Genomic DNA, 71,354 nt, shown 5'->3' with positions numbered 1-71,354 from the left:
ATTTGTCTGACTTTGTCTGCCGAGCTCGTTTGCGTGCACCCCCGGGAGCCTGCTGCGCCTTGGCCCGCCGGCCCCCGCGAGGGCTCGGCTCCCACGGGATCCCGCCGGGATGTTGCTGCTGCCTGGGACCGCAGCCATCCCTCCTTCGCTCCCAGCGCTTCGCAAGCAGAAGAACCTGAGGTTTGCTTTCAGTGAGTCTGACGCGAAGATTTGCTTTATAATCCCTGTGAAAACAGAAGGAACTAAGAGGGATGGATAGCTGCAGGGAAATTCAGATTTGCAGAGCAGATCATGGCATTTGCACACGGGGAAAAGCTGGAGGTGACAGTCCCTTCCCATTACGGGTGACATGGGTGTCTGCACCCAGAGGAAGCCGCTTTATATCACGAAGCCCATCGGCAGCAGGGCGTAATGGCGCGACAGGAGCCGCGCTGCGTTAGGATAATCACATCTTCGGTGCATTAAGGTCGAAGTCAGGGCTGAGCGTTTCCAGCCCCCCAGGGCCCTATCCGGCAGATCTGGAGCGCCCACAGCGGGGAATCTACCCCGGCTCTGCGGGTCAGCTTGTGCCGAATTCAGGAGAAAAACTTCATTTCTCCGGGCGTGATGTGGGCCCAACCTGCAACGCCGCATCCAGGGCAGGCAGAAACAGAGGGGGAAACGTTGCTGCTGCTCAGCGCTGCCGGCTCTAACAGGGCCCCTGCTGCAGCCCCGTGCCCGGGTCGCTGCCGCGTTTCTCCTCCCAGGACCCTGGCCGGTGTTTGCCGTGCCATCAGGTGAGGCAGCCCGGGGGCTCCAACCTGACCTGCCCCAGGCACTTCCAGCCAAATCCCTTGCGCACATCCCACTTCCCAACCACAACCCTGCCCCAACTCCCGGTGTTTGGGTTAAAATATCACTTGGATTTTAACTTACAGGGCACAAACCCCCTTCCAGGATGCGTCCACCTTTGGGGACGCCTGGCCTGAAGCGACGCGCTCCTGGGAGCCGCACAGGGCGGCAGCGGGCTCAGTCACTGCTTTCGGAGAGGGACAGACCCGCTATCCCCACTCACTGCTGACCATGACCGTGGGCAGATTTAGCGTGAAACATGAGCATGACCTGAGCCCTCTCTGCTTAATGCTTGTCAGAAGTAGCAACAGTGAAAGGTGTCACTCTGAAAGCTGGGGAGGGAACATAATTTCTAATTATGACAAATTTTTACAAAGAAGAGCCTCTGAGGTGAGCCGTGTCTGCTCAGGAGGTAGCACCAACCAGAGATGCTCCTTCACCACTGGGTTTTGGCAGGACCCACAAGCTCCTTTCCATCACCCCAGGGAGCCTCTGGCTCGAGTTTCCACAGCAGGCAGCTCACTGCCACCAATCTGGGAAATTTGGCAGAGAATTAGGGATAGAATTAATTAGTGATAACATTCATTAGAAGCAGCAAGGTGACCTCACCTGCAATCGCCACCATGCCCCAGCCTCCTGGCCTGTCGCAGGAGGGAAGCCCCGAGCTGGCGGCACCGTCCCGCAGGGCACCCACCTCCTCCGGCAGCCCCCGGGAGCCAGCTTCGACGGGAGATGTTTCCGTGGGGCTCTTTGCTTAAAGAAAGTGCATCAAATGTTTTCCTTTGTGCGTAACACTTGCCATGTGTCAGCTGCCCGACTACTTTCTGTCCTCTGCTCTGCAAGGGCATTACTGCTCCAGCTGCCCCTCTCTGGCACAAGTTCCCAAGAGCAAGGCGTGCTAGAAGTCCACATCCAGGCTTTACAAAACAGGGAATCTGGGATTTGGAACAACTGTAAAGAGAAACTAACAGAAAACATACTGAGCATGCTTGGTTTAGTGTTTTCGCCTTGATTTCCCACAGATGCGACGAGTTTCCATTGCAGCGCTCCCCGGGCAGCGTGGGCAGACGCCCTGTCTGCAGCTCCCATGCAGTCACATCCTTTCCCCTCCTTTTTCTTGGTATTTCCCATGCTGCCCAAGCAGCTCCCGGGGCTGGACGCTGCCCAGGGGCCAGCGTCTGTGCACCCTCGCTGCGGGTGCTGCTGGACCCCTCGGGGCTCTGCAGCCGGGTCATCCCTGCGCCAGCTGGGCAAGCCTCACCGGGGGGTAACCCCGGGGCAACCCTGGTGTAATGCCGGGGCAATGTGGAGGACCCATCAGCCTGGGAAGACAGACATCTCCAGCAGCGGGGCAGCTTCTGTGACACCTGGAAGCTGCTTTTGGCAGTGTGTGAAATATCTCAGCCCCGCTGATTTTTGGGCTTCCTCAAAAGTCTCTGCACAGGTCCAGCACCGGCAGGCGTGACAAGGGTGCAGCAGGCACCGCCTTACCCTCTGCGAAGCCAAGGAGAGCCCGGCGCGTCCCCCCAGGCCGGACCTGGCCCGCAGCCCCGGCGTGACCTCAGCGGCATCACGAGGGGACGAGCAGCAACAAACGTTACCGCGACCGGCCGTGGAAATGGGATCTTCATCGTCTCTCTTGCAAAACGCAGCGCGTAACGTCTGCCTGATTTGCTTCGGCTGGCAGGCGTTTCGTCTGGTCTCTGGTGGTACCCGAGGACGCCTTGTCTGGGTTAGTGGAAAAACCAAACACCCAGAGCCGTTTGGAAATTACATGTTCAAAACGAGCATAATAGAAAAACATGAGTGCAACATTGCTGGTGTATTTGCAGACGTGTTGCGAGGAGCATTATTGCAGAACCCGCCCGGAACTCATCCCGCGGGCTCCTCCGATGCCCCGCTCGTGCTGAAGTCTTCGAACAAAGCACAGGGTTGAGCAGCTTTCCTAGGAAAAAGGACCAACAGATCTAATCTCCACAGGATGTTTGTAAGCCATGCCAGCTGCCTCCCTCGGATCACAGAGCAGCCTTGCTGCAGCCCCGGGCATCGAGCTGTGTTTCAGGCTTTGCAGAGCAGCTCTCGGTGGGGAGGCAAGCGGCACCGGGCAAACCAGCCATCGCAGGACCACCACGTCCTCCCCGGGACACCCCACGCTTCACCCCAGCTGATGAGCACCGTGCCCTGGGCACGTGGGTGCCACAGGCAACTGTGGGCTCCCCGGGAACTCAGCTGCCTGGGGAGAAAGCAAGCCCAAGCAGGAAAAACTGCTATCCACGGTGGCAAGCAGTAACCTTCAAGAACAGGCAGAGGCCAGCAACCGTCATGGCTTGGTAACAGTGATTCTCGGCTTTGTTTTTAAACTGCTTATTTAGTACCACAGAAGGCATTTTATGATGAAAAAGGGATCTTTCTCAGCCTGGCATGCAGGAGCTGAGCTGTTCCTGGGCATTGCCAAGGAAGTCGGTGAAGGGACATGAAGTAAATCAATGCAGAATTTGGCTCCATGAACAATCTGTCATTAGCAGAGAACCCAGTTCTCCTAGACTGTCCCCCAGTCAGCTAGCAGGGACAAACCATTTAAGTAAAATAAATCACTGCAAGGGCAATTCAGAGAACTACAGAGGAAACTGTGTTCGTTCTTCAATCACCGATTCTATACTGACAGTTCTACGGCATCCTTCTGGGCTTGCTCGCCGGTACTCCCTGTCTCACGGGGATTTTGCACTTTGGGCATTTCCCCATGCAGAATGACCAATTCTTTTTATTTTGCATGTTATCTTCTGGAAAGATCCTGGTCAGGTATTAGTTTTAGGTTTGTTTTCCCCATCCCTGCCTTGCTGCAGCTCCTGGTTTTGTTGTATCTCTGGCTGCAATTTCTCACCTGGGGCATCTTACTCAAACTACTCCTATTTGTTTTACTCCAGCCAGAAAAGTAGTCCCTCACCTGCAACTAATCCTTGTAAGAAAGGAAGAAAATGCTAATAGATGGTGAGCCGTTACCATTTCCGTCGCTCGGGAAGCCTTCGCTCTAAAATGGCTTTCTGCACCCTTGCAGCTGCGCAGGCTGGCGAGTGCGGGGCGGGCCCCTGCGGCAGCCCTGCCCACGTCCCCTCTTCGTAGCGTCCAGCCAAAGCCTCGTATTTTATCACTCAGCAAAAAGATGCCACTGGGCCAAATTCAGATCACATAACAGTTTGGACAATGGCAAAGGAATTGGAAAGTAAACCAGTCCTATCTTTGTTCCTGGCCCTGCAGGGCTGGTTGGAGGCGGTAATAGGAAAAAAAGAACCAACCCACCCTTTACTTTAAAAAAAGAACAAACCAAACCACAAAGAACACAAACAAACAAACAAACAAGAAACGCATCAAGTTTGGGGTGAAATTCAGGGTCAGCTTTAGCACCAACGTCCACGCTTGGATTCCCAGACCCGTGGAGACCAGGGAGGGGAAGCAGATCTCATCGCAACTCCCGTAATCCCCACAGCCCTTCCTTAGGGCCTTTCAGAGTCAGTTTTGCAGCAAAAGGCCTGGCGAAGTTTTGAACGCTGAGGCTTGTAAAGAGGTGAATTTGCCATCCAAGCGGCATTTTCTCTCCCAGACTATAAAAACCGGTGAAACGGGGCCGGCAGCTGGGTTTCCAGCCGGGCGAGGGACACCCCCAGCCCTGCGGTCCGGCTCGAAGCCCAGCAGAGCCCACGGCACTGCAGCTGCCGTCAGGCCAGACCGTGCGCGGGACCAGCGATGCCCCGAGTCTGACCCTGCTCTTTTGGGGTTACCTTCCCAGCCTGACCCCGGCCCCATGGCGCCGCTCCAACCACCGCATCCCCCCCACAAACAGCCGTATATTACTGACAGTGACAAGTTCCAAGCTGGAGACGGCCCCATTTCAGTGGTGGGAGCCGTGATTCATCCCCTACGGCCTATAGCTTGTGCAACATATGGCAATGCTTTTTTAGAAATCCGGGGTGGAGAGAGGGAGAGACAGCATGTGCCAAACCAGGGAGCGTGGCAAGATGTCGGTCTGGTGACAAAGTCGGCACGTGGCCGCAGATCAGCTCCTGCATCCCCGTGTGCCTGGCAGAGACACGTGGACCCCAGGAAAGCCGCCACGGCCGCTCTCCGTCCCGGCATCCCACCCTCCCGCTGTCGCACTCGTGTGAGCTGCGCTACCAACGCTCAGCCCGTTTGATTTTTTAATGGTGAATCCAAGCCAGAAGATACCCACAGCAAACTGTCTGTTTTTTGGTAAATTAAAAGAGATCAATTTCCACCCTGCAAAAAATATTTGGGTGGCTCCTTCTCCTGAGGCTCATTCTCCTAGATGCCGACAGGCACATTTAGCCCAGACCACAGAGAGGTTTTAGTTTCCACCACACATATAAGTCGAGAAGCAATTCCGCTGTCATTGACAGCGTTGTTCTGGTTCATTCCTGTACGCTCGAAACGAGAAGCTGGCCCAGGACACAGGCAGGGACAGATGAATTATCAATATATCATTGTGTCTGCCTTCTCCTCCTCTTTTTTTTGAAGTAGCTCAAGAACCTACCCTTGTTACACTTCTTAGCAGCTTCTGCTGGGGCCTGCGCTGGCCACACGCATGGCTCCAGGTCACCACCACCACTGCAGCACCCGCAGGCTCCAGTGCAACATCAACACAAGCCCACCGGGCTGGGGGGCAAACCCCATTTCAATGGCACCACGCTGTATTCGGGGCTAAATCGTTTAAAGAAAATCACAAAAAGTACCCCGGAGTACAAACGTTCAATAAGTCATTGGTGACGGCCAAAAGTAATTTATCCCTGCGGTTGTGGAAGTGGCACTTAATTAGCATCCTTGTTGCGGGGTCACACACTGATCGTTCAAATTGCATTCAAAAAGAAGCCAGAGGAAATCATACCGAAGCCAGAGATGGCCAGGGATGCAGCGGCTGCTGCGCTGCCGGCATGGTGACGCCCCGCGGCACGAGAGCCTACAGCGGGCGCAGCCTTTCCGAGAAGGAGACTCAGCCTTGTGACAGCTGAGACACACATGAGACCGGTGACCAACATAAGCTGCCCCAAAAAGCTGATTCTTCAGTTCCCAGAAGCGACGAAGGGCTGAGCCGGGACGTGGCAGGGACGAAGCCGCAGACCCCAGCACGCTGCCAGGCGGGTGCTGGCTGCCCTGGTCCCCAGGGCTCTGTGCCCGGCTCCCGCGTCACCTATTTCTTTAGAAACCTCTTGCCCAGCCCGGAGGTACCGCTGCCATCCCACAGGCCCCCCCAAATCGGAAAACAGGTCAGAGTCCCCAGCAGGCTCAAGCTGCTTGGTGCCATTTCGGGGAGCCTGAGGAAGCACCGGCACTAAATCGACTAAATGGTGTTTGTCCACTAAATCAGTGAGGCTTTAAGCACACCCTGAGCGCCTCAGGGCGGACAGGCACACGTGTAAGGCCTCCATTTAAAATTAAAAAGCCTCTAAAGTGAGCAGCTGAGCTACAGGTTAAAGTAATTTAAATTGTGTGGCCCCGGCTCCCTTGTACAACTCCCTCCCCACGCGTCCAAGCTCTGCACGCCCAAACGCTCAGCTGCACCCCGGGGAGGGCTGAGACGCGGCCGGGCTCTGCCCCGGTGCGAGCCCAGCTCCAAAATCGGCGAAGGCCTGTTATTTCCAGCAGATCCACGATGATAGGCATGGGATTAGTGGGGGAAAAAAAAGAAAAAGGCAGAGCTCGGTGTGCAAAACTAATCTAATCAGGGGGACGTCTCGGTCTCCCAGCAGAGCCGAGCTGCACAAATAGCCACTTATTCACGGGGCCGATCCCAGCACCTGGCGGATCCCAAAATCTCCATAAACAGAATTACCCCCAAATCAGTAAATATAGTTTCTGCTGCCAAAAGCCTTACTGACTACTGGGCCTTTTCTCTATAAGCCGTTCTCAGCAGAGCGCAGAGCGCTCGTCCTTCAGCTCCGCCAGCGAATCGGGCTAATGAGGCGGTACGCACCGCAACTTCCTATGCTATATCATCAGCCTGAAATGAGGTTTTAGTGTAAATCTTACAAAATACGTCGCTTGAAAATTCAAAATGATGTAATTGGGCTCTTCTGCAGAAGAAATGTCCGTGGGTGAGACCTTAGTGCTGGTTACTCTGCACAGGGTGAGAGAAAGGGAGAGCGAGAGGTGGGAGACGCAGAGGATGCGTGCGTTTGTACGGAAAATGGTCATGATCTAACAGTAATGCAGTACGTACACATATATGTGTGTACTTATATGTGGTTAAACATGTATATAAAATGAACATATACGTATGTATATATGGCTAAATTTTTTCACCGGGCTTGCTGGAGACTGAGCATTTGCAGGATGCTCCAGAGAAGTCAAGTTTTGAAAATGCAGTTCAGGGGAAACCAACAAGTGGAAAATCGGAGGAACATAATCCCCCTTCAACTCGCATTTGGTACCCTTGAATTAACATATCTGCAAGACTAGGAAGCTGTTGTTTGCAGTCACACTTCAGGTGCTGTTTTGGAGGCAGGAGCTCCAGAATGTAAGGGAAAACATTTCAACTTGTAAATAAACGTTTCTCGCTTGTAACTAGTGCGAGGACGAGAGGAAATGGCCTCAAGTTGTGCAAGGGGAGGCTTAGATTGAATATTAGGAAAAATTTCTTCACCGAGAGGGTGATCAAGCATTGGCACAGGCTGCCCAGGGAGGTGGTGGAGTCACCATCTCTGGAAGTGTTCAGAAAACGTGTGGATGTGGTGCTTCAGGGCATGGTTTAGGGGGCATGGTGGTGTTGGGTTAACGGTTGGACTTGATGATCTCGAAGGTCCTTTCCAACCTTAATGATTCTGTGATTCGGTAAAGGTACCATTACAGAACAAGCGCACTGCCTCCATCCGAGGCGGGGTTCGGACAGCCCGGACGCTGCATTTGGCATCTTCCAAAGATAAACTCGACTCTGTTCTCCTCCTTTAGGACTCGACGTTTCCCTTTCCAGGGGGCATCTGTCACAAGGATTCTTTTTCTCCAACAGCTTAAGGAGGTCTGTGTGAAAGGCAAAGAGCAGGGCTTTGGGGCACGCTGTCCTGGCAGCCCCGACGCAGGGGTGATGGTCGCTCTCTCCCTGAGCTGCAGCCCCACTCCATGTCCATCCTGCACATGAAAAATAACCTCTCCTTGTCCTCTTCTGCTTCTCTTCTGTGAGACATACCACCTGAGGAGGGATCCCCTTCCCCTGCTTATGAAAAGAATTTCAACAAATTTCTGATACGGACAAAGTGTTCAGATACAACAAATGTTGTGTCTAAAAATGTCCATAAAAAAGACAATATATCCTTTAAAAATACATAGATACTAAATCCGGGGCAGCCATTTGGCATATGCCATTAATTGTGTAGGTTCCCTTAGTGAGCACAGACAAGGCCGCTGCCACTGCTGGAAAATTCAGACATATCCCCCAAATGGCATATTAATAAATGAGATCTTTCAGAGGAGGACCCATGACTCATCCAAGAAGAAAAATGGGTCATTCATTGCACTGAGCCGTCTGAACAAAACAACAGCTTTTTTGGGGTTTGCTCAGTTTAAACCAGAAAAACGGAGAAAGTAATGCGAGAGAGGATGCAGCGGCTGTAGCTGCCAGATAATATTAGCAGTGAGAGTCTGCACTTGGCATTTTAAAATTAAAAACCCCACCCTGACAAGCATTTTGTGTCTTGTGTGGTTGTATGCTAAAACCAGCAGTGGAAGAAACTGCGAGCATCCTTCACCGCTGCCTCGCCCTGCTCCACCCAAAGCCACAAACTCACCATTCTTTCCCCAAAAGTCAGGCCCTGGGGATACCCAGGGCTGAAGGGAGCAAAGCCACCAGTGCCAGGTGCTTTGGGAGCCTGATGGCTATCGCCGTGGCAGCCGTCCCCGCAAGGGACGTCCCTGCAGCAGGGAGCGCCCAGGGGACCCGGACAATGTGCAGTCGAGAGTCAGTTTACTGTAGGTGCAGAACACACCCAAAAATGTCAAATCTCAGCAAGGCTTTTTGGTGCCCTGCCTGCATCACTGCCAGAGCGGGAGCCACCCCGTGTTACCTGTGCGGTTATGGGGCGCAGGCAATAAATCACGCCAAAATCCCCGCCAGGCCAGGTGTGCGTGGGGATCACGTGCAAAGCGATGTGCAGCCTCCCCAGGCAGCTACAGCAGGTCGCTCAGTGGAGTCAGTGCAGAAAAAAGGGCAGGTTACAAAGCTGGCATTTAAGACTTTATTAGAGCTGTTAATCTTATTGCTATTACCAAATTATAACCGCATCCACAAGCCAGCTAAATCCAGGGTAACTACCCGTATTAGATGAATACATTCATCATTTGCATTCGGCTTTTACTTGGGACCATGACTTCGGGTGATGCTCTGGAGATTCGTGAAGGCCACAGCCCACTCCTGCGGGTGCTTGCCCTCCACACTGGTGAAATGCCACATTTAATTGCTTTATCCCCCACTTCTGCCGTTTCCTCTCCCTCCCTCTGCCTGTGACCTTTCCGTTCGGTGTCTGCTGGGTGCAACCCATGGCCGGCGGCGGGAGGATGGAGGCGGTTGGCTGTGATGGAGGAAACAAGGTTTAGCAGCCCCTGTGCTCCACGCGGGCACCAGTGGCACACCGATGCGCGGAACAGGAGCCCACAAAGGTGTTACATCCTCATGAGGACAAGCTGCACAAAACAACTTCTATCTGCAGACCTGCCACGATGTCCTGCCTCCTAATTTAATTATCTCAACGAGATAAGAGAGGAATTAGTGGCAAGTGGGTTTTTGCTGTTAAACAAATACTTGACAACGAACTCTGAGCTCTTAAACTGCCGCTGGATTATGGGTCAACTGACTTTTGGGAGTCCATGGCCATTGAGTTTAAACAGCATCCAAATCAAAATAATTTTCTCTTCAGGATTAAAAAAACCCCAACAACTTAAAAAACCCTCTTCCCTATCCTCTTCTACAGCCACCGTTCAAAATTCAAGCCAGCCCTGCAGCACCATCCTTCCCCGGTGCTCCGCAGCGAGCGCCGGCCTTGCAGTACCAAAAATTAGTAAGCGCTTAATCTAAGATGGCATTTTTCCAAGCCTCAAAGTCTCCGTGCGCTCTGGAAGCGGAGGACGGTGACCATTCCCCGGGAGCAGGGCCGCAGCCCTCCCACGGCAGCCGGCGGGTGCCGCTCCCGGGGCCCCTCCAGCCGCGCCGCTCTCGCCTCCTCTCCCACTCACGCGGGGACACAGCGGTTCCTCAAACTCACACGTCGAGCCAAGGCTCCTCACCCTCCTGCCCCGCGGCAGGTTTCCGAGCGCAGGCAGAGGCGCAGGTTTTATTCGAGCCCCCTCCGCGCCAGGGAGGCACGGGAAGAAAGCGGCTCCCGCGCGCGCCCCGCGCCCCGCGCTCGGCCAGGTCCCCGCAGCGAGCCGCCGGGCTTTCGCCTTCTCCCAAGGAGCTGCTCGAGTACAAACGGGTGCCAGAGGGGACGAGCGGAGCAAGCACAGCCCTAGGCCGGGGGTTGCGTTAGCGGGTTTCTGCGGGAGGGACGCGGCTATAACACCCCCCACGCCCCAGCAAAGTTCCCGTTCAAAAATCTGCTTAATAACCGCAGCGGCCGCTCCCCCACCGCCCTGACAAACAACGGCCCGCCGGCCCCCCCGGGCAAAGAGCTGCGCAAACGATGCAATCAGCAGCCCGGCATAATTTTCAAGAAATACAAATGAGCAAATAGGTCTAGTTGCCATGGTAACCCCGGGAGACGGACGGGACTTTTTTGCAGATTACCAAATGCAGCCACATTTTGCCGACACAGCAGGAGCGCAGCACCCGGGCCCTGCTCGGGAACAGCGACCAGGCAGGGCTGAGGGGCACCGGCTCTTTCGGCAATCTGCCCAGGAAACCTCCACCCTCGGTCGCCAGCTCCTGGGCGCTCACGGTTGTGGTGCCAGTGGCGATTCGTTTCTCTCTCACGGCACCTGCGTTTTGGCTCCACGGCCTTCAAGGCTCCTTCAGGGCCGACCAGTTTTATGAGCAGAAACCGCAGCGGCAGCTCCGCTCCCAGATCCGTGCTTTGCCGGCAGGGTCTCTGACAATTTGCACCCAGGAATTAAAGTTTCCAGCCAAGTTACCAAGCTCCTGCAAAGCAATAGCCGTTAATAAAAAACATTACCATCCTTTTTAGGTGTCTGTGCCGCAGAGCCCCGCGCCAAAAGGGGGACAGGGCTGCTGGCCCACGGACCACCGCTACCCATCAAGGCAGCTTTAGCGGGAAGCCCAGGAGATGCATTTCCCAGCAGGGCTGTCCCCGCCGGCCCCCGCAGCAGCCCGGAGCAGCCGGTGCAAGGTGGGACGGGAACCCCCCGCAGAACGGGGGGAACATCTCGGTTAAGCCAATATCTGCTGGGACCCGCACGGCACGGGGTCAAATCCTGCTCGCCTTCCTCATGCCCTGCCGCTCCGTCTCTCCCTGCAGCACACGTCTGGGATGCACTGAGGCTGAGGGGTTTAACGCTAATGCCACCACACAGACAGGTACCATCATTTATCATATGGTTTTGTGGTTTGAGGGTTTTTTTTGGTGATGGACCTCACTGCCACAGCCAGTAAATGTCTATAATTTGCTCACTGAGCTGCTGGAAGCCTTTTTTTTGGCCCTGAGACATTTTTGTTCCCTGTCAAAGGGAACTGCTCTGCAGCATCCTCGCCGCAGGGCAGGAGCTGCTCCGCTAGGCAGGCGATTAAAACCAAAGGGAAACCGGGCGGGGGGAAAGGAGATGCACAAGAAAAGGCTCGTGATGCAGCTGTGCAGGCCTTATCCTCCCGGTAATTTTCAGGGGAACAAAATCTTAGTGAAATAATAGAGGAAAGGACAGCTCAGCCCAGCCAGCCATCTGAGCAGTGGAGATTAGAAACTGGGGAGGAAAATCATTGCCAGGCTGCCTGCGCCTCGGGCGGGCTGCTGCCGGCTGGCAGCACCAGCGTGCCCGGCAAGCGGCGGCCAGCACCACACTTGTCTTCGCAGCTCCCTTCCCTGGACATCCAGCAGCGTATTGCAGGAAATAAAGGATAATAATAATAGGGAAAAAAATAATCAAAAGCCAAATGGTCCAGGCGAGCCCATCTCTTCCACCTGGGCTGGAGGCAAATGTTGTCTCTACAGACCATGAAACGGGGTATAGGAGGGTAAAGACATTTGTCACCAAGAGACAGTTTGGTCCACTCCCAGGCTATATGACACAATGTTCACGCTTACCCTGACTTTCATAAGTTACAAAAGAAGACATTCAGCTCCTAAAAAACTCAGAGACATAAAAGGACCCTGTGGCACCAGTCGCTTGCAAGTGATGTGCAGGAGAGGTGTGGGAGCGTCCTGCCGCTGCCAGGTTTCCTTTGCACCATGCGGCAAGGCAGGACGGAGAAATTCAAGATAACAGGGGAGTTAGGGGGTATGGGACAAGAAGTACCGAAAAATAAAATTAGAAAGTTCAGTCTGAAGAGCTGTAGCTCCTCCCGGCCATCCAAAGTCCAGGACCGTCCATGCCAAGGGAAAGGGCACGTCCAATCTTCCACCGAGCACTGACCTCGCCAGATCCACTAAAACTTCATTAGGGAGGTGAAAACTCCGGTTGTTTTCTGCATTTTGTTAAATTACTGTGAAACAGAAGACACTAGTGAGGAGAGAGGGTTGTTTTTCTAAGTAAGGATGCTGGAGTCCGGGGAGAAATCCGAGGGGGTTGCAAAACAAACCCCCTGTTAACTTCAGTCCCGACTTCCAGGTCACGCACGTTCAGTTCTTTTTACCTGGAAATGAAGATGTTAATTGGAGCCGACAGCTTTCCTAGGTTTCCCCATTAGCAATATTTTAACCACAGTAGGGCCCAAGTCTTGAAACGCTTTCTCAAGGGAAGGTTTTAACCTTTCTTTTGAAACATCTCATGCCATTTGCAGGGAAAAAAGAAAGTTTTTTGGCTCGAGGTGTACCGCGCCCTGGCCGCGATAAACTCCCGGCTCCTCTGAACAGGGGACACAACCTTCCCGGGGTGCCCGCTTCCCCCCAGCACACCTTTTTAATACAGAGCAGATTGGGGTAAAAGCAGGAACTTTCGCACAACACCCCACGTCCCCGGGAGTCGCTGCTACTCAAGCGCTAGAAAGATGGAGGAGCCTCCACTCGCTGTTTGCCGTTTATTGTAGCAGAGAGAACAACAACGCGCACGAGAGGCATTTTGCATAACTTCACAGAAAACAGCACTTTTCCTCCGCTCTTCACAGGTCAACAGGCAAAATCATTTCCTACACACGGCTATTTTTTTGTGCTAATGGTTTGGCGTATTGATAAAATCACGGGTTTCCTCCAATGCGCTGCCATAGTTGATCTGGAACCCAAAGTTCAGGCTCGGGGGGCTCCTTCGCTGTTTAACGCAGCTCCCACCACCATTCGCCTGTGGGGAGGGTGAGCGCTGGCTTCGTCCCCCCAGTGCTCCCGGGAGGGACTTCTGCAGCTGGGTCTGGCTGGGGATGCCGAGCAGCTCCGCGGCTCTCGCCGCCCGTGCCACGTCCCGGCTGCTCTTCCCCGGCACGGCTGGAGAGGTGACCCAAAACGAGGGGGGCGCGGGCAGCGCCGGCAGCCTCAGTCCAGGGCCAGCGAGGGGATCTTGCAGACGAAGGGGAAGGCTCTGCCACAGGCGTTGTCATTCCAGGACCGCAGTGCTACCCCCCGAAAAAACAAGGCGTTAGCCAAAAAAAGGTGCAAGGAGGTAACCACACACCGCCCTTGGGATGGGACCTCCCGCCATTGCATGAGGCTTTCCCTGGATGTGCTTCCATCTGGGCAGCTCCCAGCCATGCCCCCTCCCAGCATCCCCATCCCAGTCCTGGGGATGCTGGCAGGGATGCCTGATCCTGGCTCAAACGTGGCAGCGGGGAGGCAGCTGCAAACACACCCCCGTACCCACAAAATATCAACAGGTCGTGTGTGGACGGGGCATTTAGGCGTGTCCAAGAGGTCTGGATACAGCTGAATGGTCTCACTGGAAATGAAGGTGGGAGTGTTGCACAGGCAGGGTCTTGCCCCTCTTTGGTGAGATGCCCCCGGCCTGAGCAAGGAAGGGAAATGCTGGCGAACTGATGGGTGTTTCCACCAGCTGCATGTGGGTGGGGAAAAGGGAAAATTTGACCTTTGGCTAAATTCAATAATTCTTCACAGTGGATGATGCTCCCCGCCCGACACGGCTGTGGGAGAGGGAGATGGGCTGTGAGCGGAGGGAAAGCAAGCCTGTGTGTGTGCGCGCACGCGTAGGCATGTACGTGGTGAAAGAGAGAATACATCCCTTCTCTGCAAAGAAAAAAAGAAAGTAGTAATAAAAAATTAAAATGCAAACCTCCAGCCTGCCAGCAACCTCTTCAGAAAAGCACAAGCCGCAGTGGAATGGATTTGTTTACATGCAAATACGACTTAATGTGCCCTTGACCCCCAGTGTGGCACTCACCGCTGCTGTGCCTGTACCAGATCTGCACGCAGTCCTCCTCCTCCGGGATGGAGTGGATCCCGTCGTCAGGCTGACTACCGTCCCAGTAGTGGTAGTCGTAGGAGGAGCCGTCCGTCCACTCGAAGTGACCCTCCTGGCGCAGGGCGAGCGGAGAAAGGCAGCGATCGCAGAGCCCCTTTGCAGGGGCGGGGTGTCCCGCTGCCGTGCAGCCCCTCTCCCCCGCCCCAGCCCAGTGCCACGCAGCCCGGGCACGTGGGGAGAGGCCGTCACCGCTCAGCAAAGGCCAAACAGCACGTTGGGGTTGTACAACTGAAAACTTACGCTGGAAAGCCCCAGCATTCGCAGCGTTTGCACCAGAAATTACACCCATAAATTTTTTCACACACCCACCTAATTCTGTGTTCCTTTTCCTGTTTCTTTTCCATTCCCTTCCCACTATCTATGGAATGGGACTGTTCTCCTGATGGTCTTGATTTTTCTTAGTTACATATTAGCCTATATATTTCCAACATGTCATCTTTGAAAAATTGCAGAGTATCACAAGAAAGCAATGAAGCTTTGTGATTTTTCATGTCGGAGACGTTTTCAGTTTATTTGCTCTTCTTGGACCAGCAGTACAATATTAGTAATCATTAATCTATTAATTCTAGTAACACTTTTCTTTTGAAAACAGACTGGAGGGGATGAAATGACAACTTTCCCTTGTGCGCTGCACAACAGACCCTACGCCACCACCGGATCAATGGGGCTAAAAGGAGAGAAGAAGAAAACCAAGTGGCTCTCCAGGGGGAAAAGGCAGGGAAGTGAATTCTTCCAAGCGATTCCCTGTGTGATTATGGGGAGCTCTCACCTGCCGCAGGTCGTTGAGCCCTGTCCAGATGTCAGTGGGGATGCCCGGCACGCGGCTGTTCACCAGGTCGTACACGAAGACATTTTCTTCCCAGCTGGCAAAACAGAGCAACACGGAGCCGCTGAGGGGGGGAGTCAGGCAAACGGGCAGGCATGCCCCTAAGCACTCACCCTACGGCATGGCCAAATGGGTCCCCCTCTCCTAATTGCTGTTGATTACTTTCTGTGCAAGAGGCGTGTACCGTAGAGCTGGGGGAAAGGAAGCAGGGAAAAAGCCCGTGTCATCCTGTTATGTTTCTACCCCTTTTTCAAAAGAGTGACGTTTGGGGGAATTTACGGAATGCTCCATCAGTTTTCCTGCCAGCCCAGGAAAAGGCATTTTTTCACGTTGGCTTTGCGTGCGCAGTGCGTCAGACCTGCCCCGCTCGCTGCTGCAGAGGGATGCTCAGGCTGGGACATGAGCCTGCAGCTGGCACGGAGGCTGTGCCATGGGAATGGGACTTCGTCCCCATTTTCCTTCTTCCCCAGACGGTGCCAGGGCGGGATGACAAGTTTCTGCGCTCCTCACCTGTGGATGGAGGCCAGCTTGGCTGATCTGATGCCAATGGAGAACTCGGCGCAATAGAGGTCCGCTTCAGCCCAGGTTTTGTTGATGGGGAAGTACCGGTAGCAATGGCCTTCGTACTCTGTCCAGAAGAGAGGGCAGGAGTAGGCGTGGACGGGCTCCGGCAAGGCTGGGGGCAGAGCAGAGGACATCCGGCAGCCGAGGGCGAGGCGGCGCGGCCGGGCAGGCGCGCGGGCAGCCGCGCAGGCGGTGGAGGCAGCAGCACCCAGCCCTGCTCCCCCACCTCACCCAGGCAAATAACTACCAAATACGTGGGCGCGGAAAACTACTGTCGTTAGAAGCCGTACAAAAGTTTGCAGAAGCCAAAACACGTTTTGCAAAAGCTGTGGGTTTCTCAGTTTTAGCATCTGCCTAAATCAGGAGGGGCTTTTCAAGCCAGTTTAACATTGCTTTAGGCAGAAGGTGCTTAAAATAAAAGCACTGACTTTTGCAACTGGGGAAACCGCGATAAGGGCTCCTCGCATCCGTCAGGCACCACCGGAGCCGCCGTGCTGGGATGGGAGCTGACAGCCGGGGGCTGCAGGCTTATGGCCGCACTCTGGCCTCCTGCAAGGCCAGCTCGCACCTCCTTCCCCCGAGCAAACCCCCTCCCCACGTCCCCGGGCCCGGACGCGGCCGTGCACGTACGCACTCCGGCCCCACCGATGGCCGGGCGAGGCTCGTGCCGCCGGGAGCGGTGCCAGCCTATCTGCCTCCTGCCGCCAGATAAGAGCTGGGGCCTGCGCGGCCGCTCCTCGTCCCTCGCCGCTTCTCAGCGCAGCGGGGAAGCTCCCCCGGGAGAGGCCATTGTGGGGGGCAGGACATATTTCTGGAGCCTGTGCTGTCGCTGCCGTGTAAACGCTGCGGCGGTGTTAACACTCCTCTCCGACCTCGTCCACGTCACGGTCCCCCGTCATGCGCGGGGAGAACGCAGCACATGCGCACAACACGCTGCCCAAGGCGTAAGCCCCAAATCTTGCAGCACATGGGCTTAATTCTCTTAGCTGCTGGGTTTTGAGCCTCGGGGAATTGCCGGCTCCCCCAGAGCCGGTTCCCGCATCCCCGGGCGGTCCCGGTCTGGGGTCAGCGCTGCTGTGGCAGCGTGGGGGGAGCGCGGAGTTATGGCAGGCAGCAGATGCCAGGAAACTATCCAAGCAGGTAACAGGCTCAAGCCCGGAGAGGTCAGGCCGGTGCTGCAGGGCCGCCGGTACCGGGCGCCGCTGCCAGCGGCAGCCCCGGGCCCAGGCGCGGCGCGGGGAGGGGGAGAGGCTGGGTGAGTTCAAAGCATCTGCAGGAGTGTTGGCGAAGCAGCGACCTTCCCCGCGCCAGCGCTGGCAGCTCCGCGCGCTAATGTCACGTTAGCTCTTTCCACGCGGGATCTCTGCCAGCCAGCCCCCGGTCCCTCCGGGCACGCTGCCTTCCCCGGCGACGAAGCACAAATGCAAAGAGCCTTCTTCCCTCCCGAGCAAGGCGCAGAGGCCGAGCCCCACAGAGCTGTCGCCCCATCGCCTCGGGCCCCCCGACTGCTCCCTCCTGAGGAGCCATGGCTGGGAGCGGCTCTGCCGCCCACAGCAGCAACCCCGCCAAGAGCAGCGAGGGGCTCTGCCGTCCTCGTCGGCACGAGGAACGGGCTGCGGAGGCAGAAGATGGGGCACGCTGGGCTGGAAACAAGGAGCAGCTTTATGGGAGCGTGGCCAAGCCACAGCCAGCACAGTGGCAAGGCAGGACCCAGCTCTCTGATTCACACCCACCCACCCTCGCGGCTGGAAAACCTTTAGAATAGCCCTAAAAAATGCAAATTGTTGCTACTGTAGCAATAAAGCAGAAGGACCAGGAATGCCGAGAGCAGATGCGATCTCCTGGGAGCCAAGCCCTCCTCCCCACATGGCGCCAGCCAGGGGTCCATGTCCCCACTGAAAGCGAAGCAGAGCAAGGGCAGGGGGTCAAACCCATGGGACGAGACTTCGGCTTCACCACTGGGTCACGGATGAGGCATGTCCCCCATCCCGGGACAGGGCTGGGCGCTGGTCCCAGCCCGCAGCGACTGCAGGTTGCTGCTCCCTCCTGCCGAGGGCACCCCGGGGGTCCGCGGCAGACAGGCACCGCCAGCCCCCCCAGCAGCTGGGATTTTATTATAGAGGCTGTGAAGCGCCTTGGCGAACTCCTCACCTCTAGCAGCACGGTGCCAAAATTCACAGGACTTAACCCAGCAGCATCCCTGGAAAACAGGGGCCCTTCACTCCCAAGTGCTAATTGCAGCGGGCGTCCCGGCGCCCTGGCTCCAAGCCAGGTCCGTCAGCACCCCGATTGCCCGGGAAAATCACCCTCGTTTTGTTCAGGGCAGCCGAAACCGCGTCAGAGATGGAGACAGTCCTTCTTTGTTATTCCATACTGCTTCCCATTAGGTAGCATTAATTTGACGAGCTTCAGCGAACCAGAGGTGCCTGAAGGAATTTAAGGTTAAATATACCGAAAAGGAAAATATGGGAGGTCAGTGTTTAATTAGCATCTTTTCTGCTAGGTCAGGATCAGAGGCTTTGGCAGTCTCTCTGGAGGACAACTATTGCTCCCAGTTTTACAGGCAGGAACATCTGGGGCTATTGCTTTTATCTGGGCTCTTTGGGGGCTATTTTTAGCAGGAAGGCCCTAAGAAGTGGGATATATTGTTGGGAGCATATGAGCTCATTCATGACTCTGTAGGAAAACCTCATAACCCAAGGCAGCAGCTGCTGACGCTATTTTGATCTAGAAGGGGAAGTATTTTGAGGTTATTTAGACCAGATCCTCACTTTTAAGCTCCCCAGCAAAACATCAGCCCCAGCATCATCGGCTCCTCCGCACAGGGCAGGAGCAGCACAGCCACTGCCCCTGGGACGAGGGCTCCTGCCAACACCAAGTCACTTCATCTGTTTGTCCCCAAATTCCTGGTGAAAAATGATGGCAGGGATCCTTCCTCCCTTTGCTTATCTACAGAGCAGCAGATTTGAGGTCAGGACCGTGTTTTAACGCAACACCAGCAAAATAAATAGTTGACAAAATTCATATCAGGCAGATGTTACTAACTCAGAAAAGCTGGAAAACAAGAATTTTGGGTCAGAAACAGAGTTTTGTGCTCTCTGGATTTGTTTCTGTGCCAACAAAGCTGAAGCCTTTTTATTTATTAGCTGAGACCCACTGCAGAACCGCCAGGAAAATCTCTTGTCAAAATCTTGCAGAAGCTGGCACTGCTCTGCCAAAAAGTTTCACTTCCCCAAGTGGCCAGTTTCCAACTAGAAATAATTAATTGAGAAAACCCCAGCCAGCTTCACGAGGTTTTTTACTCCAGGATGCTACCAAGAAAGATAAAATACCAACTGCATGACTCCCACTGACTCAGCCCGCGAAGAGCAGGTTTTTTCCTGAACAGCTTCATCCCAAGGTGCAATGTTGCCCCACTTCCAGTGATCCACAGATTTGAGATACGAAGCTTGGGGCTAGCACACGGTCGGCAAGAGATGCCCATGCGAGGAAGACTCCTGGGGGGGCTGGAGCTCCATCAAAGGGTTTCGGACAGAGGATTGGATCAGATCAGTGGGGGCAGAAGACGCTGCGCTTGCTGCAGAGCACTGAAGGGCTCCATTTCATCAACAGCTGGTGACTTACCAAAAGCTTAGAGACATTACAAGACACCTCACTGAAAGGCATGGTCTGGAAACACCGCCCTTGGCACACCCATAAGCTAATGCTGCTGTCTGACCTGAAAAAGCAAGCGAACCTCTTCAGCTCTTGGCAAGCAGCTGGGTTTGGAGAGCGTCCATCAACACCCAAGAGACTCGTCTGAAGTTGATGCCAACAGAGAATAGCTGAGGAGATCCCCGTGGCTTGCAGGGCTGGATGCTTCCCAGGGCAGAGCTGCCCGTGGAGCCCCTCCGCTGGTGCCCGAGGGCTGCGGTGCCAAGAGCGAGGGATGGGGAGTGCTCCCCAGCCAGTGATCGGAGCTGGGGCTCAGGACCAGCGTCCCGGCGCTCGCTGACGCCCAGTGACCTCTTACCAGCTCGGGGCCACGGGGCGGGCCAGCAGCATGGCTTCACCCCACATTGGTGCTGCCGGAGCAGTGGCCGGTTATAGCAGCTGGGTGAGACAACAGGGCTGGGACAGGGAAGCCCCAGTACCCCCAGGACGGCTTCAGCAGAGGCAGCCTGTGGCGAGGCTGGGGGGTTCAAAGTGCCAGCTGAACCAGACCTCCATCCCACCACAGCCTTGACACATCCACCAGCCCATGTCCTCTTTATTGAATAAACACAAAGAATAAGCATTAAAAAGCGGATTTAGTGGGCAGGAGCCCATAGCAGGGGCTAAGACGGTGCTACTGTGCGAAGCTGAGATGCCTCAGGTCACCCGTGGCTTTAGGAGCATGTCCTTAAGCCTTGACACCACAGTCATTATGGACAAACAACCCCACCTTCATGAGATTTGCAATATTTGTCTTTCATTAACAGAGGAAAAAGTCTCACACTTAGCGTCCACCTTCAAAAAATAAGATCCTGGGAGGGTTTTTGGTCTCTGTGTGTCTGGGGATGTATGGAGCCAGAGGGGATGATATCCACTGGTGGACATGAAGATCGTTTAATAACAGAGCAATATTTTACACGCTCTGAAGTATTTTTTTAAATTTGTGTGTTACAAATTTCCATCTAAAATTTTAAACCAGTTGAAGCACGTTGGAAGCGACATCCTTTCACACAGAGGGCCCTGCTTTTCTAAATCCTGTGACAAAACCAAGCTGGTTTTACAGCTTCAAATCTGCTGCCATGTACGTTTGGAGTCGTGAGGCTACAGCAGCCGCCGGCACCAGCCCTCCTGCAGCCAGCACTAACAGATAGGAGATATCTTGCTTTTTTTTCCCCCTCCCTAATTAGTTATGGCTAAGCTCCCACGGATTAGGCATCTGGCAGGAAAGCTGAGCTCGTGTCAATCCTTTTTCTCACAAACTCACTGAAGAGCACTTTAGGAGTCCCTTTCTGCTCACATTCCCACACAAATCTAACTGGGTGCAAACAAACTTGGAGCAGTGACTCTCACTCACACCAGCCCCATGAAAAAGTATGCAAGAACCTGAAGTGACATACAGCAGCCACCATCACCACCAGCTCAGAAAAAAAAGGGGGAATAAGGAGGAATCACTTATTTGTGGCCACTTTTCACATGCAGTAAGTATGAATAAATAAATAGGGAGCCACGGTGGTGTGTCCCCCCGTCCTGCCGGGCTGCGTGGCTGCAGTCCTGCACTGTCAGGCGTGTGCTCCCGGGCAGTTACTTCTGCCCACTGCCCCTGCCGTCCACGCCAGACCCACGGCAGGGACGGCTGAAGGTCCACGGCATCGTGCCACGCGAGCTGAAGGCGAACGCACAGCCTCTTACCCACAGAAACAAAGCCAGCCGGAGACAGCTTCAACATCCCGGCAGGGAGAGACCGGGGCTGCTCTTGCCACGTCCCCCCCAGCGAAGAAGAAAGTTGATTTCAAGGAAAGTCAGAGATTTCTGGAGCAGTTGGAGGAACGGGAAAGCCAGCTGCCGACCCTGCAGGAGGTACGCGCTCTCCCCTCCCTGCTAAAGCCGCCGCAGTTTAAGGTTACCTTCACCCCGAGTCGCAATCAACGCTTTGCACTCACCTTGGCTGATCTTTATGTTTGTCTGGGGGAAAGCCTGGGCGGCGAGCAAGGTCGCGGAGAGGAGCGCCCACACGTCCCACCCGGTGCCCATGGCCAGGGAGGGAGGACGGGGTGCTCCCCCGGCTCCGCAGGCAGCCGGTGGCAGGGGTCACTGCTCGGCCCGGGACCTCCCGGCTGTGCCAGGGAGGCTGCTGGCGTGGCGGTGGATATAGGCGCTGTGTGCTGCTCCCTCCCCCAAAAGCAGCGGCTCTCCCAGTGACATGCACCTCCCCACCCGCCGCCAGCTGAGCCCCGGCGTGCTCGTTGCATCGCCCCCCCCGGCGGAACCTGCGCCCAGACCTTTGCCCCCGGCCCCGCTTGGGGGGTGCACGTCTCCTCCCAGCGAGCCGAGGAAATCCCTTACCTACCCCCCAGTTGCTTCCCCGAGACATTATTTTGTGTCCCAGCTTTAGCACTGCCCAGCCGCCCTGTGCCGCCCTTGCCCTGCAGGGATGCCCACAGGCATGGGGGCTGACCTTTACTTTGGGGTGCCTGAAAAAGGTGCCCCTCTGCCAGCTGCGCAGGCCGGCAGCCCTCCAGGCACAGGGCGGAGTTCTCAGCTGGAAGGCGAGGGCTGTGTTAACGCAGTGGGTTTGGGGAGCGGGCAGAGGGGGGTCCCCGCGGCTGCCGGGGAGCACTGCCCTGTGCGAGGCTTTGTGCAGCCCGCAAGCGTGGGGTTTAACCCATTACTGCCCCATTTTCTGCTTGGGTTTTGTTGTTTTGGTTTGGTTTTTTTAAACCAGGGAAAGGCAACGCTTTCACACGCTACAACAGCCTGGAAAGGGAAACCACCAGCTGTGCCAGGGAGTCCAAGGCTGTTTCAGGAGCTCACGCTATGCCCATCTGCCAAGTCCGTGCCGAGTCCATGCAGTCCTGTAACAGCAGAAAACCTTCAGCATCAGGCAGCAGTCAGTATTATTAACAGTCACATTTATCTAGGATGTCTCATTTCTGTGGTCAAGATTTTTTTGGAAATAAACTTCAGATTTTTAAAAAATACTGTATAAAGTCCTTCTTTAGCTGTTGCACTGGTAAGGGGAACAGATAGGCACAACTACTAATCCTGCTCCATTTCCAATTTATTGCCTTAAATCAGTATTGAATGAACTGCTTAGGAACACACCCAATGCTATTCCTTTTTGTTCTCAGCTACAGATGAAAATTTTCAGCATTTTCTGGGACTTCAGTTGGGATGACTTGTTTTTACAGGCAAGAATCAAATAGAAACAATTTGGGGTGACACAAAGCTTTCAGTACAGTAAAGCATGCAGCCTTGCTCCAGAGACAGTAACTCATTCAATCAACTTTCATATATCAAATTTTCTTTGCATTAAATAAAACCTTTTAAGAAAACTCCCCCCCCCCCCCACCATTTGCAGTTCCATACATTGATCTGAAACTATTTGGCTCAAGGAAAAGCCTACTGATCTACCAGACCACTGAAAAAGAAGGAATTCAGAGCAGTAGAAGCCAAGGCATGCCTTCTCCCGTAGCTGTGTGCCATCCCCAGATAAAGCCAGCGTTACAAGCAATTCTCAGCAAGCTACAGAACAAAACTCTTGGAGCACATTAATCTACTCCCAAAGCACAAATATTTATGCTTACAGAGGGAGCAGAGATCCAGAACAACTTTAATCCCGTTTCTAACAACGGGCCCACCGCAGCAGCAGCTCCCCGCCAGCGCAGGCAGCGGCGCCGAGCCCCCGCGCCGCCCCGAGCCGGCGGCTCCATGCCCGGCGCGGCAGCCGGGCGCCAGCTTTGCTCCCAGCACCGGGAAAGCACGCGCACGCTGCGCGCGCAGGCCCGGCTGGAGCGGAAGCTGCGCTTCGGGTTACCTTCCGATTTCACCTGCTGGATGCCGCCCCAGGAGCGCACCCACGTCTCGTTTACTCAGCCCTTCTGCTCCCCTCCATCCCCACGATGTTTTCTGGTTGCTCTCCAGGCCAGGAGCTCCTCAAGGAGCTTCAGTCCTGCTTTTATTGACCTTTCCTCAGGGCTCCCGTGCCAAGTTTTGGCAGTGTAGGTACGTGACAGCCCCCTCCCTGTGAAACAGAGACCTCATGGCTCCAAGGACGGACTCACGGGCAAGAGTGCCTTCTGTTAGCGGTTCATCCCCAGGGCCTGAGCAAAGCACGTGGCAGGTCTCAGGCCAGCTTCCGCGGATGCCCAGGGCTCATGCTGCTTCCCGTAGACCCCACGTGGAAGAAAATGAACGCTGATGGCAGCAACTGCTGAAACCACTGCCCCTTGTCTGAGTTTTGAGTTACAGGAAGAGATCAGCCTCCTGCGGCACGTGTTTGCCCAGGACACCCCGTGAGCTCCCGCTCCACCTTGATTTATTGAGGAGATGAACAGGGGAAGAAAGCCAGAGAAGAGAGATTTGCTATCAACCTCGCTGCAGGACAGAGGAGGAATTTCACCTTGTAGAGAGGCAGGTTAGAATGGAAACCCACCATCCACCACATGCCCACGGACAGCCCTGTGGCAACCCCGTCCCCCTCACTTTGTGCTGCCAGCGTACAGCAGCTGCGCTGGAGAGCAGCGGGAGCTACGCGCAGTGGTCCGTAAGACGCGAGGGCCTTCACCAGGGGACAGCGTGCACGACCGCACCAAGGGTAAGCCCCTACCTGCGTTCACCTTCGGCCACAGCAACTGGGCGATGGTTCGGCAACAAAGTCACTGAGGCCTTTTTTGCCTTCCTCCATCCAAGGCCATGATACACTTGGCCCGGGAGCAGGGTGTCTGTGCTGCTCCTCTCCCCGAGCTGCTGAGATAGATTCTGGATGAAGAGAGGAGACAACATCTCTTGTAGCCTCCTTTTATGCTTTGCATTCCCTCCTCCATGACGGCAGGGCCACCGTATCAGACTTGGCTGTCACATGAAGAGCGTGCACAGGTACGCTTGGAGCACAGAAGGAAATGAACACCCATGACTCCACGTAAACCAGAGCAGGTCCCAGACTGAAGGTGTGCTGCAGGGACACTGGTATCAGAGTTACAACACAGTCCTTCATGCTGGAGTACAAGCACCGTGGACCGCAGCAAGGACTGCTGACCAACACACCGACATCGGCCCCAACAAGCACAAAGCTTTTTTTTCTTTTGAAGACTCACCTGTCCCTCACTGTACCAGCCAAACAACAAACGGCTGTGAAATAGGTGAATACACATGTATTGTTTTCTTTTTAAAAATCAAACTACTAAAAGCACGGGAGGTAAGAGGCGTTCATTCTGGGCTGCAGTTGACGAACAGAGGGGAGGGAGATGACTGCCGCCTGCCCCACAGCGCGCCAGCTCCAGACCGGCACCACTCTGACCTCCAGGTTCATAGTGGCCACAAGCGAAGGCAAAGCTTCCCGCAGCACCCAGCCCAAGTCCCTGCCCCAAACATCTTCATTTTGCTCAAGGCGACTCTCCCGCTTCCAGTGAAAGGGGACTTTGCTGTGAGCCAGGGCAGATGGAGAGCACGTTGGTTTGCTCCTCTCCCAAGCAGCCATGGGGACCCTGGGGACCGCTCTGCACCGCGGGGTGCCTGGAGGGGGAGCGGGCCACGGGCCGAGGCCACTGCAGGAGCCACAAGCTACTGCCCAGCAGTTTCGCAGGTGACCTAGGGAGCAGGATGCAGCCAGAGCCCGGGGCCCTTCCCCACCTCCTCTGTCTGATCACGGCAGCGCTGAAGTGGCGGCAGAGCCAACCCATCCGTAACACCCCGAGCCTCTCCAGGCCAGCACAGATAAACACCGCTGAAGAGAGAACAGACCCTTCCTTCTCTAAAACGAAGGCAAGGAAAGACAATAAATCATGAACCAGGCCCAGCCCTCTTCACGGCAATGTCCTCCTTGCTCGATTTCTTGAATATCTTCTGTAAGCAAGACAGAGATTTTTATGCAGTCTCAATGTTGATAAATGGAGGAATAAAAAAAATAGTAATAACTTGGGGCCCACTCCCACAAAGAACCAAGACCCAGAGCTCAGTGCAGAGCTTTTGACACATCCGACCCCCAGTGCGTTGGGTGTCTTCTAGATGGGAGACACGCACAACCAGACCAACAGACGTGGCTCGTTCTCCTGACCGATCTCCATCAGCAGGTCCCCAGTTTCTCTAAAATTACTCCTGGTTCATCTGCAGTTAGTAACAAGGGAGTAAACACCAACATTTTGGCTTTCCTCGTGCCATAAGCATAACTGATGGAACTCAGCACAAAGCTGAATTCTGATAACAAGTATCACCCCAATCTACATGGCACAATTAAATAGAATTTTATTTTCAATAAATATACAATCTGCATCATACCAGACAATATGCTGTGAAAAAATAAAATGTACAGAAGCAACCAACAGGACAGCTTGACCGTAGCTAAGTTCACTTGGTGACCTGGAAAACTACCTGGGTTAACACACACAACACAGAAAGAGCCACTGCAGTCTGAGAGAGAATTAAAATTGTGTATTTTGGGTCATCTTAACTGCAAAAGTCCCCGTAGGTTTCTTTTGCACAACACAGGTTTGAAAAGACATGAGCTGGCCTTCCTGGTACAAATGCTATTGGAAATGTTTACATTGCTATATCATCACTGTATCTACTTGACACACACAGACTGCTATCGAGAGTGGCAGGTCTCACCGCTGACGTGACATCGGATTCGTTTGACGCGGGGCTGCACAGCCACACATGTGCCCCAGCACACAAATGCGCGCGTACGTACTAACAGGAGCTTAATTCTGTTAAAACTAGTACAAGGACAAAACTGGAGTCAGAATCGATTTCACCACAGGTTCTACCATTTAAAAAAATATTCTAGCCTAATTACCACATTCACCAACGAGAGCACACGGGTACTTATATCTCCAAGAGGATGAGCCATGGATTTGGACTGGAAGGACAGCAGAGGCAACTCCCAACTCTTCCACCCACTCAGCGCTTCCCACGGCACCTCCATGCGCAGCCCACGCCGCCCAGCCACGCACTCCGCTGCACAGGATGCAAACAGCCGAGCGGTGCCAGGTGCGAGCAGCGAGAGGGCCGGCCGGCCGGGCCGCTGGTGGCCCCAGGGGAATGGCCAGGACCCGGTGGGACACAGTTCGCAGAGGCCAGCATGGCTGGTTGGGTGCCGGCAGCTGCTTCAATCCAACGGAGCTGCTGTGGGGTGTGTGTATGGTGTGAGGTGGGGTGTTTTGGTCAGTGGTTTATTTTTTTTCCTCGTCCGCCTGCTTGGTCTGGCTGCTGTTAGTCCCCCACCTCATGTTACCTCCAGGGACGCCGGCGAGACGCGGTCGCACTCCTCCCGGGACCGCAGGCTGTGCCACTGCTCCACGGCCGTCCGGTGTGCGTTGAGCATCCGGCGCCAGTGGTTGGACTCGGGGGCACCCGTCGAGTACTGCCCGATCACGATCCTCCCGATGAAGTCGTTGCTGCTCTTCACGTTGTGCCCGTACACTGGGGAAAACGGAAACAGAGACCGGTCAAGGCAAAAACATCGCTCGTCCACCCGGAGCCCCGTCCCCGGAAAGCCACACGTCCTGCCAAAGCCCCCTCGTGCAGCACGCCAGACACCGGCGTTTTTGGCATATGACTCCGCACCTCAAAAAAGTCAGAGACCGAATCAGGAGTTTGGAAGGAATAAGATAAGCTGTACTACAGACTGAAATACAATCCAAATAAACAGGACACAAATCCACAATTATCATGGTATTTAGCAAGAATAGGTGAAGCAGAATCATAGAATGGTTTGGGCTGGAAAGGACCTTAAAGATGACCTAGTTCCAACCCTCCTGCCATAAGCAGGGACGCCTTCCACTAGACCAGGTTCCCCAAAGCCCCATCCAACCTGGCCTTGAAGTAGAATTACATTGTGTAAAGAAATGCCGAAAGCTCTGCCCGGCCATCGTGAAATGATGAAAGCAGCCAAACAGCCCACATCTACTTAAGTGAACAAGCAGCATATCTCAAAACTGTCCTCCAAATGCAAGCGTTCACGCACCGTTCCAGTGCTAATCGGTAGCTTCCCTGACTCGGAGACAGGAATCACACACGTACGTGCTGCCAGCGGGATGTTTATACAGAAACGACTTGCCGTAACGATCGCTGCAGCTACTCCGCTAAAGTCCAGGAAAGCAGCCGAGGGAGAGACGTCAACCCAGCGCCCCGTCCTTCGGCTGAGCCCAGTCTCCTGGAACAAAACATCGCAGACAGCAGCAAACCCTAATGATGGACCTGATCCCAGGAAAGGCTGCGTGCTGCCACCGGACAGGAGCAAAAGCACTTTGTGTTCTGCAAACGGAAGCCTTGCATCGCCTCATTAGAAAGTTGAACAAAAGGTCTGTGCAAGCTGAAGCCAGAATATCCATGGGCACTGGCTGGAATATTAAGGATTAAAAAATCTCCTCAGGAAAGAGAGGGATTTTTAAGAACAAATGTCTGGCAGGGACTCCAAATCCACCCAGGCTTGTGCAGCAAGAGCAAGTTCAAAGGGGGACCGCAGCCTGGCGTGGAGCTGCCAGCCTGGCATGGAGCTGCCCGCCCGGCGTGGAGCTGCCAGCCTGGCGTGGAGCCAGCAGCACCAGCTCTCCGGGGCTGCTGGAAACCAGCGCTGGCAGCAAAGCTGCAGCTGGGATCCCTGGCGGCAGCACCACCCGACGCAGTGCGCACCCTTCCAGGCAGGCAGGACACCGAGCACTAAGCGCTCGACTCCATTTTTAGCCATGCATCTTTGCCAAGGCTGTGCATTTCCTATTATAATATATCCCACAGTTAATTAGTATTATTCTAACGCGCTACTCGGTATCTCTACCATCTCCATACTCTGCGAAGGCTGCTACCAGCTACGGCACCAGTATGGGCTCTTGCTCTGGGTGACTCAGGTGCCACCTGCCAGTGCAGTCCCAAAATAAAGCTGCACATGGATACATCTTACTTTATACCTTTCGACAGCTCTGCCACAGAGTTTATGGGCAGAGATGCTTCTTCATATCAAACTACCCAGGGTTATATTTAGTAACAGCAAACCTTCAAATGTCCCAATCATTTCTCCAAATAATCGCACTAAAAAAAAAAAAATTACACAGCAACTCAGAGCATTGCAAGTCTACAGCTAAAAATTAACTGGGGGTACATCTTCCCCTTAGGAAGACCACATGTCTCCTGCTTGTTACCATCAGTTATCCAGGGGTGATGCCATCAGCTCTCTGCGACGTGCTGCCGAGGAAATGTCCCTATCAAGAGACCAGGCTGGTGTTATTCGGAAAGGCCACCTTTCGAGGATGCGGTGAAGAATTTTAAGCCATCCATCTCCAACTAGTACACAGTCTGCCAGAGTTATTAACGAGTTCTCCTACAAGGCAATGGCTCACAAGTGTAGCTAGCATGGCTATGCTACATGTCCTGCCATGATCTATTATCCTAGAGAAAACAAATATTGTGATGAAATCACATAGAAGCATCCCCCAAATCAAATGCCTCCCTAACTTTTTATATAGGATTTTTTTCCTTTTTTCTTTTTCTCATTCTTTTTTTCAAGAATCAAAGAAGGAGCAGGCTAATCCTGGGAGACAATACCAAGTAATTTAAACCAAGAAGTCTTAAAGGCCATCAATTAATCACAGTATAAATTAACAGTGGGGAGGTACCCCAGGCATACCAATTCTTCAGAAATAATCCATGCCAGGATTGTAAAATGAGTAGGTGTGCTCACTAAGGGGACCTGTTATTTTACTGTTGATCCGAGTATTTTGAATTCTTACAAAGCACCTCACTAATCTCATTGTGTCAGGTAATTAGCATGTTGATTCCTTTAGGGTATTAATGGGCTAATTATACAAGCATTCTTGCTTCTACCGTTAACTAGTTTAGATGGCACAGAGGTAGACTTACTGCTGAAGAACAGGGAAGACATTTTCCAAGGCCAAATGCTTATTCACGCAGACGGTAAGAGGCGACACTAGATTCGACCTCATGTTTACAAACTCGCAGCTTCACCACAGCAGCTTTCTCAAAAGACGAGAGATCTCTGCGTGCCAAAAATTCAGCTTCACTCACCAGTTCAGGAGCCTTTAAAACTCAAGGACGTGCCTTTCTCGGGGGCTAATTGCTTTATTCCACTCTTAAAACGGCCAGTATTTGCCGAGCAAATTTGCGGATGGTTGAGGAGCGCAGCGCTGCGGCGGGGACCTTGCCCAGGAGAAGGTGCTGAAGTGAGCGTCGCGAAAATAAGCCCTTTTCTTTGCTCCCGTTCAGGAGCGCGATTTTCGCTGCTGCTGCCAGCGGCTCCTCCCGGGGCAGCGCGGGAAGGCAAACTGCCGGAGGCCCAGAGCCCAGGCGCGAAGCCGAAGCAGCGGCCGGCTGTGCGCCGGCGCTCGCTGCAGCGGGCCGGGCCGGCCTGGCGCGGGGCGGGGGGCAGCTCTCCGCAGACCCCTCCCCGGCGGCAGCGATCGCTTCTCCTCGCAAACAGATGAGGAGCCGTCTCCTGGAGCGCCGGCAGGCAGGCGCTAGCCATTACGCTTACCACGCCCTGTCCGCTCCCGTCCGACACTCCGGTCCGCGCCAGCGCCCAGCGGAGGCGGGTAAGGTCACACCCTCGAGACGGACCCCGCGGGTACCCGTCCCGCACCGGCCGGCACTCGCGGGGCTCAGACGCACCCCCGAACGGCGGCCGCCGGAGCCTCGAGGCGAGCTGCACGCCCATCCGGGGCTGAAGCTGCCCTGGCTGGACGGGGACCCGCCGCCGCAGCGGGCGCCCGGGGGAGCCCCTTTGCGCGGCGACCCCCCGCAGAGCGGCGGGGGGGCACCAGCCGGGGGGGCAGGCCCTGCCAGAGCCCCTCCGCGTTTTGCCCACGCACGCGTGCAGCGACCCACATTCTACGGCTACAGCCCCACCTGCAGCGAAGCCAACTCCACCCAAGCTCGTGCCTTCAGCCTCGGGAGGAGAAGAGCTCCGGCTCCTTCCGTTCAGCCGCTTCCGCAACCAGCCGAGGTGCAGAAGCCCCTGCGGTCCAGCCCCGGGGACAGCAGCTGGGCGCCGCGCCACGCTCCGCGCCCGCGTTACAGCGCAAGTGGACTGGGCCCTATTCCCCGACAGCTGAGGATCCCCTCCCAGAGTCTGAAGGGAGCTCAGAGGAGATTTAAGATTAAATCTGCTCTTGGCCGCAAAAAAACCCAGTATCTCCGTGGAGCTGCTCAGGAGCAGAAAATGAGGTAATTATCATTTGGGGTTTTCAGACTGATCCAGACTCTGGTTATGGACAGGTACAACACTGCTTTCCATTTAAGAAACTATTTTCCTGACAGAAACTACACACCTGATCTCATGAGGTTTTTCCACCATCGCAGCAATTTACACGATAGCAACATCCATTTCCAGGCCAACACAGAGCAAAAGGCAATTAAGGAAGCAGAGGTCAAACCAATTCCTTCTGCAGCTGCTCTCTACTGAGGGATGCATTTGGAAACAGAAAGGCTTCTTTTAAAAAAATCTCTTTATAATAGAAATGCTGAAATATAAAAGAAAATCAGGTTCACTCATGTCCATTAAAAGGGTTGAATCCTTGAGGATGTGCAACGTGATGTAAATAAAACATTTTTATGTTACATACTTACTGATACAGCGCTCCTAAATGATCCACATCAAACTGATGGGGGCCTGGGTACTACATGAAACTCTTCTTCGGGGTAGGGGCCCATGTCCCCCATGGGACTCCTGTGCAGGAGGGGCGGCTGGGTCGCACCCCCAGCCTGGCTGCCGTGCTCCCTGCAGAGCTGAGCAGCACGGCACGGGGGGTACCTGGCATTGTAGAGTCCAGAGCTGCATCCCAGGGGTGGCAAGGACTGCCGGGAGATGTGATGGGGACTTGGAGCTCCAACATTTGGCTCCAGGTGCAACTCCAGCCTTGGCTTTCCCTTGTCTCCCTCCAACGTTGGTCACGTAGAATTGCTTTTCACCGACTGATGGCTTTACTTGTCGCTACACAATCTGGCACTCGCCGCTGACCCATCAGCCCAGGCACCAGATCCAGCCAAAACACCCTTTACCTTCCCCTCCTCTACACTGAGACTTGCAAACCAGGTACTTGTGAAGAGCATACCTGCAAAGTAATCGTGATTTATGACTTATGTGCAATAGTAGTATTTAAGCTGGCATTTCAAATATTAATTCATCCTTTGATTGAACATATTAGCAAGCTTGAAGTGACCAGGAAGGAGCACTAATGCAGAATATTTCCTTAAGCTAACTTCAAGGCTATCAGTACCACTTATGTGATGGGGGACAAGCTTTACGCAGAAGCACCTTGCTCAGCTGGGGTCACAAACCACCTGCATCTCCTGTAAATCCTCTGCCAGACGTGCCCAGCAGTTACTGAGCAGTTATGGCCATGCTGCACGGCTGAGTACGGCCGCACAGCACCTCTGCTGCTGCCTGCAGCTGCTGGAGCATCTACTGCAGCCTCTCCAGGAGTAATGGGCAGAGAAATCTCAGCGCACCGGAGCGGGTGGGCTCTGGCACAAATAATTTGACTCTTCTTCAGTCACCTACATCAGCTACCCACAATGCGATTAAAACCATTTAACTCAGAGAGAAGAAAAATAACAAGCAGAAATGTGCCTGTTTTTCATCTGCCTTCTTACTCCGGCTAGACAGCAGAACATCTTCACCCAGTTTATACTAGCTTGCCATTAGCTTATTTACAGCACACCACCTCTTAACAAATTGCCTCAAAGGTTTTGGTTTTTTTTTCTTTTTAAATGCAATTTGATTGCATCCTGCGTATTTTAAAAGGCCATAAATAACTGAGGACCCCTCGGTGCAGCTCACATGCACTCCTCCGACACATGATGTTGCAGCACAACACACCAGCCAGCGCGATTAGAGCCAGCCTGCCACGGCCGGGGGCTTTTCCAGCACAGCCGACAGCCACAGCAACCAGCTCCCCCGTGGAAGAAACCCCAAGGAACTAGAGGACCCTGACCTTTTCCGTTCCACTACAGGATAAAGCTATTCAATCTAAATAATAAAAATCCAGATTCATTTTTATATCTGTTCTAGAGGAGATTATTGGGTGCCTGGGTCAATCATCAGGCATGAAAGTCATTAAAAAAAAAGTCCTACCCACTATTATATACCTGCAATCGCTGTTGCCACAGCCTGCAAAAGTTTCATCTGATACCCTTGGCCCACCAGCCTAGGAACTCAATAAGCGCCTACACGGCAACTACTCTCCCTGCGGGGGCCCGGCGGCACGGCACACCTCACCCCGCAGCCCAGGGACGCGGCCGCAGCCCGGCAGCCCTGCTTGCCACGGCCGGCGTGGGGCTGCACCCCGCAAAACTTACACCCAGAAACCTTCGTCGGGCCTGCGGCGTCCTGCTCCGGTGGCCACATCGCACGCTGCGCCCAGCTGCATCCTTGGATTACAGCCAAAGCAGGGGAAAAGGGAAAAATAAGCAAAGACGTGGCTGCACAGGGGCAATGGAGCGGCAGAGTCTCCCCGAGGACACAGGTCTCACGAGACCATGAGGTCTCTCTGGCAGGAACCACAATCCCGTTAGCCCTGACCCATCGACGCTCCCTGCCCTTCCCTCCCTTTAGGGCTCGGCACGGTCTCAAAAAGTGCCCTCTTCCACGTGCCTGTCCCCCTCACACAGGTAACGCCTCGTGCCCCATCCTCTGCGGGTAGAAACCAGCGCTCAGCCTTAGCTATGCTGGCCGCTGCGCTCTGCCGTCAGCCAGTGGGTCTGAGCTGCCAGGTTAAGCGGGTCTGAAAACTACTTCTGAACTGCTTGACATCAATATTAAAAAGCTGTTTAGCACAAAGAGGGGGCTAGGAGCAGGCAGCCGCGGGATTAATGATGTGCTCTGCAAAGGTCAAAGGTACAGACCAAATTCTGCCCTTGGCTCCTTCAGCGTGGCCGGTAATATTGAGTAGAGAGGACAGAAAAGCACAGGAGAAGATGCAGGGTTTCACATTTATCACTTTAATCTCCATCAGGCTCCGATGCACACATAAAACTCACTTCCCAGCATCTCCTCCGTCAGGCTGCTCCCTGCAATTTCCCAGAGGGAACTGGAACTGCTCGAGTGCGTGGCTGAATGCTGGCCATGCACAAACCCACCACCGCTCCCGCGTCCAGCTGCTGCTCCACGTGGGAGAACACCACCACACCAAGGAAACTCTCTTTCGAAGAGAAGAACTCTATTTCCCTCCTCGTCCTCCTGCAAGGGCGGCCCCCACGCTCTGGCTGGGGCAGCCTGGGAAGGGGACCCTGTGGATGCGCCCGGTGCCGTGCTGGGGGTCTGGCCTCGGGAAGGGAGAGGAAAATCCCATAGGAGAGAGCAGGGACCCGGGGAGCAGGGGAAATGCAAATGCACAGGTGTGTCTTGCAGCGGTCTCAAGGACATGCAGGGATGACACCTTATGAAATTATCTGATCGGGAAGAACCGGAATAGCAGAGGGATGCATCTATTGCAACAGCCCAGCAGATACTGAAAAGCATATCTACAGCTGGCTTTTTGCACCTCCAGTTCTTCTCTCTGTTTTTTTTTTTTTTAAAGCTGCATCTTAATTCTCTGCACTGTGGGCTCCAGATCCAACAAAACACATGAATGGCTTCATGCATATTTATACACCTGACACGAACGCACTCCAACACCGACGCCATACGGCGCCTGCAAACAGAGGCTGGGATGGCCACGCAGGAGGGGCAGCTTCTGCTGGCACATTCATGTGTCTCCTCCGATGGCCACGGGGCCAGGCACAGGCGTTTCATCTCACTCTACCACCCAGAGCAGCTACTGCCACCGAGATTTCTCCTCATTTGATACACAGAAAGATTATGGCCTTATGAGACGTTTCAACAATTTCTTTCACCACGGCATGAGTAAAACAAGATGAAATGCCAAGGCTGAGAGAGGCATGACACTGCTTAAATTAATGGGCTTAGCAAAACGAGCAAGCGCAGATCATCAGCCTGGAGAGAGGAGGGTTTGCTCCTTTCTTTAGGAGAAAAAGACTCCTGAAAAATTCCAGAGCGCTCCAGAACAATCAGTTTCTGCCGTGTCTGCAATCAGGTACGGACTCCGAAGCTGCACATGACTTATTAACAAAGTCCGTCCACTTGAAGGGTCTAATTCTGCCTTCTAAGCAAGCAACAGATTGCCTCAGGAAGCATCAGCATCTTGTTGCTCTCACCAGGATTAATAGCATTTCACTCCTCGTTAAAGCAGCGAGCCTGCTGCAAAAAGCCAAATCCATCCCTGGAGCATCTTCCCCGAGCGGCCCTAACCCAGAGGCGACACCAGGCAGGATCGGGGCTCAGCACCTCCAACCGGCCCTTGCCGCCTGCTCTGCCGGCGCCTGCTCCAGGCTGACCAACCGCTCCTGTCGTGGAGACCGGGAAGCCACAGGTGGGGAACTGGAGGATGGAGAGCAACAGGGACCTTCCCCCTCCCGGAAGGGTCTCGAAGCCCATGTGTCATTCCCGCTGCGGAGAGGCTCTGCCGGGCAGGGCGGTCTCCAGGAGGCCAAGGTCTCCCACTGCCAGCACATCTCCCCACAGCCCTCTCCCATCACCCCAAGAGCAGATGTCCTCACAAGACCTGCCGGGTCACCTCCTGCGGCCACAGGACCTGGAGCAGAGCAGCCGGGACCGAGGGAGGCACCGGCCAGGAGCATTCTGCTCTCCCCAGACCCGAGCACGGACCATATGGCGTCTGGCGCATAAATGCATGAAGTATTTTATAACGCCAGACACAAAGGCCAAATTCTGATCTAAATTAAACAGGTATAAACCCCAAGAAAATCCAGTGCTGATACCAATTTTCGGGTTTTTTCTCCCCTTTGGCTAAGATAGGATTACACAGGTTTAAGCACAGATTAGATTCTGCTTCTGAGCTCCAGATACGTATAATATACAGACAGTCCAATGCTTCAGAAACACACGCCTAATAGACAACAAGAAACAATTTTGTAGCAGCAAGTTGCCTAATTATCTATCCATCGAGGAGATGTTACAGTGCCCAACATGATAGCATTTCAAAACAGAAACCACTTCTTCCTCCTGCGTTCCAGCATGGGAGAAAAAACAGTTTCATTTGCCTCATGTATTAGTGGAGATCCCCTCTCCCCTTACAGGTGTGCAAAACACAAAGTGCCTGAATATTTTTTTGTAGGAAAGAAAAAGCAATAGTAGAAAGAGATGAGCATCTGAAGCAGCAAGTCAAAATGTAGATATGTAATGACCCCAAACACATCATGGTTTCTACCCCTGCAAAGGGGTACCTAAAGATGATGCTGGCATCTGAAGGTCATGCTTTCACACAGCCAGGCAAAATTCAGGTGTATTTCTGGAGAAGCCTGAGGTCAAAACCATTATCAGCCTTCAACCTGCTCAGCTGATTGGGACATTTGGAAATCAGCCTGTTAATTAAAAAAACACTACTGAAAAGCCTCGCTATCTCTGCATCACATCCATAGGACTTTTACAAATCACGTGCAGCACAGGCAAACACCAAAAGCATCGCCTTTTCTCCAACATCTGCACCACAAGTCTGACCACCATAGCTGATGGGGAAAAAACAAATAGCTTTAAGGTCTGAAGAGCTTCAGCCGTCTTCTCCTCAACCAGGACTCAAGCCAACAGGAGACCCAACTTTAGGAGTCTACCAGAGTGAACCCTAGTTAGTTTTCTTTCCAGCTGCGATGGGTAAGTGTGGGTGCGTGAGCTGTAAGCCTTTGGCACAGCAGTTTGCCCCTCTGCTTAACCTGGGCTCACTTGCAGGGTGGGAGTCTGGAGCGGACGACCACCTCCAGCTTTGGCCCATCTCCATACAGCCCTTTCTGCCAGGTCAGGCATCTCCACCATCTCCCCACCATCTCCACCACCACCGGCTGCCCCAGAAACTCTGTCATGTGGATCAAGAGCACCCCAAAACATTTTCTAGCACACATCCAAAAAATGCTCATTAGAAAACATACAAAACCAAACAGTCTGTGCCAGAGCATCTCCATCACCCGCGGGAGCGAAGGGCGACAGCGGGCCAGCGCTGTGCTCACCACGGGCTGCCTGTGCCATTAGCGACCGTTTACTCCAGATACAGAAACATGCCAAAACATCCACCTCCAACAAGAAGTCAGGATTTCAAGGAAGACCCAGTTCCTCTCCTCTCAAGCTGCAATGCCACAAAAGGAATGAATATGCTCAAACAGGCAGTATTTCTTCAAAAAGAAGGTATTTCAGTGAAAACTACCCAGAACTACACCATTAGCAACACACACCAATGACAGGTTTTTTTCCTCTAAGAATTCAAACTTCATTAAACAGTCCTTAAATTTTCCCAAAGGCCAAGGGAAAGAGAAAATGAGCCAACAGAGGAACCAGGTGTATTACTAGTGAACAGCAATCTGTTCTAACCAAGTACTGCCTATTAACTGGAAGTTGATTACAGCCGTGGGATAAAGCATCAAAGTGATCTGGGGGCCTGAAGACATTGTTGTTACAGCACTTGGTGCACGGAGACGCTTGATGGTATTGTCAGCACCCCTCTGCAGCAGCCTTTGAAACCGCGCGTGTAGGTGTGCAAAGTCTCACTGTTCAACAACGTTCCCTCGGGAACTCAAATACTTACAAAAATAAATTTTTAAAAAGGTCCTAAATCATTATAGAAAACAGGGACATAGTCCACTTTTAAAACACACTGAAGAGTAAGAGAATCTCATAAAAAATCCTACGAATGGTTCAGAAGAGGGAGTGCCTGTGAGCTGCCTCCTCAGCCAGTAGTTATGACGGAGATCTCACCAGTGATGCGCACATCAAGGACATCTCTCCATCAACAAGCAAACCCTGCCCCAGTGCTTGCCTCTCCTGGGCAGAGCACCCTGTCCTGCTGGAGCCATGGCCACCTTTCACACGGGAACAGCGCAGTGGGACGGGCCCCACCACCGCTCTCCATCAGCCACCATCAGCCTCGGTGCTCGTCCCAGCTACGCTCCTGACCAGGTCAGGTGGCAAAGCAGGTTTTCCCTCTGCAGTTGCACAGACAGTACCCAGAGCACAAAAATGATTCTTCCCTCTTTGGGGACCCTGCTTGTTTCACAAACCCTAAAGCTCCTGTCATCTAAACATGTACAAGAGCTTATTTAGATGGAGAGAGACACACAGAGTCACCACGGGACCTCGGGGAGGTACATATTCCCTAACCGTGAGCACTGAAGGTTGTATTTTTTATGGCAAGAGATCAAAAGATGTTAACGAGTCACCAAGATGCGGTTTGTCACCAAGCGCTGGTGGTTTTTATTGGGCCATCTGGGCTTTATTGCAGCGCAAACAGCATCACCAACGATTGTTATTAACAACATTATAATCATTAACAAAATACCACAGTGTTCAGATTTCAGGTGTCGCCTCACCTCCTGCTGCGCAGCCCAGGCTTTCCAAAGGTCAGGCTGGGATTTAGAGGACAGCCTGCCCAAAATCCATCAGCGGGGAGAGTGCGGTGCCTCTGGGTGCCCAGCACCCAGGCCTCCCAAGCACAGAGGCTGCAGTTGCACCACAAATATCCTTTTTTCTGCTTGGAAATGACCTCAGGCAGCAGCTGACAGCCCTGCTGCTGGGTCAAACTCCACCTTCCCTTACCATGGGACAAAGAATAATTAACACCTGTGTTCACAGGTATACGTGGTTAGGAGAACATTCCATCATTTAAAGCCTGCCCCATTTCTCTGCCAGAGGCGAGTCCATGACTTGCTGCACTTGAGCAGAAGATGGCATGTGCGGGGTGCATGTCAAGTTGCCAAAAAACCAAAAGAGGAAAAGAACGACCCAAAAAAATGCATTTCTGTCACAGTATGTACATGGATACTCATTACCTAGACAACATGTTTGATAGAGCACATTAAAAATCACACATCTTCTCCACTAGCTGTTTCCTCACTCATCGTCTTTTTTCTGTCGGGACATTAGACTTGCTGTGAGTATCACTGGCTTTCCTGGGTTTAGCCTCTTTTGGTGAGAAGCTGTGAACAGACAATACTTGCAGCAGCGATCCTGACCCTGGTTGCCGCCTCCACCTGAGTTCATCCCACCTCATTTTGGGCACTGAGTTAGTGACAGCTCCAGTAAGCATCTGCGGTAGGAAGAGACGGGGAGGCAGAAAGACAGCTTGTACGAGGCGTCCTGCACCAATGTGGAAGGCGATGCATTTTGGCCTGAAAATGCCCATAACTTAGTGCTGAATCCTAGTGTGCTTAAGGAGGAGGAAAGATCTAAGAACCGGCCCAACAGCCCCCAAATCTCGGCTAACAAAGAGTTCACGCCGTGCACCTCATCTTGGAGGCACCCACTGCCTGTCTCTTAGTCCGGCTGCGCTCCAACCCTGCGCACGGTCCGAAGTCCAGCTCTCCAGAGCACCGCCCAGAAAGCAGGGAGCAGAGCGATGCTCTACAGAAAACCATCCATCCAGTCACAGCACAATGCTGCACAAATTCTTAATCAAACCCAGGCAGTTTGATGCAACAGGCACATGAGAAAAACACACAGGGGAAAAAAAAAATTAACCTTACTTTGTCTAGATAGTGCCTCACTTTGCAGCGTGGTACCAGCCACTCGGAGGGAGCCAGGAGCCTCAGCTGACAGAAACTGGCACGGCTCCACTGCTTTCCAGTGAAGCCAAGCCAATGTAAAGACAGCTGCAGACTGGGTCCAAAATATGAAGCCACAAAAAAGGTTCCTTTAAATTACTGAAGATATACTCACTTCTGGCTCCCATCACTGCTTTTACAGCTCGCTCCCCATTCAAAGCATTGTCACCCACCCTTCAAGCAGGATTATTTCCTTTTCAATCGGACTTTGAATCAACAGCAAATTTAATTAACTGACCTAATGGACTAGAGCTGTGGATTGAAAAAAATAAGAAATAAAAAACAACCTCTGCAAAACAGACAACAGAAAGAACCAGCACTGCAGCCAAAAAAACCGCAAAAAAAATGTGCCTTATGCACCTGCTTTGTAGAGATGCAAAATAATAAAAAGATCCTCACGTTGCAAGGTACGGCTTCTCCATGCTGGCAACCATTTGGTCTCTACTGTCTTTTAACAGATCATCCCAAAGCCCTTTACAAGCTTTTAAGCTGTACAATACTCTAACGTGCCAAGAAGGCAGCTATATGGGGAATACCACCATCCTCATCCCAGAACTTCATCCAAGCTGCATACTGATACTCGTTTTATTAAAACCTCATAGATGCACACAAGAAGAAGCTGGTGCTGCACTCCCTGTTGGGGACACGCTTCCACCACACCTGGAGCATCTCCACCACTTAGGTGAACACTGAACGTGGAGAATCTTCACCACCACCACGTCCCCTGAACCACCTCACTCCTGTGACACCGCAGATGCCTGTGCAGGAGTCCCGATTCAAAGGTCCTTGCGAGAAGACGGGCTCTTGGCTCCTCCAACAACAACAGGCAGTGGAGGCACCGGGCCAGCAAAAGACTGCACACACAACAACATGACCAACACCTCCGGCTCCAGCTATATATTTGCTACACAAACCACGTATCTGAAACAACGGGGTCCCCACCACAGCAGCAGCAGCAAGCCCAACGATGCCCGCAGCAACGCTGTGCCCGAGCCGTGCGTCACCCTGAGGGCAGCCACGAGAACCTGGCCCTGCCGCTCCTTCCCAGCTCCGGAGCTGCTGGTGACATTTCTGGCCTGGGGTTATTTATTGCAACGTTCAAAGCAAGCAACACGTCGCTTAGAAAGTGAAGCGCCACTTAAAAGGCACGCCACTGAAATCCGACTGCATTACATACGATTATAAATCAGCTAACTTCCCACTGAGTTATTTGAGAACGCATCCATTTGCACAGAAAAAAAGAATCAAACATCCACTCATTAATGTTAACTTCATCAGCCGTGGCAAGGAGTGGTGTATTCCCCTCACCCTTCTGACTGCACAGAGCTGCTACTCCGTTTGCCTTTTCTTCTTCTATTAGAAAAAAAGGGGAAAAGAAAGAAAAGAGTATTTCATGCCTGTCACGAGATCACCTGATGGAAGCTTCCACGAACAAATTCATCACTGTACATGCAAGGTACAGTCAGGGTGACGTGCATGCAAAGCAGTGATTAATTATAGATTTTTTGCTGAGGAAATTTCTGAGCATGAAGGGCAAAATTTAAATTGCTGATCAGCATCACTTTTGTTATAACATGTTTGGAAACAAACTAATGGGTTGAAATTAGGCTCCTTGTACCAGCTTTGACACCTGTATCTGCCATCTAAGAAATAAAATTTAAAAATACTTCAAAATATGTTCTTTCAGATGCAGATTCCTTTCTCTTCATCAAAAGATGGTGAGTAACGGGTGGAAAGTTGCCCAAAAAAGCGTTCGCAAAGCACAGAAGCCCAGCACGGCAGAAGAGCGTGGGTCCCGCCACCCAGCCCCTCTGCGCCTCCAGAGGGCCAGAAGGTCTGATCCTGCTCCTGCTGGGGCCCCAAGCCCCACAACACACACAGCCCGGGCAAAGCCGTGACGTGGAAGGGAAACCCACCGCTTCCCAAGGGTCCCTGCAGCCCTGGCCAAGACCTCCATGCTGTGGAGCGGCGGGAAAGGCCACTGGCTGCAGTGGTGTCTGCACCAGAAGGTTTTCTGTAGGGTCCACGGCCTTGGTTCAGCCCCACCAGCGCTGCCCAGCTCGTGGGTGCAGCCAGAGACTCATCTCTGCACTCTGCTACTCTTGCTCCGAGCAGCACACCCAATTGCCAATCTCTACTGAACGCTTTCATGCCTAGAGACCAAAACAGGAGATCCAGAAATCATTTGAAAATGAGAATTCCTATCCCAGCCAAATACCTCCAGTGCTGACAAAGCTCCCGAGTGAAGCTAGCTCTAGGACCCCTCCCAGCCCACAGACCAACTCAGCAGTGCCTCGCAGGGCTGGGCACCACGTCACAGCCCGTTAAAAACATAGGTATGAACAAAAAACCTGCTGGTGATGTCAGCATCAAACACCTATAGCTGCATAATCTCACCAGCAAATGATGCCAAGTACCAGAAGTTATCTTTGCCAGTGCTTGGGCTCTGGGATCATGCAATACTTCCCTCTCATTCTTCTCATTTTTGATTTTATGCCCAAGTCGGTTGCTGCTGAGAAACGCAATTAACGCCCCCTTCTCCCCTGCACAAAAGCGTTCCCAGTGGCACCAATTAAGCACAGGACCAACAAGGTGCGTTCCCAGTCCGCTCCAGCCATCAGGTGGCAATGTGGGGAAAGCTTCTGCAGAGGACAGAGTGCTAATTAAGCTTCCCTGGAGACTCCAGAGATGGTCACCCCTTGCAGGTGGCTACTGGGACCCACAACTTCTTCTTTGCTCACCTCGGAGGCAACCATAACTGCGCCAAGTCAGTAACACCACCCCATTTACCTGTGAACACTAGGCTGGCGTTCTCCAGTTCTTCCTGTGGAACCTTGAAGCTGAAGGACTCGTTGTAGAAGGGATCTATCGTCCCCCGCATGCAGGAGGTCTTCTTGGTTTTTGTTAATTTTAATCCATGAACAAGCTGAATTTTCACAAAGGGATCTGACAAAAAACCACAAACACAGGCTCTGCGCTATGGGCACTGTGAAGGTTGGGCACTGCGGGGATGGACCATGCTGGAAAACAGCATTTGGAAACCACTGGGACTTGTACCACCGCACCGCCCCCGGCGATTTGCAGTGGCACAAAAGGTCAAGCAGCCAGATTAAAAACGCTCCCTGCGAAAACCACAATTAATGACAGCTTTGATAGAGGCCAAGTATACTGTTCTTTTATGGGAAATGCCAATATTCCGGCAGCAGCGTCTGGAGCAGGGAACATGGGAAAACACACCTGAAGACACATGCATGAAGCATTACTGGCCAGCACACTCAGAAATAGCGGGGAGCAACGCAGGGACACTGGAAAAACCTCACACCATCCACCGAGCAGCTAGATAGCACAAATGAAAGCACTGCAACATTAATACTCAGGCAGCACACAGCATCTGCAAAACCCAGCGCAGCCCCAAACGGGCTGCCTTGCAGAACACAGCACGGGGTCATTTAGAAGCTCCTAGTTCCTCACCTCACCCTGGTTCAGAGATTTTTACTTTAAATACGGCAAAGGTATTCACATCCTCCATTTTATCTCAGGGTAAGTGTTCCAAATACTTTTGTTATTGTTGGCTATATATATAAAAAGAACATCCGGAGCCTTGTATTAATCCAAATTCCCTTGGGTCCCCCACAAACTGCAGCCTCACTGCTGATCTGCTTTAAAAGCACATATAAGCTGTGCATGAGTACGGCGAGAAATGCACTGCCCTTTACCTGAACCTTGGCTCATGTCTGTCTGAAGAAGCTGTTTCGCTCTAATGATGTCCACGTTCAGTCTTCCCGCGCTGGGTAGGTAGTTCAATGACAACAGCAGCTCTCCCAGCTCCACTTCGTTCTGCAGGGAAAAGGGAACGAGGAAATTCAGAGCAGAGCTCAGAGGAGAAGGGAAGAGCAGGAAGAGAAATTAAATAAAGCCCATTCGTGTAAGTGCCTGAAAAACAAATTTTAGTCACACTCTAAACTGCAAGCAAGAACCATCTGGTGGTACATCGTGCTGAGCAGAAACAAGAAAGAACACTATCTCCAGGTGAAGATTGTTCTTTAATCGCTGATCCTTCACCAGCTTTTCAGCAGCCATGCAAAGAGGACCTATAAGGAGGAACGAATACAAGGTCAGTAGTTTCTACCTGCTCCATTTTGAACCGTTCCAGGTGGTTCTAATCTTACCAAACCTCATATCCTCATTAATGTACAAAACGTGGGCCTGCTGGAGAAGACATCCGCTTCCCCTCGCAGCCCCCAAGGACCACACTAGCACTTGGGAAGCTCGGGCACTGACTCGGGCACGAGACGGTTATCGCACCCCTGGATCACAGGAAGGAGTTTAGAGGAGACACCCCTGGGCACCGGCCTCCGTTTGACCCAGAGACCACAGCACAGCTTAACCCTGCCCTTGCTGTTCATCGGGCTGGACCACGGCCATAGCTTCCCGGGAATACAGCTGCTCAGCCACTATTTCTTTTCCTTAAGGATGTTTAAAACTAGTATTAAAAAAAAAAAAAAGCTGGAGAATGGACATCACTGCTCCTCAGCTGTGACAGCTCAAAATAACCTCTCCCCCGTAGCACGACCGGGCTCCGAGACGCTATTATTCTCGGATGCAAAATACACACACTGAAACAACTCCGGAGGCTGAAGACACACCAGCCAGCCCGGGCAGGGCATCGATCGGCCGCCTCGCCTCCGGTCCACGCAGGAACGCAGAGCCAGGTCTTGGTCCCAAACCGTTCAAAACCAGGCCCAGCTCGGGCTGTCACAGCCCATCCCTGGAAGGAGAAGGAGCTGCTGTGGTATTGCAATCATAACAAAAGCTTAAACATCTCTAACGATGCCCCAATTATTAGATTACAGAAATAAGAGACTAAAGGACAGGGCAGACAATAAAGAAAGGAGCTCTGAGGTACAGTCACAGCCTGAACTGGCCCGAGGAACCAGGCTGACCGGCAGTCGGGCCAGCACACCAGGTAGCCAGCCCCGGCAAAGCTACCAACGGCTCTGGGGACACCGAGGCTAGGGCCGCCGGGAAACCCAACCAGTTCACGGCTACAGAAAAGCACGATTTCCACTGGGTGCGGGTGGCCCAGAGGGCTCGGTCCGAACCCGAGGCGGCACGCGGGGAAAAGCCAGGAGCGGCGCAGTGCCCGGCCGGCCGGCGGCACGGAGCAGCGCCCGCAGCGGCGGGCCGCTCGCCGCCTCACCCGACGAGCCGAGCACTAGAACCGACGTCAGGTAACGGTGTTAAGAGCTCTCCCCGAGGCACTCTGTCTCCTCTCCTGTTCCTGATGACTGCTCCGGCGAAGGCAGCGGGACGTGCGTGGCATGCGGGAGCAGGCGGCAAGCTGAGCGAGTCCTGCACCGCAGATGCTATATAACACACTTCAATTTAATTCAATATCCATTTTTTGGCTTTCTATGGAAAATATGGCAATAGGCTGCCCGATTTCACACCACAGGTCTCTGCGTTTCAGGAGCTGGCAGAGCAACCCCTCTGTGTTTAACCTTGCACATTTAATGAGCGAAGGGTGAAGGAAGCACCGTGCGGGGAGCAGGGCGAAGGCTGCAAGCACAGCAGCATCCCGACGCAGCCCCGGGGCAAAAAGCGTGGCTCTATGCCACGGATCCTAAGGCAAACCCCCGTGCCATCCTCGCACGCCCTGCTGCCCCAGGAGCCAGCGCCAGAGCTACTTGGCGGCGTCGACCCCCAGCTGGCCCACCTTCTGCCTGACCTTCCCCACAGTCCCTCTCCCACACCAGAAAAAGCATCCGACTTCTTACCCCAAACTCTTTTTGTCACAGCATCTCTTGGGTCACGTTACACGGCGGTATGCGATTACACAGCATGCACACTCACATTCGCCACGTGTGTTTTCTCCCCTCGCTACAGTATTTTTGATTTACCGAGAAGGCACGCCTCTTCCATAATCTTTGTGAACTCCCGCACCACAGTTCTGTTCAATATAAGATATTTCAAATTCTTTCAGTCAGAAAGCCATTCCCCAACAGGCACGTGACGCCCACGACTCCTGCAAGGTCATGCTATACCTACACTCACCGTTGTGCCCAATGGTTGCACAACATAAGGATCTAAGAGACTCTCACATCCGAGGTGATTTCAATGTCATCTATCTAATTTAAACTATCATCTTTGGCTTGATTCCCCCAAAGCCATTCCTCTCAGGTCTGTGGCTGGAACAGCCTGGAGACTTGTTTATCATTGAGAACAGCTGGTGACTTCTAAACCTATTATCAGGACAGTAACGAAGCATCGCAGCGCCCACCACGCCACCCACAACAGGATCCAGCTGAGGTACCACTCGACTTTTAACATATCCAGTCCTACTTCCACTTGCATTCACCGCTGTGTCACGTTTCACGCGGCTTTTGGTTCCTAGAATCCAGGTACATTTGGACAGCACAAATTAGGAAACTAATTAATGATGTTATTACCTGCTGGGAAGAGAATCACACAGCTCTGGCTGCAAATACCAAACTTCTGGCAGAGCCAGGCTGGCACTGGGCAGGGATGTAGGGCCTTTCAAGTCACCTCAAGCTTAGAGACATTAAGATTTGGGGCAATTGCTTCTGGGATTTGTCCATTGGTGGAACCTGATGACCTTATCCAAGACCTGCAGGGATTAAGGGGCTTCCCTGCGTCAAGGAGGAGCAGGGGAAGGCAGATCTCAACGCTTCCAACGCATTTACATTTATGCTCTATTTTTTTAGAATTACCCCACATTGTACACTGACAATATCAGACTGGGCACGTGACACCCACTGAGGCACAGGCAGGAGAACCAGACATCTTCCCCCACCCGAACCCTCCCCAGCACCGTGTCCGGAAAAAACCCCTGCAGAGGTTATCAAAGAAGCCACCGTAACATCACCACCACGCTGCTGCCTAACCCACGAGCCTTCGACAGGTAAAGGTAAAGCTAAATCCCAGATTTTCCATAGGACCTAACCTAACATGGATATTGGTACCTCTAGAAAAATCTTTTTGACTATCTGGGCTTAAATTTGAGTAAGGTGAGATATAAAATGCTATAGTCCATAAGTGCGATCCACTGAAGTCAGACTATCACCAGCTTTAATGAGCCTCTAGTCAGGCCTAATTTCCCAAATCTCAACAGCACCTTCTGCCCCTTTTCAAGCATGCCCAGGTTTTTGCTAATTCTCTTAAAGGAATGGAACATACGGTTGAGCCCACAGAGGCCACGGCAGGACGAGTGTGCTCAAACGCGGCGAGAAAGCAGCCGCCCTGCTGCAGGCAGAGCGCCAGCAGTGCTTGCAGCGGTAACAAAAGGTGTTTTCAGAAGGAAACCCAGATCCCTGGACGGCTCACCTCCCCGTACGAGTGACTCAGCCTTTTCAAGGCACTTAACTCGAGCAGCGAATTGCTTCTGATCTTATAAACGCATTATCACTAGCTTAGCCGCAAGGATCTAGGAAACGTGCTTCAAATCCCGCCACGGTGCCCGAGGAGATGTCAAGTGCTCGAGAAAACGCACCAGTGGCCAGCAGCCACCACACGTTCCTTGCCGGCACGTTGGACCGGCACTGCTCCCACCGCACGGTGCTGTGCCACGCTCACGAGCCTTCTCCTGTTCTTTGGTCACTGGTCATCGTTAGCAACCAGGCAAGGAATTACCGGGCTGCTCCAAGAAGCCCGAGGTGCAAGGCATACCCCCTCAGGTTTTAGTTCCCCGTGCTTTCCCCGACAAGCTCATGCCACGGCGTACCTTTGCTGATGCGACAGCCTTGCTAACAAGGCACGCTGGTGGTGTCGGAGATGAAGATGGGGATGCAGACAGAGCTGCGGCTTAATGGACTTGCTGGCTCAGGAGGCAAAATGGAGTCAACTGGGGAGCACAGCGGGGCACACGGTGAGACGGAGAAATGGGACCCTTCTTCTAACAGGTCAGGCAGGAGATTCAGCTCAGGGAGGGACGAGTGGCCACAGAGGCCACAGGTGGCTCACAGGGCCAGCAGGGCTGCCCAGGGTGCTCCTCCAGCCCACGGAGCTCACCTGCACCTCAGAGACACTCGTGTTGCCATAAGCATTGACCCTCGTGCCCATCACCATGTTTATAGGCACCTTTATCAGCAACGGTGTTAAGACGCGTCTTGCTGGGGGACTGCAGGCACAGAAGCATGGCTTTTGTTTAGTGACACACTGGGGCCTCTCCAAACCTCAGACGGGCGTGCGGGCTGGGCGGAGGAGAGAGATGCTTATGCACGCGAGGTGTCATTGGCACGTTGCTCACCATGGGGAAAGGAAGTGCCCGAGTTTTACTTTACACAAGTTTTTTCATCAGGAAACTAAAATGCTATTGGTTTTGCCTTGAATATTTTGCTCACAGAAGGCGGCGTGCAGAGCTGCCCCTCAGGCACCGCCGTGCAAAGGCATCGTTTTAGTTGCCGTTATTATGCTGATGACGTCCTGATTTGTGCCAAGATCCCAGATGACCCTGGAAAAGCAATTTCCTGTTTGATGAGGTGCCGGAGTGACACCAAGCCTGGGATGTCTGAGGCTCTCCCGAAGCTCTGATTAACATTTCACTCCCGGCTGTTCCTCCCTGCAGCTGTATTACACAGCCACTCGTTTGGATTTACAGCCTTGGGCTCGCCTGTGATCCAGAACCTTCTGGTTCAACCCAAACGGCAACCGCAGACACAGATAAGAAGTTGGGGTTTGGGGTTTTTTTGTTAACTCTGAAACACAAAGAGGCGACTTCAAGGGAAGAGGAGTTTCTAATGAATGCCATTGGCACATCTTGTTTGGATCAGGACAATTCTTTCCTCACAGACCCCCACGACCGTTCGCTGTGCATCGCTACAACACCAGCACAACTCTGCCGCTGAGACCCTCCCCAGTCCCCAACGGGAACCAGAGCACATTAGATCAGCACAGACATCTATGCAACGCTCCTAATGGAGTTTCAGATTGGTTTTCCTCCTCAAGGTTATCTGTGATGGTACCTGCAGGCACATTAGAAAACTGATGGTTTAGAACAGTTTGCTCGAACAGGCTTTCTACAGCATCCTGCAACACACAGCCATCGTTTCCGGGAGGCCGAGCTATCAAGGACCAGAACCTGAAAAAAAATACATACTCACCAGTGGACAAGAACAGTGTTACCTATGCAACAGACACCACGTAGATGTATGATGGAGTCACAAAATCCCTTCTAAAGTCTAACTGGCTTTGCAGCAGTTTGGACGGCCATGAGAAATCCTCTCCCGTGCAAAGGCCTTTGGGAAGAAGATTTCCTATGAAGAGGTCCTGTCCACGACCCCCACCAACCCCTCCTCTGGGCTTCTCCTCAGCAAAATACACCCCACAGCATCCCAGTCTTCTGCAGAAAGGGCAAGGGATAGGGATGAGGTGACCGAAGATGACAGCTGGAAACAGAAGAGATAGATAAAGATAAAGAAGAGAAAATGATCAAGAAGAAGAATTTCTCAGTGCTGGAGCTTTAAAGACTGGAAAAGAAAAGCGGGAGGGGGGAAACTGAAATGGATCTGGGGAAAACAAAGATACAGAGTGAAAGAAAGATGGTAGAATGTCATAAACCAACATAAGACAACAAACCACAGGTTAAGAGCAAAAAATGTTGTCATCATGACGGACAAGTACCCATCACGGCATCCCATGAACAGTTCCCTCAACTCTAGTGACCTGCAGGGTGGTGGCATCCCACCTCCAGCCAGGCTTTGCCCCGAGCATCTCTCCACAGGACACAGGTAAACTGCCAGGTTGATTTTAACATCCTGTTAATGAGCGGGCATAGCCCCACATAACCAACCCACGTTCATCACCAGTGATTCTGCATCATCCCTTTAATCAAGCAGCCGCTATCCTTTTGGGCAGCTAAAAAAAATAAAAGGAAGAAAATTAAAAAACCCTGACACTCATTTTCATATTTATTTTCCCATGACTGTGTCACGAACATGGACCCCCGTTCCACACTGATGCACACGGCCTTGAGTCAACTGTTGTGCCAACTCTCTGAACCAAGCTTCTGCCTGTACAGTGCTTTATGCCTGTATGAGAAATGGGTCCTGGCATTATTTTCACTAATACACCATGCTACCAAACACAAGGCATCATCCACGTTCTCCAAGGATGGCTCCTTCTCAGGGCTGCAATGGATAAGCCAAGGAACAAGGGTGCCAAGAACAACTCTGGAGGCCTCCAAACCATGTGCCATAACCACCTGGCTGCATGGCAGAATTCAACACAGCACCCAAGAGGAATGTTCCAAAATGAGTCACTACCTGAATTTCAAATTCCTTTCTCCTTTTTCCTTCCCAACCAAGGCATGGTAAGAAGAACAGTGCAGTACTTGCTGTAGGCTTATCCCTGAGACGGGAATAAAAAATTGCAGAGAGCTGCCATAGGAAAGCCACTCCATTTGTGGAGCACATACCATTTTGAACGTAAAAAGCTGACAGCTTCTTAAATGACCGTCATTCTAGTGCACTCATAGTATAAAGTTAAAAAAGCAAGTCCAATACATACTCCCTCCACTGTAAAAATGGCTTAATTTGAGGGGAGAAGGAATTTTTATGCTATTTTCCCCACCATAACCAGGCAATTTTTTTTTTTCTTTTGGGGAATGATCTCCAAGCTCTCATTACTGCTGGTCTAAAACATTTATTCCTGCCCACTCAAATCTGCCAAAAAAGAAATGAATCATATGTCAATAAAACTTGGGGTCCTGAGCATTTGTTTCAGAATTAATCTTAACGGCAAAATGTGTGAATCTGAGCCCAGCTACAGCAAGGCCTGCCAACTTCATTCATGGTAATTAAGCAAAGCCACACACATTTAAGGGGATATTTAAGGAGCGCAGAGTGTTCCTATGGGGACTGGACTCAAGAGCTACTCCACGAGCAGCTACTGCGCTTTAGAAACACATTAATTACCCTGCAAGAAAAAGCCTCCCAGAACTACCAAGGATAAGGAATTTGGCAATACCTGCACTGACACTTTCCACAAGGAGTAAGCTCTTCTGTTTAGTTGCTGGCTCTGCCAATACATCGGACGGCAGCTCCCCTGGGCCTCCGCTTTGGGCTCAATCCTCTCGAGTGCTCCACGCGCAAAAAAGCACTTACGCACGGGTATGGTCTTTTGCCCGAGGCTCAGCATCAAGTGGTTTACTGCACTGATTCCTCAAGGCTGAGAGGACAACACGCTGCTCACCCATATTCGGGTTCTCTGACAACCCACTCCCAACATAAGGAGCACGGCAATGCCGCACGGCCTGCCTTGTTACACCCCAGGTAAGTTCTCAGGCTGTTAGTTAACAAGCAATTCCACGACGTGGTAATGAAGATATTCTGCTATTAATGATGATGGGCTTTCACCCACTGAGGAGCTGCACGTCCCATCCACTGGCCTAAGGAGCTTACCCTGGTCCAGCTCGCAGTGGAGTCAACGGAGTTGCTGGCTGCAGAAGTTGGACCATGCCTCAGCCTGGGAGAAACCCTCCCGTCCCTGCCAGCACCGCATGCACCGAAAGATTGCTGGCATCCCCCACCTTTTCTAGCAGGGCTCACTTGTGCTGGCACAGCCCTGTACTGAGGCAGCATCCCAGCTCTGGGCTCGAAGGGGCTCAGTGTGATGGTGGCACAAGGACTCGGCACCTGACTTGGTCAGCACACTCCACAGCAATGGCCTCCAGGTGGATACAGCAAGTGCAACACAGATGTTCATCTTAGACAATACCATTTAGGCCACTTTCTCTGCTCTTCCACAAACTTTGCGCCATCCCACTCCCACCACTATGAAGAGAAAACCTTCTCCACAGCTCCTGCCATCTGGATTCACTTTTCTCCAGCTCATCATGTTTCTGTCTACAAATGCCAGTTAAAAAAAAAAAAAAAAAAAAAAATCACATATTTTGTGTCTTTCATCTCTACATATCACATCTCTGACTGTATTTTTCTCTCCTCCTGCTACTAGTTTTCCAAGCACCTGCTTCAGCACCTTCTCCAACGGGACTTTTATTGCTGGGGGGTGCTGCTGCCAGCTGCTGCTCCCTCTCAGAGCCCCGGGGCAGCCAACCCAGCCTGGAAAGTTTGCATCAACTGATGATCAGAACTGCACCGTGGCGGCTTTGCATTGCTCTCCAGAATCCGAGCACACCTTCTGCAAAATAAGATGCTATTGCACATAGATCTCTTCTGTCCCCATCTACCACGATCTCACAACACAAAGTTCACTTCAGCGGACTCGGGTTCAATCCAACAAGAAACTAATAAAGGCTGTCTGTCCCTCACCTAATCAAGCAAAAAAGTGAGAAGTATAAAAAAAAGTCAACATGTCAAATCTATCATTCCACAGGCAGAATCTTCCAACTAGCAATCAAAAACAACCTCACAAATTTCTATCACAAGCATCACTTATTGAAAGACATTAAAATGCAGTTTTTTGAAGTAATAAGCTTTATTGTTTTACTTCTTCCAGGACTTATTTTAACCCTTTGATCAATGCATTTAACTTTAATCACTACTAAGAGAAAATACACCTTATTATTCAATGAACTTTAAAAATCTTATCACTGAGAAAACATGGGAAGATGATACCCATAGGGATCTCCTCCCTGGATGTCCTAGTACAAATACCGTTATTCTCTTGGCAGTTGCAGTCTGCCAGCTAAGGCAAAAAGAACAAGGAAGCATGAAAAGACCAAAACAAGGCACTTCACTAATCAAGGCGCAAAGGACTTTTTGTTTCATTTAAGTTTTGCCTTTATTTGCTCGTTATCATACAGAAAAAGGCTTGTAAGGTTAGGCCTGCCCACTCAAAGGAAGTTTTCTCTTTTTATCCTTCCTTTTATAAATATCAGAAATGCCAATTTCTGCATAGATAATTTGTCTTGAATCCTGGTGAATCAGACAGCACTGCTGAAAACAGCAGCGGCTTTTCAATGAAACTTTGGAGAGGGAGGGAGGAAGAGCTGGCTCCGAGCTTGGCATACGAAGGCAGAGATGATCTTGTCTAATCAAGGTCTGTGTTAGCTGTGGAATGAATCCATGTTACTAATAAAGAGCTACATAATACAGAGAAGTATTTATCATGCAAAAGCAGAGGGGGGAAAAAATGCAAGGCTGCATGGTGTGAATGACGGGAGGATAATGGGATGTAAAGAAGAGAACTCTGTCCTCAGATACACAATGCAGAGCCCGTGATGAACCACGAATACCAAAAAGAAAAAAAAACAATCATAAATAAACATTTGGGGGAAAAGGCCCAGGCGAGGAGGGAAACCCAGGAGGGAAATCTGTCCTTGTTCATTTTCCTTATGAACCGCTTCATAGCACACTGTCCCCTCGCCCCTCGCTGCCACTTTACTGAGTAAAGCAGATCCCACTGACATGAAGACATGCCCTCCATAAAGACATGCTCAGGGACCCCATGATTTTGACTTGTGCACAACTTTCATACTTTCCCTACTGCACAAACAAAGTTCAGGCTAAGCCTGTAACACTCCTACTTCTATTAAAGCAAATCCAGTCGGCTCTCTTGCAATTATCAGGGGACTTAAAGTTCTGCAGAAAGTCTGAGCAAGAGGTAAAAGTGCTCTCAAGCCCTCTGCACACAGAGAGGGGGCAAAGCAGAGTCAGAGACCCAGCTGATTTCGTGTATAAACACTGCTCGGTGGATTTTACTTCAACAAGTGTCTGATCACAAGTTTCCACTCCAAATCAGAGTGGAAGTCTCAGACTCGCACTGTAAATCAGCATTGAGGTCAATGATTTACTGTTCATCTTGCCTAATACTTCTGGTTATGCCACCCTTTTGTGAACACACAAAGAAGTCAAAGAAACTGAATCAAAGAAACCATCCAAGTTCACACAGGATTTTGATTCAGCAAAGGCTCTAAAACTTAGAAATTGCAACCCAAGAGCTGGTGAGAAACTGGGAGAAGCAATAGTGTTATACTAACCCCGTAAAAAGCCAAGCTGTGTGGGCAATATAGCTGGTAGCAAATCTGGTAGCTAACTGCTGTTCCTGATCCAAAAGTTCAGATCTTCCCATTGAACAGCTCTTTTCCTGGCTGGCAAGGAGGTGGCACTGACTGGGGCCCTATCCTGAGAACAGGCATGAGAGCACACACATCCTCCTTCCATCCCATCAGACAGCCGAATCTGGTCCAAAATGCACGCTCAAACTTCCATGCATGCAACATGCCACTTATATCATACAAAATCTATGGCAAGTTTATTTCCTTCAGGGACATCATGAAAAATCAATCTACCACTATCTTCCAATTTTTTGCTCATACATCATGCCATAAGTCTGTAGAGATTTTGTCTTCTACACACTTGCTTGTATCAAATCATCACTGAACTGGCACCAGTGGTTCCCCTCATGTCCCTAAAGCACAGTCATGCTAACAACCACAGGAGCCACCCAGATGGGACAGTGTCACTGCAGTGTCTGGGAATGGATGCAGGTCACTGCAGTGACAAGAAAGATGTTCCAAAACATACAGACTTCCAAAGCAGTCTTGATTTATTCTCATTCGAGTTGACATAGGATCTTTTGTCATGCCACCTCCTTTGCATATGGAACAGGACAGCTCCTCTACCTCACAGTATTAGTTTTAAGACCAGTTACAGGCACCACATTACTTCAATCCAGCAGATGCTGTATTAACAAGATGACAATGACTAATTAGAAATTGCATTACTTGCCAACAAGCAAAGGAACCGCACAAAAAAACAGCAAGAAAAATTGTAGCAATAATCTGATAAATTCTGTTACCTGAGAACTAGGCACAAGGGCTTTCCACCAGTGTCCGCCTTTCACAAGGTCTACATCGCCCAAGGGCATTGACACTTTGCCAATAACACAATGGCGTGAGAATTTGTCAAAATCCACTACGGTTAAAAGCAGAGTTCTTCTCTGGGCTTCTAAAAAGGGGATTTCAAATGTGTACCTCTCTTCAAACACCGGGTTCTGTGTTTTGCGTTTCACTCCGGTCTGCTTGGAGTTCTTCTGATCAGGAAGAAGGCAGATCTTCACGTAGGGGTTGGAGTGAGCCATGTCTTGCCTTGAACCATCGTAAGAAATTGGAGGAGGCAGATCTTTAGCCTCAATGACTCGCACTATTAGATAATTATGCAACAGGTCGTACTGAGTGCTAAAATGCAGCATGCCCAGCTGATACTTTGATAAGATCTCCTCATCTGTCAAGGAGTCCATATCATCACTATTCGAGTCAAGAGAGTACAGTCTTGGTTCAAATTTTCTAAAATAGTCATCTGGGGTATAGGTTTTTCGCAGCATAGTTGGCTGAACTATTTCTTTCTTAGCTCCTATTATTCCAAACTCAATAGGTTTAATGTCAATTAACGGAGAACTTGGCCTTCTCGACTCCAAACCTGAACGAGAGAAACGACAAATACGATCGTTAGAAACTCAGCTTGAAGCCACTACAGGCAGAAGTCAACTTGTCCTTCCTTGGGTACAGCTATTCTGTGTCTGTGCAATGCCCAGCACAGCAGGCTTCCCAGAGGGACTTTTCACCATTACATTGCCAACAATTAATAGCACCCTTAGTTACGCTGAAGTGCAAGCTCAGCTACACTTTCCCCTCCCCATCCATTTTCACGTGCAATTACCAAGCATATGCTCCAGCAAGAAAAACAGGGCTGGACCTTTCCACTGTGTTCCTGCAGAACAGGATGAGATTTTAATCAATGTACCTTCAACTTGACTTGATTCCCTGTCTGAAAGATGAAAGAGCAAGCACTACAGTTTGATTTTCTTCCCCACAAGAATTACATTAATGTTGGAAGGACGACCTTACTTGAAATCCTCCTCGTGAGGCTGTAAGTGGACCGTGATGCATCTGAAGACGACCGCCTTCTGTCAGGGGAAACATCCTGAAGAGTGGGAGGCAGCTCACTGATTGTATTATCAGAGTCTCCATCTTTGTCCTCATTTTGGCTGCTTATCCTGTTACAACAAGACACCTTTGGGTGATTCAACCCAGTAAAAGCAGTACATACAGAATAAAAATGCCTTCTGATATTCTGGGTCTAATCTTGGGTGCACATCCCTGGATGCTGCAGGGTATCTCCTGATCTACTTGGCAAGCAAAAGGCTGACCAACTGACTTCAGACCTGTGTGAAAAACAGATTCTTTATCTTTCTGCCTGTCTTTCAAACAGTTATATCAGTATTAAAGCACGACACAGGCCACATGGGCACGTGTGACTCAGATCTTGATCAGAAATATTATATTTGTCTTTAAGAAAAAAGGAAAAAAAAAAAAAAATCCACAAACCACAACACCCAAACAGTAGCTTATTGCTGTAAACTCACAGCTACATTTTGGAAGCACGGCCTTCACTAGGAATGAACCAGCATGGGAAACCACCATGCTCAGTCATCTCAAACCCACCACACACCTCTCTCGGTAAAATATTCCTCTGCAGATACACCACTAAAGTTTCAAAACTCGATCTTATAAATAGAATTAATTAACAGCTATTTATTTACAGGCCTTTTTAAAGAAATGGCTGCTTTTTATCTACTTCTATAAAGCAGAGGCGATTCTGACAAGATAGCAGTTTTACTGCCCAGGGGTCTCAGTGGGAGCAGGGAAGCCAGCAGGATCTAAGTAACTAATAAGCAAGTTACAGTGAGAGCTGTAGCATGTTTGAGAAGACTCAACAGAAGACTGGCAGCATAAAGAAGTTCATGTGTAATTCCCATTTCAGTTTGTGTGTATAAATACATGTTGTTTCCATATAAAACAACATTTTGGTTAAAAACCTCAACGTGTCACAGCCACAGTGGCTCACAAAAGCAGGACCTCCCAACCCTGACTGAAAGAGCAAGAGCAGACAGTAACAAGTAGAAGAGATAAAGTCTCCAACTGCACGTTCAGAGCAGAGCGGTTGGCAGACATCTGCCGATGGAAATGAAATCGCACAATGGTACGTGATGTGTAGTGCATCATGCAAAATAACCCTTTTGGTTTATCCACGAGACAAGAGTACTCCAAAAAAGTAGCGGCAGATCACATCAAAAGCGCGAGCATGAAATGCGCAAAGCAAAGAGGAATACTGTGTGAGTTTTGCTCCTGATTCACCCTTTGTATGTGCATGGCTCAGTTGGGTATAAATCCAGTATGTTGAATCATTTGCTTTAGTAACCAATGACTGGACTAGAGCAATAAACATATTTTGCAAAAAAGGCCCCCCCAAATATGAAACAGATTTAAACTGGAATTTCTTATTCAAATCCATAAAGTTCGCAGCAGGTTCCATGCTAATCTCACCAACCCGGAGTCACACAACTCATCCATACCGAAAAAAAGTCTGCTAATAATCAAACCCAAACCCTAGGCTAAAAGGGGCATACAATATTTGCACAACTCTGCAGCCCATTAAAGGCAGTCCAAATCACACAGTCTGACATATAATCAGTACTTGGAACACAAATAGCTTTTTCATGCCTAAATGCGGGTCTACACAATCACAGGTAGCATTTGGATATACTTGTGTTTGAGAAGTAAATGCACAGAACGAGGAGAAGGCAGGGTGAAAAGGGAATCAGGAAGAGAGGCATTAGGATGTTCTACAACGGGTAAATGTAATAGCGAGTTAATAACATACAGATGACCTTTAGTAAGGAAATTGCTACCGAGCCACAATAATTTTTCCTCAAATAAACTTTGGCGCTGGTTAAAGCAGCTCTGTTTCTGAACCTTTGGGAAGGAGCGGTGTCCTGATTTCAATTCAGTCTCACAGACCATGCACCATTTACCTTTGGGGTTTATGTAGAATATTCCGTAACAGGCAGCGCCGACATACACCCTCGCACCCAGCCCATTTCTGCAAAGACCAGGATGCAAGTGCTCCTCATGAAACAACAAGCAGCTACCAGGCATTCAGGCCAATACAATTAGACTCACTTCAGTAAGAACTTTTATTCCTAAGCTGCCACTGTAAAAAATTCAGAAAGTGAGAAAAATCAACAGTCTCCCAAGAGGAAGGGCTTAAACTTGCGGCTTTAATGCCCCCTCCTGAATTTCCAGGACAATGAGGTGTCTCAGAGCTGCCAAAGGGAAAACCTACAGGCAAAAAATAAAGGATGGATTATTAAGCATGGACATTCATATGTTTGCTAGTAGGCCAATGAAGACCATAAAAGCAGTCTTCCCCTGAGGACTGGGTTGGGGAGATAAGGAAGGAGCAAACTGCATTCTGTATTATACCAGTGTCCTGTCCATGAAGAAGTGGCAAGATGGGAAGTCCTCAGTGAAAACCTAGATCTCTTTTTAAAACATTTTCAGGCTGCGAGCAGGGAATACAATAAATTGATTTGTTCCCCAATTCAATGCACACATCTAAATGCAGAATATGGTGGTGTCAAATCTGTCTTCCATTTTAGGGGTTTCCACTGAATCCAAAAGCCCCCTTTTGAAAAGTAACATTTAAAAAAAAACGATGAGGGATCAATTGGCATACACAGGTCTCTGAGCACTTAAAAACATACCCATTAAACACCTTATTCTGAGACCAATTCCAAACCCTTACTCTGCTCCCACATCTAACTCCAGACACTGTTTCCTACCTCCAAAAATGCATATGGAGATTTAAGAGTATAAGATCAACATAGTGAAAACAGAAATCATCTTTGGCTTCCGAATTCTGAGCCAGCCCTGCATGGGATCATTTCCACCTTAAACCTGAACACACAAAAAGTGTAGCCTTCCTATTGATCAGCAAACAAAATACACCATTTCTGTCTCCTGCCTTTTACTCTCCTCTTCCAGACTCCTGTTCCTCTATAGGCTCATTTTCCACCCCACTCCTCTCAATCACATCCCCTCAGCTCCTTCCCCTCTCCATATCTCCTCTGCTCTCTCTACCCTCCTCCCTTGACTCATTTCTGGGTTCCCTCACTATTTTCCAACAAAGTCACCCTGGAAGCTTAAAGCTTCACCATCTTCCCTGGCACCACCCTGGGTCCACCCCAGCTCAAGAAAAGGAGCCGACAGCCTTTTCAAGCAAGCAAAGCCTGATCTCGAGCTTCCATGTCAATGCGCGTTAACAGGCATCCTTAGAGATCACAGGCTTTGCAACAGCGCCAGAGGAGATGGTGACTTCAGTGATCCTAAGGCACGGCAGCATCCATGCCTCCTCGCAAAGCAAAGCTACTTCTCTCGTGTGTCCTTTCCTTGGACTCCTGTTGCCCCGCTTGGGGTTCCGGGGACCCTACCCAGGGCTCCTAGCACGAGTACGTGCAGCATAAAGTGCAACATGGTTGAAGAATTGGGCTTCCCCCTGCCGAGCGCATTGTCTTCTGCTTATGGCCATTCCAGTAAGTTAATCGTAGAGGTTTTCAGACGGAGCAAGACTCGGGGAAAACAAGACAGGCTGGACAGAGCATTTTATGAGTCCAAAGGTCTCCATATTCTCTGCCTGCAGCAAAGTCACCATACATCTGAGTTTTGAGATCAAAAGAACAGAGCTTCAATGTTTACAATGACCCTTTAGCCAGACAGTTGGGTCCAGCAGTCAAAAACTACACCATGGGACAATCACCCCACACCCCCAAGCACACATGACGGCCTTTCTGCTCCTCAGCACACCAAAGAAACTCCGAAGCATCCTCTCGCAACAAGCCTAGCTACTTGTTCCCAAGTAGGTAACTGTTCCTGCAGCAATATTTCTATGTCCAATACTGCAACCTCATCACCGTGTTCTCCTGTGCGCAATGCCTTCCTATTTAGCATTGATTTTGTTTCCATTTCCCATTAATTGCAGGTGAATCCATTTCTGGGCATATATCAGACTCGTAAATATGCTGCTCCACATTTAAAAACCACTCTAACACATCTTGAACATTCCTATTTTTATTGCTTTAGTATTAATTACTGTCCTATTCTACCTGGATTCAAAAGAGTATATAGACAAAACTGTGATTTAAACATGAGATAATTTATTTCATGCAGCACCAAGACATGGACCTTCCAGACCTGACACAGAATAACAGTAGGTACTCAGAGGAGTAGATAAAATTAACTGAGTGTCTCCGTGCCTAGCTACCAACTTCTGAGCATCATATGATGCACTAAATAGGCATCCCCTGTCCCACAGCTTCTGGACACACCGAAGCTGTGCCCATCAAACAATCGGCTCTCATAGAAGACAGCCCAGCCCAGTCAACAGAGCAGGCACTAAAAGACAGGAGACCTCTGCTCACTTCTTGGTTTCACTAGTGCCTCCACGGGGCCACCTCTGTGCTGCAAATTCCCAAACAAGAGGAACTAAAACAGGGAAGACTTCACTGACTTTCTTTGTAATAGATTTGCAAAAACACTAATCAAAGCCCAGACAAAAGCCGGCATTTTTAGCAGGGCCTGTTGTGATAGGACAGGGCGTAATGGTTTTAAACTAAAAGAGGGCAGATTTCAACTAGATCTAAAGAAGAAATTTTTCACAATGAGGGTGGTGAAACACTGGCCCAGGTTGCCCAGAGAGGTGGTAGATGCCCCATCCCTGGAAACATTCCAGGTCAGGTTGGACGGGGCTCTGAGCAACCTGATCGAGTTGAAGATGTCCCTGCTCATGGCAGGGGGGTTGGACTAGATGGCCTTTAAAGGTCCCTTCCAACCCACAGATTCCATGGTTGCCACTGTTGTTCTTTAATGATTCAAGAGAGAATCTTGAAGAGTACTAAGATGATGCAGGAAATCAAGTCTTACTATATGACACTTTAGATGAATTTCCCCTTTAGAGCACGCACGAGGTACGCCTTTCATCTGCCTATAGAAGAACCACCTTCATGCTAGGATAAGAAAATGTTTCAAAACAACCTCGTCAGCATTCCAGCTAAGTTGAAGTGCTCCAAATGGCTGGTCCATTAAAGAGGAAATAGGACTGAAGATGAAAAGCATCTTTAGAAAAGGGTGTACAGCTAAACCAGTTACCAGCTCGCTATGCTAGCTTACAAAGTAACTTCTGCCTTAGTCATCAGAAAAGTGTTTTACAAAGACTAACCTCACTATTTGAGCTAACAGGGCTGCCCTTTTCCACCTTGCCATTGAGTAGCCTACGTTTCCACCCTCGGCAGGAGGTTCATCCTTTCTACGTGGCATCCTCTGAACATCCTATCGCCATGTTACATCAATACTCTCATCACAGCTGAACAGCCTGACTCCTCAGTTAAAGCTATGAAAACATGCATCTAAACTTACAGCCAGGCTGGAGTTTGAGCAGGAAAAGGTCCCAGGATTTCAACTTCATCTTCACTTGTTTGACAACAGCTACAGTCGAAACACTTCTGACAACAATTTCTACAAGTCCACCGGCACAGAAAGAGATCCGAGATTCTAGCGAGCAGACCCTGAAGCCATTGGAAACCAAAGTACAAGATTACAACCCATCAATAGCTGTTGAGAAATAACATTCAGCTGTATTTATGTTTGTGTTTCTGCAACAGAACATTAAGAACTATATTTATTCCATCTATATCAACAGACAAATGCTATGCGGTTACCAGCCCAACTTCACTGATGCCGTAACAAGGCAGAAAAATAAGCATTCACTGCAGGTATTTTCCCTCTAGTAGCAACATATTATTATGGAGGCTGGCAAGAGGGTGATTTACAAAACACTATGGCATTGCAATATGTTAGAGCAGAAACATGCTTGTTCTTTCACGCACATCAACAAACTAATAGATCGGCAAACATACAACAGAAGGAATTAAAAACAGAAGGTAAGTGAAAGCTCCGATTTAATCCAGCAAAGGTCTAATTAATTTGAAAATCTTAACACAGAAATGTAAGCACATTTTGTCCCTGTATATGTATCAGCACGTAATATTTGTTTGATCCATACACACACAATATTACAGCCCAACAAACTTGCCACTAAAATGCATTAGCAAAAGTGTGCTATCCACATGCCTCCCCTTTGCTACGCTGATTAATTTAATGAAGAACCTTAACTGATTTTTTTTGTTTTTAAAGAAGTTACTTGACCCAGAAAAGTATTTAATTCCTTAGGTTTCTATGGTGGCACTGGCGGCATCACCTGAAACAGTGCTCCTCCACTGTTACAACCACGGGCTGTGAGCACCCCATCGGAGGGGCAACAGGCTGCTGCCCCATTGCCATGCCACCTCTACAGCCTTCCCTCCACTTCATAGCTCTGCTGGCTTCAAGAGGAGCAGAAAGCCAAACCTTAGCCCATTTCCCACCCATGCCAGCTCCAACTTCTGCGGTTTGTTAAGAAGGCTCGTTAAGCAGCACAAGGGCACTGCTAATAAAGGGTACCACTCTGTAGTCACGGGGGGAGACAGCTGCAAGAGCACGGCACGTGCCCATCCAGGGTCGAATCGCGTTACGATTGTATGTGACCTTGAAATGTTCCTAAGAAGCTGAAGATATAAAGCATGTGAGAATTTCTCCATAGATATCCCCCCAAAATACTCAAGACACGTGGAGTATTCACAAATGTGCAGATACAAAGGCACTATCACACCACGCAAAGGGCTTTCCTCTGAGGAACGCAAATCTGCAGAAAAGACTCCACAGGAGCGTTTCTTTTTGCTCCAGTAAAACAGACAGTTTCTTCCATAAACAAAATCTGAACATTGCAAAAAAAAAAAAAAAAAATTAAAAACTACCAGCCCAAAATGCAGGGCATTACTTATATCTAGGACATCAGTAAAGAGTCAGAAAATACGAGACAATCCCTCAGGACGGAGTGAGGAGACAAAGCGGAGAGTGAATCATCAGATTAACTCACCTCATTTATTGGCTCCAACTGTCCTTTTAGACATCCAGGATGAAGCAAAGGAGAGCAAAATGAAAAAGACAAAGACAGGTTAGCAGTGCTCAAATAACTTTAAATTTTCTGCCATGACATGCCCAGGCTGGGAGGAGCTTGGATTTCCAGCAAGACAGTACCTTGAAAACATTAGAGGACGGAGAGGTCTCCTGACCAGGAATCAGCTTCTGCTGCTTCCAGTCCCTCCCCACCAAGCTCCCACTGCTCCTCCTTCCCCAGGAGAGAAATTCCCATCCTGGAACATGAAAATCCTGCTCATTGCCTCTTGCTAACAGGATATCACATACCACCACTTATTTTCTTTTCTTTAATAACCTGTCTCCAATTGCAGCAACTACTTGCTGCTGACAGCAAACCGCATCCAAATTTTCCAGTTAGATGCCACAGTGGAAAAAAAGGCTTTCCTCCAAGTTCAGCCCAGATGAACGCCGTTTCAATGCCAACTCATTAAAGGCAACATTTCTAGGAAGGGGCACAGACTCAGAATCCTCTCCATTATGTACACGTCACTTGAGGTAGCTGGGTACCTTCAGTCTCATCCTCACATGCGACTTGAAGAATACAAAAAATAGAAGTTAAGTGGTTAAAACTTGAGTTACACACTCCAGTTCAAAAATCTGCACTGCTGCCACTTCCCCCAAGTCACGGAGAAAATCTACAGCAAAGGAAGAAATCATCACAAGCCAGTGCTTTATTCACAAAGCCACCCTTGGAACACCATACTTGACCCATTTCATTGATAACTGGAGACTTAGTAGCTGATGCCTGCTGAAAGGTCTTTCCTATCACTTTCTGTCTAATGTCTAAGAGTTTCCTAATTGTCCTGGCTGTCCTATAGAGGGAATCCTAAAAAAACAAAAAACCACAAAAACCATGCACAAAAAAAAACCACACAAAAAAACCCACCCCAATATTCTCTACTCTTTCAAATGCAGAAATTGGTTTCTAGCTTTCTGTTCATGACAGGGACAAGAGCAGCCTCTTATAAAGAGGCTGGGATGCAGAAGTTGCCTTTAGTTCCAAGAACTCTCTCCCAGACCATGTTGCAGCCCAAGCCTCCCTTTTAAACTTCTCGGAAACCAGCGCTTGGTCAAAAGGCCACCACTTGTTTGAAACACAAATTAAGAGACTGGAAATGCTGCAGTGCAGTGTGACAAGACCATGATTACCAGATACCCATGGACCAACTGTAGGAAAATCCTAAATGCTTTAAAGATCTTTATCACTCCTTAATAACGCAAAGTTGCAGCCAAAGCTACAGTGGTTTAGCAAAGCTGCAACATTTAAACTGAACAGCTCTAAAATGAAGCGGCTGGATCCGTGCCACACGATCGAACGCCGTAGCACGTGCTGCGCGAAGGAAGTGGCATTTCCAAACAGGGACACACAGTAGGCTCGTGTCGAACGGCCCTCCTGGTTACGATCAGCCACCGGTGATGTCAAATCACTCCTGTCTGCCACCAGCCCCGAGAGCACACACAGCGATCCCACAGGCACCGTAATAAAGTGCCTCTGTGACCACCCACAAATCTCCGCCAGGAAATGGAAGGACAGAAGTAAGAACTAAATATTACAGTGTAGAAGAGGTAAACAAGCAGCCAGCACCACACAGGGCTTAAATGCAGGGACCTACGAAAGGACAGCAAACACGACCAGCCGTGTGCATCCACCGCACTCACACCGCGCGGGAGGGTCAGGGCTGATGGAGGGCAGAGGTTTACGGGAGGATGGAACAGCCAACGGGCGCTGGGGCATCCCAGGGCGCGAAGCTGCTGCAACGTGCTCAGTACCCCCAGGAGAAGGGCCCGGCCCCCGGGGCAGGCAGACACTGCCATGCCCTGCCATCTCATCCCAAGCCGGACGAACAGAGGACAAGCCAGCCAGGAGCCCCCAGCCACGGGTGAACCCTCAGACAAGGGCTGGCTGCGGCTGTTCCAGGAACGTCCCCTCGCCTGCAGCCAGGGCCAAGGCAGGGCTGCATCTGCGCTTCGCACCTTGCTGCAGGAGGCAGCCACCCCCTGTCTGCCCAGGCCCATGGGGCAGCGTGGCCACGGGGCAGCGTGGCCACGGGGCACAAACGGGTCAAGGGACCAGCCACAACAACCTGCCATGGCAGTGTCCCCAGAGATGCTGCAGCAGGGTGGGGTCCCCACCAGTGACGGACCATGTTGTGCCCCTGCAGTTACACCCCCAGGGAAGGCTCAAGTGGACACCACAGCCTAGGGACAGTGGGGTGCCCCCAGCCACACACCCATGGGTGGCCTCCCACCACCCCAGCCTGACCAACACCACAGCATGGGGATCCCACCACCGTCATCCCCACCTGGGTACCCCCACCTCGCAGACGGGGGCCTGGCAGTCGCGCTTCTGGAGGGCCCATCTGGCCCCACTCGAGGTCCCTGCCGAGCCGAGGGGCCCCGGGAGCCCCACGCCCACCTGGGTGGGTCCCGCAAGCCGCCCCCGGCGGGGGCTCCAGCCCACCCCCGGCGCCGCGGCGGCTCTTTCACGAGTGGGAGGGGGGCCGTGGGGGCACGGCGGGGCGTCATGGGGGACGGAGGGGGGTCATGGGTGGCATTGATAGTGGGTGTCTCGATCAACGTCCCAGCGCCCGGACCCCCCGCGCAGCGGATGCTCCGCTCGGGTCTGTCGCCAGCCCGGGCGGCAGCCTTCGGGGCTGCAGCTGGGAGCTACCGGGCCGGAGGGGGAAATCGCTCAGGGTTCAATCCAGCCCAAAATTTAATTCAGCCTCACACTGCTGAGGCGGGGGGGTCCCATCCATCACGCTGCAGGCTGGGACTCGCCGCAGCCCCGGGCGCCCGTGCCCCCTACCCCGCCGGGCTGGGCCCGGGCTGGAGGGGCCAACTGAGCCCCCACAGCGCACCCGGCTCTGCCCGCAGGGTTTGGCCGGCGGCATCCTCCTCCTCCTCCTCCTCCCCCCCGACGAGTCCTTGTGCGGGCTCGGGCCGGGCCGGGCCCCAGGCGCCCGGGGCCGCCTCAGAGGGCGGAGAGAGAGCGGGGGGCTGCTCCCCGTCCCCCGCGGGGCCGCTCCCGCCCCGGCGCCCCGCGAAAGGCAGGCGGCAAGCCCCGCTCCTGCCCCGGCCGCCCCTCGCCGCGGGCCGCCGCCGGGAACTCCTCCCCGAAAGTTGACCCGAAGTTGCGCGCCCAGCGCCGGGCGAGGAGCGCGAGTCCCCGCGCGGCACCGGCGCCCATCCCGCAGACGAAGCGGGGGGTCCCCCCGCACACGCCCCAGAGACACACTCCCCCCCCCCGCCCCACTCCGCCCGGGGACGCGAACCAGCGCGAGGGTCCGCAGCACCGCCGCTCCGCACCCACCTGGATGTACGCCATCTTCCGCGGGGCGCTCCGCGGGGCGCGCAGGGCGCCTCCCGCCGCGCGGCTCCACCCGCGCCCGTGCGCCGCGATACGCCCCGCGGGGCGGCACCGCCCCGGGCGGGGGGCGGGCGCGGGGCGGCTCCGCGGCCGCGCAGGCTGCGCGACGGCCGGGGGCGCCCTCAGGGCGAGGGGACGCGCCGCGCCCCACGGCTGATGGGGTCGGTGAAACGCGCGTGGGGGTTTGCGCTCCGAGCAGGCAGGCTGCTGCCCGCGGGGCTGCAACAGGTCCGCCGCAGCGCGGGCGAACACTGACCTCCAGAGGGCCCCGCGCGGAAATTCAGGGCTGGAAACCCCTCCTGGCCGACGGGGGACACGGCCGGGGCGGCCCGGCCTCGCGGGCGGTGTCGGCAGGAGCAGCGGCACGTAGCGGGCGGCGGGCGCGGCGGCCCTGCCCCGGCAGGCGGCGGCACGGCGGCGGGGGGCCGCCCGCCTGAGCGGGGCCGCGGCGGGTCGCTAGGCCCGAAGCCGGAGAGCTGGAGCACGGGCCCTCGCGGGGCCGGGGCCCGGCTGAGGCGCCGCAGGCGGCAGCGAGCCGTTAGCCGTAGGCCGCGGCGCGTTGCTTGGCTTCCTGCCCTCGCGCTGACGTGCTGCGCCCTCGGCGGGGGAGAGGCCCGGTGATGGGACCCTCTGGGGCAAATCCCACCGCATGAGTGGTGGGGCCTGGGGAACGCGAGCAGGAGGGTGGTCTCTGGAGGCCAAACTCGGCAAGGGAAGGCACAGGAAAGGTGGAGAATTGGGGCTGTTCCCCCGCGCACCGCCTTGGAACCACGCAAGTTACAGGCTTCCCGCCTCGCGCCACTGTAGACGAAGGCTCCTGCCCTCGGCTTCGGAGGACGCTCTGCGGTTGCGCTTCTGGCACCTTCCTAGCCCGGGGGTTTGCGCTGAACCCTGTACAGAGGCGGAGAGGCAAGAGGCTCAGCCCAGGACGGTGGGCAGCTGGGTGCTACAGGGCTCTTCCTCCCTGACACCAGCCCCCTTGCGTTTCACTTCACCGTGGGGAGCGGCAGAAACACTCCCGCTGTGGAGGAGGGCGTACGTACGGCTTCAGATATGGGCCAGCCTCAAAACATGGGTCAGTACCGCTCCCTGTGCCCCTGGGGCAGCAGGGCTTTGGAAAGCTCTCGACTGCTGATCTCATTTAATGGCCCGTTTAAGTTCTCATTGAATTCAATGGAAAACTCCCGTTGACTTCCATGGGAAGGGCCATACTCCGAGTTAAAAAAATAAATTCTCTTCTTCCCCAGGGAGAGCAGCTACGGCTTTAGAAGAATAATTACCTCAGTGGAGATAAGCAAGAAAAAAAACATACTTATTTGTTTCAGGCAGTTTTGAGCATATGATTAAACTGCGGTACAACTTGTTTGTCAATTTTTGCTCTGCAATTCTTTTTAATTCCACTTCTTTCCAAGTGCCAGTGTTTAAAATGTCAGCCTTTACTTTGAATATCGTTGCTCTTTTCATCTTGACTCACCACCGCCTTGATGCGGCTTGCAATAAGTGAACACACGGATTTTTTTTTTCCATGCTACAACATAGTGGTGAGAAGCTTAAACTTTTCAGACAGATTTTTTTGACTCCTTAAAGGCAGAATGCTGAGTCGCAAAAACTATGGCATGCCTCACTATATAAGCATTATGTGCATTATGTTTGTACTTACTCCTTTAAAAATGTTCAGGACAGAGAAAGGAAGATCCAGTGCTGCATCAGTTGTCACCAACTTTTTTTTTGGCTGACACGTGTAAGTATTATGAACCCAAAAAGAGAAGCAAAGTAAATTTTATAGGGGAAGTTTGCTAATACTATTGATTTTTACATGGAAAAATGCCCCCCCCCATGCTTTAGTAGCAGTACAAAAGCCGTAAGATAGATATGCTTCCCTTGCACACTCATACACAGAACGCATTTAAGTGCCTTTTACACTGTTGCTTGAAGGTTTTTGGATTACAGTCTCTCAGCAAATATATTTGCTAAGCACACACAGCTCTAACCCAAAGAATATTATGGATTCGAAACAGCAGACAGGTGGTTATTGTAAAATCTAATTTCAAATCTGCATACGGCTGATGCTCTGATTAAGCTCTGCTTCTACAGCGCTCAGAATAAACAGACCCATTTGACGTGACGACAACATAACCTTTGGACGTCCTTTGCTGTGCACGCTCTGTGTCTGATAAGACACATTCCATGCTTCCCACATGTAATGGCTGCAATGCAGATGGCGAGGCTTGCAAATGTGAAATTTCTGCGCAGAAAACAAGGTAATTAACACTGCTTTTGCAGAATATGATTTTATGATAGATTTCTGTTCTTTACTGATATTAATATGCATTGGGAATAACATCAGCCACATCCAGAGCATGCGCTTGAATCATTACAACCAGCCCAGCAAGGAGCAAAATCTACCTCCAGCACAGCAAATCAGTTCAGCAGCTTCTTGGACAAACCAGAACCAGGGCTGACGGTCTTCAAAATGCCCTGTCTGCATGTGTCTTCCAAGCCCTAGTCAAAGGCTTTCAGCTGCCTAATGCCTTAAGAGAGAAAAGCATCACAGCGAAAAGGGGAGAAAGAAAGGAAAAAAAAGAAATCTGATGGCTACTTCAAAGTGTTTTCATTTGAATCCTCCTAAAGCAATTGGCAGTGCTTTCTGCAGCAAGGGGGAAAGCAAGGAGAACAGTGGTGGTGCAAGATAAAATGAGATGTGTTACTCTGCTGTTCATACGCCAAATCCTTATCATCATCACTTGAGCCTGCTGGAATAGCCAGCTACCGCTCTGCCTAAAAACAAGCTGCTTCTCTCCAGACGTTTTTATAAATGGCAAGCCACTGCAGCCGGTGCTTCCCCACCGCTGTTGGCAGCCCATGAAAGTCCAGCTTCTCTCATCATTACAGGATTAGCTTCATTCCCCCACAGCATCATCCCTCCAACCAAGGCATCTTCAATTCACTCTTCTAGAGCCATCTCTAGCAACATGTTTGTCTCCTCGCAGGTTTCATGGAAATGCAGTTTCCCTCCGGTTTTTCAGGCCTTTTTCTGCCTTGGGTTCATACCCTATAAAAAGGCAAGTCCACAAGGTTTTATTCAAGAAGTTCTGGGCAACCAGGAGCAGGACTGTCCCCTACAAACTGCACCCAGGGGAGATGAAGGGTCAGTGGGCACTTAGGCAGAGACCCCGAGCAGTGGGGTGGCACATGGTGGGGGGGAACTGGGTCAATACCCCTGTTTGGGAGTGCAAGCCAGGCCCTGAGAAGCAGACCTACGCCAGCTGTCGAAGTAGAAAGCAGCGAACTCTGCTCACCTGCCTTTGCCCCAGCTGCGTCCCAGCAGAGACCCGACACGCAGTGCGGGTGGAGGGACGGTTTGCTCCGGAGCAGGACAGCTCTGCTTTGCTGGCCCCACACCTCGCAGTCTGCCGGCAGCAAGGATTAGCTTTGACTTTGCCGTAGGAACCTGTGTTTATTCTAGCTCTAGGACTGACTTGGTGTCAGGCTCTGTGTTGTGCTTTGTTTCAAGTGCAGAAAAATGCCTGAAGTGACCTGAATTCTGCTTCCTGCTGACAGCAAAGGTGCAAGCTAAACCCCGCCAGCTGCCCACCCAGGCTCATGTGCTGATCCCTTCAATCCCTTCTCCCAAGTTCCCACACAGGAGTGTGCCCAGACAGCTTTGTTTAGGGAAGGGAAAGGTTATCCCCTTCTCTCAGATCATTCCTGGTATGCTCCAGGGGTCAGCAAGAAGCCTGGGCCCCCAGCGCCTCCATCCCAAGCTCTGGCCCCTTGAGGCAGGCAAGGGTCATAGCAGCAGGTCTTGTGCCAGCTATGATGCAGTTTCCAGCAGAAACTGGGCTGACATCAATGTGACAGACACAGATTCCAGCTAGTGACAAAAGGGGAAGGTGCTACAACCCATTTCCATGACTCATCCAGCCTTTGGTCTCAACCGTCTCTAAATTAGCCCATCAACTCCATGGACGCCTGTGAATCTGCCCAACTTGAAGCCAAGATACTATTTCCCAGGCTTCTGCATTCTCAGTAGCCAACTGTTCTTGATATTACATTGCCGTATTATATTACATCCTCCTTCTCTGCAATTTTCCTAAGCTCTTATGCCTTTCTCGTTGGGCACTACCTACCCCCGGATCTTCCTCTTGCCACACCTCCCGTACCCGACTCACACCAGTAGCCGGAAGGAAGCCGCTGGTGCTCCCTCGGCTTGTCCCTGTGCCCTGGAGAACTCTCCTCTGCTTTGCTTCAGAAACAGCCTCTGATGATGCTGCATCTTCTGCGGCGCATCTGGATTAACTGGCCACCTGGCAGCTCCCTAATTGGCAATATCAGTAAAAGCACATTTTTCACTTAAGTCTCTAGATAAAGTGGCTAAATTTGATCTGAAATCCTCAGATCCTCGTTGCCTCATATAATTTACAATGGCCCTGCTTATGCCATAAAAATTACAGCTACTCTCTTGCACTCACACGCTTTCTAGTTTTTCTTTAACATACATTCTGGCAGGGAACTAAATGACGCAGCACAATCTACTAAAGCTATTTCTATAGTAAACAGAGATAAAAAACACAGCCAAAGGGCACGCAGCCTCCGAGGAAGCAGGCACCGCGTATTATTGTATCAAGCGCTCGAATCCAAGTTCCTGCTCAAAGGAAACCTGTCCCCGGAGGGAGCTGTTGCCATCCGGTTAAGTCGTGCTGGGTTTCAACATGCTGACCACGTCTCGGTACTTGTCCTGTCATAGCAGAGCCCTCGGTGGCTTTACGCGGCGTCACTACGCGTGAGCCGAGCATCATCAACAGTGCTGAAGGCAAACAGTGACTGCTGGATCATGTGTAAATATGAATTTGAGGTCATGTTCTTTCGATGACCTAATTTTGCAATAAAGATGGGACCTCTGTGGCCTGGAACTCGCTTGCTCACAGGGTCCTCCCTGACTCGGTGCAATTTCAGCAGCGGGAGAGTCACCCTGAGAAGGCATGGCACTGCCAGGACTCTTCTGCTTTGGAACTCACTCCCTGCTTTTAGGCCAAAAAAACTTGGATACAATATGCTTTGGGTCACGCTAAAAAGCGGAGTATTTTCAGACTTCCGAGGAGAGCGCGTTGCATTTATAGGGAAGTTCAGTTTTTCAGTTGCTTTTGTAATTAATTTTGTTTCCAAACCGTTTATTCAGGCTGTGGAGCTGAGGAGTTAGCTGCTAGATTTCTTTTCCAGACTCACATTTCTAACTGTTTGCAGACACAGGACAGAGCTATTTTTGTAATATAAATCACTACCGAGAGAATATCTCATAGTCCCCACTGAAGCAAATTCCTAAGGAAGCGAGTTCTATTTTTACAGAAAATTTCTACTTAGTATTTGCTCTAATCTAATGACTGAGAAACAAGCAACATCAGCCTTTCTGAAACCAAGAAGTAGTATCTCCCTTTCTCAGGAAGAAAAATCCAGCAGAAGGAGAATCATTCCTACCAAGAGGACTCGGGTGGGAGCTGCAGATGCGGATTACCAAAGCCCGGGGGATGCAGCGCGACCCCAGTGAGGGGGGCTGAGCAAAGGGGGGACAGAACCCAGGTCTCCAAAGTGACACAACTTTAAAGATACTCAAGATCCTTCCAGTGCCCATCTTTAAAAGTAAGAGGGTATCTCCTAAAAAGGTGATTTCACAGAATAAGGCCAACTGAGTCTCACACTCACTCAAGGTCACCTCTCTGAGACTCACAGATAAAATTTTAAGATAAATGCCGAGAGCTTTGGTTGTGTTGCAAACTCATGGGTGACTGATTTTAGAACAGTCTCATTGCCTGGAAGTTGTTTGAGTAACTGTGCTACGACTCTTCCCTTTGATTCACCCTGATTTAATAAGTCACAATTTTAAATACTCCTTTAAAACCTATATCAGACCTAGAAAGAGGAGGGGGAGGAACTGGCATTTACAGTTTTCTCCCTTCCCGCAGTGGCCTAACGTTGTAAGTTAACACAGAAACAGATGTGGTCAAGCACACTTTCTTCAACTAAATCAGCAAGGCTTTCTAACTGAGCCC

The 71,354-nt window shown here is 51.6% G+C and overlaps 2 protein-coding genes across 2 annotated transcripts; both read right to left on the bottom strand.

Moving 5' to 3' along the window:
* Positions 1-13,457: 13,457 nt before the first annotated feature.
* Positions 13,458-21,511, bottom strand: CLEC19A (C-type lectin domain containing 19A; the record flags this gene model as incomplete). Its single annotated transcript, XM_082006704.1, has 5 exons — positions 13,458-13,537; positions 14,317-14,449; positions 15,167-15,260; positions 15,734-15,899; positions 21,421-21,511. The coding sequence occupies 5 exons, from the start codon at positions 21,509-21,511 to the stop codon at positions 13,458-13,460; spliced, it is 564 nt and encodes a 187-aa protein (XP_081862830.1).
* A 5,071-nt stretch (positions 21,512-26,582) lies between these two features.
* SYT17 (synaptotagmin 17) lies at positions 26,583-65,265 on the bottom strand (the record flags this gene model as incomplete). Its single annotated transcript, XM_082006903.1, has 8 exons — positions 26,583-26,896; positions 41,876-42,031; positions 42,802-42,922; positions 53,864-54,483; positions 54,912-55,060; positions 60,318-60,466; positions 61,876-61,893; positions 65,251-65,265. The coding sequence occupies 8 exons, from the start codon at positions 65,263-65,265 to the stop codon at positions 26,700-26,702; spliced, it is 1,425 nt and encodes a 474-aa protein (XP_081863029.1). The 3' UTR covers positions 26,583-26,699.
* Positions 65,266-71,354: the final 6,089 nt, after the last annotated feature.

The sequence above is a fragment of the Phaethon aethereus genome, assembly GCF_964289735.1.
Source record: "Phaethon aethereus genome assembly, chromosome: 15".
NCBI lineage: Eukaryota > Metazoa > Chordata > Aves > Phaethontiformes > Phaethontidae > Phaethon > Phaethon aethereus.
The sequence above is the reverse complement of the archived record's forward strand: the minus strand, read 5'-3'. Positions and strand labels throughout refer to the sequence as shown.